The 70914-nt window shown below is 34.3% G+C and overlaps 4 protein-coding genes across 4 annotated transcripts; 1 reads left to right on the top strand and 3 right to left on the bottom strand.

The window, feature by feature from the left end:
• Positions 1–13001: 13001 nt before the first annotated feature.
• Positions 13002–27895, bottom strand: LOC132180556 (KH domain-containing protein At4g18375). Its single transcript, XM_059593428.2, has 9 exons — positions 27771–27895; positions 27165–27279; positions 24815–25496; positions 17436–17909; positions 17023–17268; positions 16679–16891; positions 15804–15859; positions 15623–15722; positions 13002–13619 (listed from the first exon to the last, which is right to left on the bottom strand). The coding sequence occupies exons 3-9, from the start codon at positions 25442–25444 to the stop codon at positions 13281–13283; spliced, it is 2058 nt and encodes a 685-aa protein (XP_059449411.2). The 5' UTR covers positions 25445–25496; positions 27165–27279; positions 27771–27895; the 3' UTR covers positions 13002–13280.
• Positions 27896–31980: 4085 nt separating this feature from the next.
• On the bottom strand, positions 31981–33542 carry LBD40 (LOB domain-containing protein 40). The gene is made up of 2 exons (XM_059594241.2): positions 33154–33542; positions 31981–32983 (listed from the first exon to the last, which is right to left on the bottom strand). Exons 1-2 carry the CDS (start codon positions 33341–33343, stop codon positions 32274–32276), a joined length of 900 nt encoding a protein of 299 aa, XP_059450224.2. The 5' UTR covers positions 33344–33542; the 3' UTR covers positions 31981–32273.
• A 14227-nt stretch (positions 33543–47769) lies between these two features.
• LOC132180985 (ribulose bisphosphate carboxylase small subunit, chloroplastic) lies at positions 47770–48822 on the top strand. The gene is made up of 3 exons (XM_059594010.2): positions 47770–48011; positions 48096–48230; positions 48349–48822. Exons 1-3 carry the CDS (start codon positions 47832–47834, stop codon positions 48580–48582), a joined length of 549 nt encoding a protein of 182 aa, XP_059449993.2. The 5' UTR covers positions 47770–47831; the 3' UTR covers positions 48583–48822.
• A 10067-nt stretch (positions 48823–58889) lies between these two features.
• Positions 58890–61282, bottom strand: LOC132183215 (uncharacterized). Its single transcript, XM_059596617.2, has 4 exons — positions 61234–61282; positions 60427–60629; positions 60267–60330; positions 58890–59647 (listed from the first exon to the last, which is right to left on the bottom strand). The coding sequence occupies exons 2-4, from the start codon at positions 60588–60590 to the stop codon at positions 59342–59344; spliced, it is 534 nt and encodes a 177-aa protein (XP_059452600.1). The 5' UTR covers positions 60591–60629; positions 61234–61282; the 3' UTR covers positions 58890–59341.
• Between the last annotated feature and the right edge of the window lie 9632 nt (positions 61283–70914).

Below are 70914 nucleotides of genomic sequence, written 5' to 3' on the forward strand. Positions count from 1 at the left end.
TCCATCTTCTTAGACGGAAAGTCAAACACGTGCCATGCACGTGAGGATTTTTTTCCCAATCTTCCCATTTTTTTATTTTTTATTTTTAATTAGGGGCAATCTGGAAATATTGGGACAAAAATCCTCACGTTGTGGCACATGTTTGACTTTCTGTCTGAGAAGACGGAATTCAGTAACGAATTGATCAAATTGTAAAATTTTGTAACTTTTTAATAGTACATTGCAAATTTTTAAATATTGGGGTTCAAATTGAAAATTTGGTCAAACTTTAGGGGGTAAATTACAGTTTCCTCATACTACTAACATTTTCTTGATACATATTGGTGACTACTTTGTACTTTTGTTAAGGTATCAATCTTGATATGGATTCGGCTTACATGCGGTAGTGAAAGCATGTATGCTGTTAAAACAATGAATGGCCTAGATTTAATAAAAAAAAAAATTTAACCAAGTGTTGTCGTTTTAATGGTGACATTTTCTACATTTCCTTCTCTCTCGTACAATGCACAATTTCAAATCATTCCACTACCTGCAAATAGGGCAAGACCCATGATTCCCTCTGACACAGGCTTGGTCGAAAGTGTGGCCAGAGGAGACGATGATTGGGTTGGCCATGAGAGAGCCGGAAATGGTGCAGATGAACTCCTTTGGGAGTTGCTTTGGTTTGGGTCGGATATGAGAGATGGAGTTTCAAGAGGGTATGAATCTATGATGAAGTTCATAGATCACAAACCCATAAAGACCAAATGGGCATTTGCAAATGAGACAGAAAAACAGAGAAATACAAAGATTGCCTCTCCCAGGCGAAAAGGTCACCATTAAAACAACAACACTTGGTTAAAATTTTTTTCATTAAATTTGGGTCATTCGTTGTTTTCTATTCCCAGTTTAACTGCCAAAATTTTGTTATAACCACAAAGCCTATCTTTCCATCATTTTCCTCTAAAGAGAATAGCAGCCCACTATTCATTACTTGCATTCTTTTTTCATCATAGAGAATTTGACATGGAGGTCCTGTCCAGAAATAGAAGTAGATTTCAGGGCTTGACTAGCAAGTCGCCAATAGTAGATTTCAAACATAAAGGTGATGTATTAGACACATCAATTTGAACGGAAAATACAAAACATGATCTTGGGGTTGATCTCAATTCTAAGGTGTTTTAGTGCATCATTCACTTCTCAAAACCCCAAAGACGGGCAATATGCAAACCTGCATTGTAGGCCATAATAATTCATAAGAAAGAAAGAGTAAAACCAAAAATTACATTTTTATCTTGTAACACTAACGTGGCAGCCTTAGCTAATTCTTGGATCAATCGTTATTTAAAAAAAAAAAGGATTGCCATGTTAGCAATGTGTGATGGTTGTGGGATAAAAATGTTGTATCCAACATTACTTAATAATCTATATCCCATGCATGCGTAAGAATGGGAATTAGCAAATGACCAATGCTACATACATTTAAGTCCACACTCTTTGATGTGACAGTAAAAAATTATCATTGAATTTTGAATAGATCACCATTGAAGTTTCTATTCAATGGTGATCACCATTGAAATACAGTGACTGCCTCTCCCAGGTGAAAAGGTCACCATTAAAACAACAACACTTGGTTAAAAAAAATTTCAGTAAATCTGGGCCATTCGTTGTTTTAACAACATACATGCGATTGTTTTCAAACTACCGCATGTAAGCTGGATCTTCTTAATATATTGTTGATTACACATAAAATAAATATTGAAATTTTCATGGAATATATTGACAAATGCATTGCTTTTATTGGTCATAAGTTCTTATTAAGATCTTGGTAATGATAAGTTCTTATTGAGATCTTGGTAATGATAAGTTGTTGCTCATAGTATGGGTGTACAATCAGTTGCGGTAGGGGTTATTTCTTTCTAACCGCAACTGCAACTGGTTTAGGTGGTTATTCATTTTTAAATAATGGTAACTGATGGTTAAGCGTTGATTGAAGGGCGGTTATTAACTAGTAACCACTTTCCATACAAATTCAAAACACCATTTTTTTTTTTTTTTAGCCATAAATTATTGCACTATTTTAGTTTTTTTTTTTTTTTTTTTTGGACATTTGCTCAAATTTAATGATTTTTTTTATACTTTCAATAAAAAAAATATACGTTTATAACTTACAACAGCAAATTTTGATGAGTTTTAAATTATTGGAATGGTACATGTTTAGTAGTAAGAAATTAATCTTCTTAGTTATTGTCTATAAATATACTTACTTACATCAATGACGTATAACAAGAATTTAATAGATTTTGATTTATTTATTTATTTATTTATTTTTTTGTAAGGAAGATTTTTGAGTACCATTAAATTATTAAAAGTATAAAAATATCAACAAAAAAAATTGGGAGATCATGGCTCATCTCCACATAACCCCACCACTATTTAACTATTTTTCAAATATCAAAAGTTGAGCAAAGAACAATTGATATATTAATAAAATTATTTTTAATATATAACTATAAACTGATTACTAGTTAGAGCATTTTCAGCAGTAAGAGGTATTTTACTTAGTAAAAAAGCACAATTCTCTATTTTAACTACTCATTTTTTAATACCAACTCTAACAAATTCTTTATTTCATTCTCTATTTTTTTAAAAATATTATTTTTTAATCTTTCTTTATTAATTTTTTTCACTTTTCTCTCTCTCTCTCTCTTCCCTCTCAACCCAAACCCCCCATGATCAGCTCTGCAATTAGCTCTCTCTCTCACTCTCACTCTACCTCTTCCCTCTTAACCCAAACCCAAACCTCTCATGACCAGCTATTTCCTCTTAACCCAAACCCCCTCATAGCCAGCTCTGTAATTAGCTGTCTCTCTCTCTCTCACTCTCGCTTTGCCTCTTCTCTCTCAACCCAAACCCCCCATGGTTGTTTGCAAGCAGAAAGGTTGTGAATTTCAATGGTATATTTATTTGGCTTGATTTACAAATTTGGATATGACCGGCTATGGTAGATCTAATCGAACCCCCTATGTGGTGGTGGGTTCTAGTGCTCATGAGGTGTAGGTGGAGTGGAGACGAAGGATTTGATACTAGAAGGAAATATTAGAGAGAGAAGAGAGAAACGTTGAGGGAGGGAGAAAAGAGAGAGAAGAGAGAGAAACGTTGAGGGAGAGAGAGAAAATAATGTAGAAATAATATTATATTCAACAATTTAGTGTACTACAGTGAATTGCTATTCACTGTAGCAGTTAAGGTATAATAGCCAATATGAAGCTATTCTGTTGGAGCAAAAAAAATGGCAAAAATAGCTAAATATATCTAATATCTCCTTTTAGTTACACTGCTGGAGATGCTCTTACCTGATTAATAAAATTTTAATATGCTATTAGGTGCATCACAAAATGCAATCAAAAGGGAAAAAAATGTAGATAAATTTTATTAACCAACCTGCTTTGTATAAATTCTCAATGGCTTCTTCTATAAGAATACAACCAATTTACTGGTTTATAAATGATGGTATAAATTCACACTTCTTAGGATAGCATCCAACAACTTCGCACAAATTCCAAGAAATTACTCTATTTGATCAAAATCTTCATAAAATATTGACTGTCATTAAACAATCATTATTATTACTATTGATTTAGACAATTTCTTATTTTCATATTTTTGTTTTTTACTTTCCAACCATAAAAGAATGATTATAAATGACAAGTATAAATTTACAAAGGTGAAAAAAAAACAACCATATAATCAAGGTGTCAATTTTAATCATTACATTAAGTCTTTGGGTCGCAAGGAATGTGTTGTGCAAAAAAAAATAGATCTAGTTAATAATATGAGTAACGCTATTTAGTAAACTGCTATACGACTGTCATACAACATGATGTGGTTGTAAAAATCAGTCTTTAGATCAGCATTTATAATTTTTTTTTTTTAAAATCAACAATTGATTTTTACTATCACGTCATCTTAGATGTATAACAATTTACTAAATAGAATTACTCTAATAATATTTTGAATCATGTATTACCTTTATACCTATATTGTAACATATCTTTAGGGGTTTGTATTGTACACCATTTCTTAATTCTTTTTTTTTTTCTTTTTCTTTTGGGGAGGGGTGGGAGGGAGTAATGTTATATACTAGACAAGTATCACAATTCCAACCCTCCAAAGCTGGGATTCGGCTCCTCTCCAGTCCAACAGGACTAGAGAGGTCTCTAGTTAAGGGCCAAGATGGCCCTAGGAAATATCATAGGGCCATCATACTGCCACGTGTCCCTCTTCGAAAATATGATTATTTTATTATTGAATGTTTTAAAAATAAATTAAAATTAAAATTATATATATATTTTGGATTTTTGATACGTTTGGCCGGCCTGGGGCGGCCGAAGCCACCCTCATGGCCCTAAAAGGTAGTCCGGCCACCCCCAATGACCAAAAAGAAAAAAGAAAAAAAAAAATATAGGTTTGGCTCTTGGGAGTTGCTTCGGTCACCTGCAACCGGCCCCAAGGGGTGGCCGAACAGCAACCTCCAGGCCATATAAAAAAACACAAAAAAATTAAAAAATTTTGTTTTGCCCTTGGGGGTGGTCCGGCCACCCCCAAGGGCCATATAAAAAAAAAATATTATTATATTATTTTAGTTTTTATTTATTTTTAAAATAAAAAATAATATTTTATTATATATAAATGAGTGGGACAAGTGGCATGAGGATGGCCCTAGGATTTTTCCTAAGGCCATCCTGGCCATTAACTGGAGACCTCTCTAGTTCCCAACAGGACTGAGGAGGATCCTTGTCCCAAAACTGATGTGACATGGTTCTCCAATCAATTTGGTAGATAAAAATGAGTTGTTGAAAAAACCACATCACATCAACTTTAAAATGAAAATACTTGTCCAGTACATAACATTACGGAGTATTCTAATATCAACAACAAATAGTGTACAAACGCATCACAAAACAAAAAGCAACTAATATACACGCTGCATAGAATCATTGGAGCTCATTATCCCAGTCTTTAATCTGCTTGTAAATTGAGCACTTCCTATGTATTTTTCATGTAATCTTAACAAAAAAAAAAAAAAAAAAGTTATGCTACAATTTTTTATTTTTTATTTTTTCATTTTGATAAAAAAATAAAATAAAATAAAATTCAAAAGGTGCATGCATTCCCATCAGAATCACCATTCAAACTAATAATAGAAGTAAAAGAAAACAAACTTATTCAAGAACCGCAAAGCCACTTAGGATGACTTTTCCCATAGTACCTTTGAATATTCTAAATTAATATTGTATGCGTCCACTGCCATATATATATATATATATTTTTTTTATAAAATAGTATATTAAACCAACCTGGAATGGAATAAATAAATATTAATGTGTCACGTTCAAAGCTTTTTCCGCACGCACACACAAACATATAAAAGATATTATCCTATCATATAATGATTAGATGTAAACCTTCTTATTCCGTCCTTTACTCGCATGAGTGGATATCTTGGTAGTGGACTTCCCCCTCTCTCCAAGTGGGGCTGTATATGTCCAAAATTCTAAATGGGGGTCTCTTCCTTAGAGAGCTTAGAGAGTCAAAAATAATATAATAAGCCCTACTACTAGTACTCAGCCATATGCATTATTTTTTTATCAATTTCTTTTTCTTAATTTGCATATTATATGTCAGATTATGCGCCACCATTAATTACTCTCCACCACTCTCTACGCTTCATGGTACATAATGAAAACTACTTAATTTATTTTTTATTTTTTTGATCTAATCAAGAAAAGATTAGTATTTTAAAATTCGTACTTGGCCAAAGACTATCTTTTTTTTCTTTAAAGAAAAAAAAGGTGGCTAGCTCGATTGGTTTTCATATCAATCCAATTGTCCTATGTTCAATTAGTGGCTACTAAACCATCATTACACTTTATGTTATGCCTCGTGTGACTATTAGATTATATAAATTAAACCAGAAGCCCCCTACCTCACAAATATTTTAAGAGTTAGTGATTTGATTTGTACCAAGAGTTAGGCTTAGGCTGCGGTTAACATAAAGGAAATGTTAATTAGATGTTTTTCTGATGTTCTCCTACTCTTAGGTAGATATAATTTTTTTACAAAAAGCAAAAAATAAATTGGCCCTTATTTATCTCACTTGATTTTTAGAAAATAATATCCATTTAGAACCAGAAGAATACCTGACATTTTCCTTAACAGTACCTCGGAAATTAAAACAGGGTCATCATCATGTTATTCCTTATCGTTCTAATGTTTATCATGATCATGACCTTTATAGTACTGAAGGGATTTGTGTATATCGCAATGGTGGGTGCATGCGTAGCAATCTTATGCCATTGATAGGCTAGCTGCTATTAACATGTCCAAATATTATTAGGTTTGAGAAATTACGACTTTTGCTCCTTAAAAGTTTCTATTAACTCTTTTTTAATTAATTTCATCATTTTTTTTAAGAAAATAAATTAAAGAGAGAGTCCAATTCAGGGACCTCCAACCAATTCTACTTCCCTTTGAAATTCATTGATGTTGGAGGATGCAAGTTGCAACCCTACATCGAATTAACCAGTACAAACTTAGAAGTGGAAGCCATTTACTTATACATAATTTTTTTTTTTTTAAAAAAAAAAATAATGGTCAATAATATTTGTCTGCCACCTTATAGTTAATGGTTCTAAGAGTACCATGATACCTCTCTAGAGAATCGCTTAATTGGAAAAATATTTTCCAGATAAATGACGCACCTCTACATGAAATTGTTATCAAAACAGTGTGTGCAATAATATTTATACAGCTATTTAACATCAAGGAACTCATACGTACGTAGTAGTGGTATCTACACAAAACTGTCCCTCTTCTTCTTAATTATGAGATGGATTTTTCTTGGAGCCATTTTATTATATATGGATCTAACAATGTTCATGATATCATATTTTAAAAAAAATTTAAATAACTTAGTAACATATTTATCACGTGACATTATGTATACCGTTACATGCAATAAAATAAAATTTTGACCATGTTATTTGGGTGATATTCTAAACGCAAAACACAAAATTTCCCACCATTCCATTTCTCTACATCTTCAAAGTAAAAAATTTAAAATCGTGAACTATATCTTCTGGCACCTTAATTTTGAGAGAGATCGATTGGCTCAACTATGCTGCAACTAGTAACATCCAATTTAAGTGGAAACTCCATAGAAAAATAAATAAATAAAAATCAGTTCTGCTTTTTGGCCTTAGTTAATTATCTTATTATATCAAAACATTAATTCAAGTAGTGGGGGGATTTCAGAAAACTAAAATAAAAAGATAAAGATGTGATGAATGGTTGATTAAACCCAAATACTTGATATCTTGTTTGACTGAGTGAGGCAATAGAAGATCCTACCAAATCTCGCCGACCAATCTAGCTGCTAGACTTGCAAGATTTCATTATGAACAAGTCAAGATTACCTTGGATTAGGGCATGTTTTTGGACAGATATTTTAGATAGTCGTACGTTGGCATATCTAATAAACTGGATTGAGTGGAAGAGAGACGGAAGTTATAGTCATATAGGCATGCATGATGCGTCGGTTCCCATATATATCTCAATTAAGTGAATCAACTCTTTTTTACTGCAGTTGTACGTTTTATGACTTGCTAGCTAGCTATATAGTAGTCATCAAAACATTTTTTGCTTTCTCTTTCTTTTTGTTTTATTGGATTCAAAAGAATTTAATCTAAGATTTGATCCTATCCTGCCCATACACGTGGCATCCTATTATTGTCGGCAGATTGCAGGACATGCATCCACACACCAAGAACAAGCAAATATATATATAGAAACTGTATCCAACCGACACTAGCATGCTAGCTCAGAATCAATCTGAATTGCTAGTAATTTGAACATTATTATGGCATCTTTCGATCCACTTGTCCAGACAACCTAAAGGGATGGGTTTTATATATATCAACTCTTTCATATTATTTGTCTAAATTATTAACAATTTACGATAATTATTGTAGATCCCAATGCACAGGGGTGTCCACTTGCCAAGAGGGCGGGGCAGGATTATACGAGAATGATCCTAGATGGAATGCAAGTGTCAGCCTGATGGTGAAACGCATTACTTGGTAACTTTATTCTATAAAAATGACAGCCTTTCTTAAACTTAATCGTCAACTGGTTCTATAAAGTTGTGCGCATAGGATATGAGGTGAGTGCATGGTGACCTCTGAGAGCAATGAGTATAGTTCCCAGTTGACATTACGATTGAATGACAAGTTGACAACGTTTTCAAATCCTTCAAAGTCAAAATCATCGATTAACTACTTTCGAGTTTCAACTATGTATATCATGTATTTCCATAATATTGTCTACGTACAAAAATAGGAGCACTTCCCATGCAGTCTTTTTCATAATTTTCAACTTGCATGAACAAATTTTCTGGTAAGCAATCAATGCATGGCTGCTAGTTATTTTTATCAGAAACATTGTATTGACATTTACAACGGTTAAATCCATTTTTAGTCCATGAATATAGCCGTTGATGAGACAACATGCATGTCAAACATACATGTAAAGATTTTTTTTTTTTTTTAATTTTTTTTTTTTTTTTAAATGAGTGAGTTTGGTTATCAAATCAATAACTTGTATTTATTTCATAAGTGATCCTAACGAGTGATGGTATAAGGAGGACTAGAGAGTCTTTTTAGAGTCCTCACAAACACGACATATATAGCTTTTAAAATCATAATAGATCAAAATTCAATAACGACCATCTCAAATTTCATGTTGATTTTAACAGTCACATCACATTTGGGAGGATTCTAGCTAGTCCTCCTTATATCACCATTGAAAAAGAGAGGATCCCTAAGAACTTATATCCAGTGGCGGAGAGAAGTGGGGGCGACCTGGGGGCCGTCGCCCCTGGTAAAAAAAAATTAAAGTATTTTTCTGGCATGAATTGTTTACCACCCCAGGTAACAAAATTTTGTTACCAAAAAAAAAAAAAAGTGTCAAGAAATTTAATGTTTATTTATCAATATTTGGCATTTTCTTGTCATAATCCAAGTACCCAACCGAGTAAGTTGAGAGTAAAGTTTATAATTAAAGCTATTAACGCCTTAATTTGTCTTGGTTATAATTTAAGCTTTTTAATTAAGATATATCTCTCATTTTCATCATTTTGTTTATCTTATTCTAAAACAATATTGTTATTTTTTTTTTTGTTTGGTGTGTTTTATATACTTTGGAATTTTGTCAAACATCAATGAGTTTCAGACGATTATTGCAAATCTTAGATTTATTCCTTTTATTAATTCATTTTAGGCTAATATATAGTTATCAGAATATGCTAATAATTTTATTATAATATCATTAGAGTATGAGAAGTAAACAATTATTAAAACAATACTTCGTAACAAAATGGAAGATGAATTTCTTGAAGATATTTTACTTGTCTACATTGAAAGAGAAATTACTGAAAGCTTCGATTCAGATTTGATACTTGATTTTGTTTCTCTAAGACCGCATAAAATGCAATTTTAGGCACTTTGTATTTTGTATTTTCCTTTACTTTTGTACTAGTACCTACATAGTAACTAATATATCAATTTAGCATATAAATATGCCTTTTGTGATAGATATATTGTGGTATAATTTTTTTTTTATTGTATTTACCATATTATAATAAAAATATAATATATAAAGAAAAAAAAATTACTTTATCATTATATTTTATTATTTTATTAACACCCCTAGTAGAATGAATTCCTAGATCCGCCACTGCTTATATTACTTATATACATGTATATAGCTAAAATTGCACTTAAACCATGTGAGACATAGGATCCTAATAGTAATGTGAGTATAGTAATTTTGGGGAGTCCAAGAGGCCGGTAAGGTGAAATATGCCAAGAGAGAGGAAAAAGGGTGGAGGGCGGAAGATGATATATGGATCCTAGCGCTGCAGCGCTTTGTTTTTCTCTTATTTCTTTATAAATTCCCAAAGCTTATCGGGAATTTTGTGTTCTTTTTCTTTGGAAGGAGGGTGGGGGGAGGAAGTTGAAGAAAAGCCTAGCGAATAATTAAGGTCTCCGAGTGAATTATTATTAAAGAAGACATTTGAAAAGGTGAACAATGCAGAAGACTAATTTTATCTTCTTATTTTTTAAGGGAGTCGGCAATTCATTTAAAATCAAGACTAATCTTTTAAATGTAGGGAATCATCTACCAAACCAATATAGAACTAGGAAATATTAAAATAAAAGATAGAATAGGAGAAGCAAAAGCAGCAAGGAAAGATAAAGATTTAAGATGGTTTGGTCTTAGATATCTAGGTCCACCGTTACTAATGCCCACTAGGACTACACTTGTTTTTTTTTTTTTCTTTCTAAAAATACAAGCTAAATTGATTAGACATTTAGTATATATTGAATTGTACATAATTTGTTACAAATTGGTTAAAGGTGGCCAGAAATGATGGGCGATGGTGATCAGAGACGGTGGACGTACGGCTAGGCCAACAAAGGGATGATGGACTAGGTTGACGATGAGCTGCTAAACTAGGCTGGCGATGGGCTATTGAACTGGGCTAACAATGGGTGGCTAAACTAGGCCACTATGGAAGAAGGTGGCTAAAATGGCTAGTTACGATGGCCCGTGATAGAAGGTGGGGACCAGATGTGAAGCAAGTGAAAAGCTTAGGTGTTGTTTGGCAACCAAACCAAACGCTCCACGGCACTGTTTGCCGTCAGATTTCAGTAGTCCTCATCTGTAGGGTTGCGGCACAAGGCTCTAGGAATGAAAGTCTTTGACAAGCCATCTCCTGGTAGAGTGACAAAAAAGCTAGGTGTTGATTTTAGTTGGCAAAACATGAGGACAATATAAGAATTTCACTTGCTCTATTTTTTTCAAATTGGCCTTCGTTTTTTTCCCTGCAGCCCATCTCGTCAAGCCTCCATACCTGATGCATCTTGTCAACCGATATATGAACAGTGCAGCGAAAATCCTCTCGTTGTTGCCAAACAAATCTTTTAGGAGTGTGTGAGAGTGCATGTAGTATCATAATAACTTTTTTCGGCTCGCACAATGTAGATCAAGGCTTGTGGAACCTGTAGGTATTGTCTTTGTACCAATGCTTGATAGGAGGACTATATTATGTACGTTTATATTTATTGTATGTATAATGTGTTACAAAATGGTATATGTATAAGATAAAATGGGTGGTTGAGGAGTGCTAATAAAAGTAAGGAAGATGGTAAAAATTATGATTTGGTAGAAAAATTCTTTAGATTCCAACAGTCCAAACCCCTAAAAGAGTGGAACGAAGACACTTTGGATTATTAATATAAGTAAAGCCTTGGTGGTAACAAACTCGAATTATTTATTTATTTCCATTAGGTGCTTATTAAGACAATCTTGGTTGCATGGTGTGGTTGGAGCACTCAAAAATTTGAAGTGGATAATCGTCAACACTGGTGCTGCTCCCTGTGGTGATGCAAGTGTCACACGTCAATGAAATGACAAACCATAACCCCGTACGACAAAATTCCATTTATGGATAAAATGGAAAGTGCTTTCCCGGAAACCCATAGAATTGATATGCTGGGGGAGGATGAGGATTGAGGCAAACAACAAAAATCTTCAACAGGGCTCACCACCATTTTCCAAGGGAAAATGGCCAAGTGGAAGGAGCACTTCCCATATTGAGCATGAGGAATATTGAGGATCTATCATCTATGAGAAACTCTTTGTGGCTTCATCATGGGTTTTTGAGCACTAGGATTTATCCATTTGGGTATTGCATGTTTAAAATGGTCTCCATTCCTCAACACTAAACTTGTACTTCTGCACCACCCAATACAGGTCAACCACGGATCCGCAAAGTGCTCTCCCATGCTCGCCATGCTTCTTCAAAGTTGCATTATGGGCGCAACTTGTCGGCAAGCTTTTTACATTTGGGTTACACCGTACGTCAACATCGAGCCGGCCGAGTTTTGGATTCACAGTATAGCTAAGATTTGGATCTTCTTTTACGAAAGAATAGAAATGCAAGGGGATACTTCAACGACAAAAGAAAAAGATGCCGGCATTCACATCCTTCTCAATAAAAATTTAGCCAAAATATCTTTCCTTTTTTTTTTTTTTTTTTTTTAGCTATCAACTTTTTTAAAGTACCTATATCCGGTTTATCATTTTAACTATTAACTTTTAATATTTTATTTAAAAATTATTATTTTTTATTTTTTTTATAGTTTTACGAGAGATGAGAGATAAGTTTAAATGATTTTTAATTAGAGAAGAGCTGATGAAATGATTTTTTTTATTAATAAAATTATACATTATTGAGCTATAGTGCTCAACCTCAACAAATTATTGGCTAGTTTGCTAAGCAGGATGGAGGGTGATTTTAACACTATGGCTCAACAAAATAGCCGCCAACAATATAGCCTTTCGGATGTAAATGCTCTAGCATATTTATTCTAAAAGCTCGACCAAAGAATTTTGGGACTTCCACGAAAGCCGACATAAAAATCTGATTTGAATGTGGGAAAAAGGATGGAAGAGCTTTCAAGAGTAATTTTCAAGAAGATTGGATGACAGGTATTTTGAGTAAGCAGATAACACAATTTATTAGTGGTTTTCTAGCTGGAAACCATGGTTGTTCTCGTATTTGAATTTGCTACGGCATATGGGAGCTTTATCTTATGCCGAAAGTTTGAAAAATAATCTGCCAAAAGTATGTGTGAATGTAACAACCAAGATTATCAGCAAAAGGCCGTCTTTCTTTTTCAGATGAAAAATTGGAAACCAGGTTTATGCTTATTGTCAATCAACATATATAAATTGTTTGACGAAGGGCAGATCATTGTTTGGGCTTGGGCTTCAAAGTTGTACAATGTTTATCCGCCATCCACAGCATAAAATAGTTGCAGTGGGCTCTAAATGTACATAAGCCCTAAATATACTGGAGATTTCTTTCTTTCGACATTTGAATAAACTCATCAGCGAGCAAATTGTAAAGATCTAAACTCGACAACATTTGAATTGTCTATACAAGAATCCTGACAGAAAAACAATATGTAAGTATTCTTATACCGCACAAAGATGCTTGCTTACAATTCCCTCCAGCTCAGCAGAGCAGATTTTTTTTTTTTTTTTTTTCCCTTTTTGGTTCACACCTAAACAACCTCATAACAGTCATGTGATAACTGAACCTCTAAGCACTTTGTCAGGATGTTAATTTGAACACAAGAAGTAATTATGGTACAAAATTGCCCAAATCAGAGTTAGTACTGGTAACCTTGCTGTGCACTGATGTTGTGGTAGGTGCCTTGCGGTACACTAATGTTGGGGTAGGATCCTTGCTGACCCATCAATTGGTAGGGGCTTTGCTGATAGGAGCCTTGATAGCTTTGCTGAGCATTCACGTTCTGGTAGGAGCCTTGCTGAGCATTCACGTTCTGGTAGGAGTTCTGCTGAGAGTTCATGTTTTGTCCAGCAGAAGCCGGGAAGGATTGAAGGATACTTTGTGATGAACTATAATGCTCGGAAGAACCCCGGATGTCAACGATGCATTCAGAGCCACCAGACTGAGAGTCTTGGAGCTTCATTCTTGCTCCCCCAACCTGAACAGAAAATAAATTTCTCAAGAAATTGGCATACAGAAGTTCTGAGTTTGATATTGTATGATTGTATCGCATTCCCCTTTTCCCCCCCTCTCCCACATTGATTAGAAAAAAATACAAATAAAAAAATATTGTATCGCATTAAACAAGTTGAAAAGGAAGATGAATGACAAGAAGATTATACCAAAAATTTAAAATATATGGCAAATGAGGGCATTCCACAAAGGGTAAAATATTCGGTTTTCATTTCTACAGCGATTGAAATTACTAGACTTAAAAATTTAGATGAAATGGAGCTGACATTATTAAACGAAACACACACACAACACATTGAACCAGTAATGTCTTCAAGAGCCTAGGTGCAACGTACAAAATAAGGCTTGAGCCTGACTGAAGAACATGTTTTGAAGATGCAAAAAATAAAAAATATATAAAAAATAATAATAATAATAAAAAATTCAAAGAAGCTTGAACAATAATGCAACTGTGCTGTATGAGATGATGTGATCAGCTCAAAATTTAACATAATATATGCTTATTCATATTTTTTTATATTCATATTGCAAGGACATGAAACAAAATTCAACCACGAAAGTATATGGCTTCATTATACATGTCAAATCTGAACTCGTCCATTGATTAGTATTAGAAGGTTACAGAAACATGAAAGTAAAAAAAAGAGATAAAATAGCCAAAAAGGGTAAAGAGCAGAGCTAGGATTAGTAACAAGAAGGTGAGGATCTGTTTTGTACCACAAAAAGGTGAAATATATGTACCACAAAAAGGCTAATATCTAACGAAGACCACATTAATATATGACAAAGTGCGGCTAATATAATTAGTATAAAGTCCATCTACATAAATATAAATTAAAACAGGTACAAATACGTGTTTTTGTGCCTTGTAACCCTGAGGCGCTTCACAAGAAAGAGCACAGTATTGTGCATAAGCTACGCCAAATTGTAAGTCATTTGCCATGATGCCCTAAGGCATACATGTGAGCAAATCTGAGCTTTTGAATTTTTAACAATGCTAGAGAGCAACATAGATTAAAAGTTATATAAATATAACGGAAACATGAAATAATATCAACAATCCTCATCATGCAACAAAGTTGATCCAGAAGCATTACAAATAATAAGGGGGACAAAACAAGAAAGGGCGAGGGTGGGAGGAAATGAATATAATCATTTTGGGGAAAATACATTTACCACCCCTTTGACACTTAAAACCAACAAACTTTAAAATGCGAAGCGTGACCCCCTTCAACTACCACCATATTACACCCCCCCATTAGCTTTTCTGCTTTTGGCATTAAAATAGGCAGAAAATGCCGCCCATGCACCACACGCAAATTGTTTTTACTTGAAGTTCTCAAGATGCCCCTAAAAATTATTTTTGAAAAAAAAAAAAAAAAGAAGACAAAAATGAAGGGGTGGCTTGAGGTCCCTTCAGGTTTTTTTTTTTTTTAAAAAAAAAAATAATAATAATAATTTTTAAGGGTACTTTGAAAAGTTAAAAGTCAAAAAAAGTCACACAAAGCGCACAAGAGGAATTTCCTATTCATTTTAATGTCAAATGCTAAAGTAGGGGGTGATTTATAATGGAGTGGTAGTTGGAGGGGAGTAAATATCACATTTTAAAGTTTGGTGACCTTTAAGTGCTAGAGGCGTGGTAGTTTTGGGGTGAAAGTGTATTTTCCTCTATCAATTTCTTTCCTTTATTCGTTTTTCCTCCATTAATTATAAAAAATAGGACACTCTGCAGTGTGGGGAGGAGAAAAAGATGCAGTAAATCAATAACCACACCAAGATTTCAGCCTCTCCAGACTCAGTTCCAAAAAGTATCTTCAAAACTAAAACCAAACCAAGGACCATCTAAATTTAGATTTTACGTGTGTTTGAAGTACAATCCACAAAATTAAAATTAATTCTCAATCAAAGTTATATTTGTTTTACCAAATTTCTTCCCTTCTAGTAGACCATAAGGTTGCAGTAACATACCTCACCAACATTGGAAATGTTCCTCCCTCCTGACCCAATAACAGAACTAACTGCATTGTTTGGAATCTTAACATCCAAAGCACTATTGACATTGGGGTATCTGGCACAAAAAAAATAACCATCTCAATCACGGTAATTAATTGTGAAGTTTACATAAAGAAAGATTTGAATGGCACACTACCCAGTAGCAGCAGCGGTAACTGGATAGCTCTGAGGTTCATATTCATGTCCATCAACCTTCAAGAGCATCAACTTGAAATTAGTTATCATGGAAGGGCATTTATCATAGAAGTACCTTAATCAGTAATCGAATAAGAAGGGGAAATTTGCTCTTGAGTTAGGAACATGCAGTAGAACACAACAAATCAAATGTGGGTCCAATACAACAACTATTACAACCATGAACCTCACAAGAGCTAATATTAGAAACCAACTATATATTTTCTAGAATGTCTACGAACCAATAAGATCATTAATGTTGATTTAATATAAGCCCAAGGATGCCATATCAGTAATACACCCAAGGGTGACAATCAGCCTGAATGAACCCATATACCTGGTAAACCAGAAACTTTTCACATGGGACTGGCACTAATTAAACTTAAATGACCTTCCACAAACCCATTTAACTATCAATCAGGGGACAAATGGTACACATTAAGACATACTCAACAATAGATGGGGGCAGAAGTGGTGGAAGAGGGAGCGGTCGCGGGGTTGGCAGGATGGAACAGTGGCAAGGGCAACAGGTTGTTACAACAGAATGCCAAAAGGAAGTGACCTGCCTTAGTAAGAAGGAATAGCCTATGAGTGGTCTTTAAGTACAATACAACAATTCGATAAAGTATAAATTATACTCCATATCTAACCATTATGCCAGGATGCCTAGATTATTCACACCTATTATAGATTGGGAATATTTTTATGTTATGATATTTATCTAAGTTACTATATTTTACTATTAAATTACCAACACTGGCCTTTCTTTAAAATGAATAAATAAATCAAATGACTTTCAGAATAAAAACGTTCACACAGTAGAGGATAAAAAGGTACCTTTAGGGGATCATATCTACCAGAGCTACCAGCTCCCATTGTGCCAGATGGTGGGAACCCTCCACCAGGCATGCTTCCTGCAGGACCAAATCCCCGGGCAGGGCCAACAGGAGCACCTTCTGCTCCAGCATTTGCGTCTCGCAGAGTTCTCACTCTGAGTCTTGAGGCAATCTCTGCCAATGCATCTTTAGCAACACCAAAGTTTCCAGATACCTGAATCATTCAAAGCATACGGATAAGTGTGGATGATTGCATGGCTCAAAAATTAGAACAGTCAGAAAACAGTAGTAACAATGGCATATTACAAAGAACGTATTAAAAAAACATGTTCTAACCCCCATCACCTGCACAAGCTCTTCATCATCTGCTGCACACTTAGGCTTGTCATCCTTGGAGTAAACACGAATGTCTGCCTGGGTTCTCCTCCTCATCTCATTAATAACATGACCTCCTTGACCAAGAATGCAACCAACCTTACTTGACGGAACAAGAAGCCTAGTAATGATATTACCTTTTTCAGAGTATTCACTAACTTTATTCTGAAGCTGAAGAATTGCTTCAATGGTTTCTGATCTTGGATTCCAGAGAGCCTGAAACAACGTAAGTACAATGATCCACCACTAGTATATCGGCAGCAATAAAACCTCATTTGACACCAATAATTGATACACAACAGGATGTCCATAAGAGTAATGCCTATGAACCATATGACGAGATGTAAGAGAGAGATTGTTGACGTGTAACAGAAAAGGCAGACCTCAAAAGCAGAGACCCGAATCACACGCTCATCTGACTCAGCTGATGCATCCTGGACGTGTATACTGGCCCCCGTCTCCTGCTGTAATTGTTTTACATTAGAACCTCCCTTGCCAATCACCCCACCAATTTTCCCAGCTGAACACAAAATTTTCATAGAGAACTCGGCTGAAGCTTCAGCACCAGGTCCAGGAGGAATACCATTGAAACCCCCTGGTGCAAATCTGGAATGCTGATTTCCATACCCCTCCATCCATGGCGTAGGCGGCATACTATGGGAACTAGAGTTCCGATGGGACCACATTGGATTTCCAGGTGGAAGCATACTAGGCATGGGAGCTCCAGGAGGATGAAATCCTTGGCCTCCAAAAGGCATAGTGAAACTCAGAGGAGGTTTATCCTTGCGTGGATTCTGATGCAGCAGCGTTGATACTTCATAAAGTGCTCTCTTTGCCACATCTGGTTTTCCAGATATCTGCAATATACCTTCCAAAATTACAAATTGTAGGGAGTTCCAAGAAAAATCAGAATTGTCCAAAACAAATTTCCAAATATGATCATGTTCAGAAATTAGAAAAAAAATAATAATAATGAAGGCAAGAATAGCACAAATTAAACATAGCTTTTGTAGTACATGAACAAGGAAAAGCACAAAAATTAGTTAGTATGAGATTAGCAAAGACAGCAGATAATCCCAATAACAGCGTCTTTGCATCCAGAAGACAATTTGTGGCAAAAAACTTCACTTCACAATGTTTGGATAGGTGCACATATCAATCATTTCAGAAGCACTAGCAATGACTTACAGAGACAAAATCATACAGTGAACCAATAAAGGGAAAACTTATAAGTTAGATGCCAACATTCTATACTTCTTATCAAAAAACATTCTATACTTCTCAAACATTCATTTTTCAGGGCAATCCTCTATATATTCTTGCCACTGAACCCACTCAAGCTTGGCCCGAACTTACATAATGCTCAGAATTATTAGTTGAAACCCTGCTTCAAAGTCAACACTAGATGAAGTCATCAACATTATATGCAACTAATTTTGGGTTCCCAAAAAAGAAATCCAAGACATTTACCAGATCAAACACTCTCAGAATGGACAAAATCGCACAAACTGGGGAGAACCAACCTCAATGTCACTACACCACATATTCAGTCACTGGAGATAATATGTTCAAAAATCAACAACCCAATCAAGTAACATAGCCAACTCAGACTCCTCTAAAACCTTCAAATCTTGATGTGCAGGATGAAACAGCCTGAAACCATGATTCAACAGCCATGGAATGACTTGAGAAAAATTACCCACTTAGGAGTCCAAGACTAAGACTTTTAGCCTCCCCTAGTGAAGGAGGCCAAATCTAGTTAAGAAGTCCTTTTGGTCCTGTGTTAAGTACCCAAATCTTTAGACCTAAGATTTTTTTTTTTTTTTTTTTTTTTTTTTTTTTTATGACGGGAAACCCTCCAAGGCAGAGCTACTTCATGTACCTACTCCTGTTGAGCAAAGCCTGGACCCATGCAAAACCCTTAGAAGTTAGATTTAGTCTTAGGAAGTTTTTTTATTTAGGGCTAAGATTTGTTTAGTATGGGGTTCGGATTTATCTTTAGTAGGGATTTTCAATATAGGAAAAGAATTTAGATTATCTTTCTCATGATTGATGCATATTGGATAAAGATTTACAACATGATTTTGTTTATTGCACAGTATTGTAAGTCCTCTTCCTCCGCTCTTTCTTCTCCATCTTCTTTCTTTATTTTATGCACCTTGTCGATATGTAAGTACAACAATCAGTTTATAGGAATCCACTACTTTACACTGTAGAAACCATATTATAAAAAGCACAATACTTTTCCTATCAAAGTCAAATCCTAGAGACAAAGGCCAAAACTACAAAAACCAGACTCTATTACTGGTCTTGTCACTGTTGAGAGCCCAGCTGACAGTACCCAATTACTATTTTCCTGGCTGTACGTCATCCCAACATAAACTACAAACCCTAAATCCCCATGTTATCCCAGCCTTTCCTCATCAAATAAACACCTCAAACTCACTACCAAAAGCCTTACTCACTGCTGTCCAGAATTTCCTGCACCTTATTTCCTTAGTTCTTGCATAATAAGGCCTATGAAAGCTTCCACAAGCTTCACAATCATAATCCGCCAACTTTCTCACGAGAGACACCACTTAGGCTCTATAATACCAATGCTATTCCCCTTCTAACCACCTACTCCAAGTCATGCAATTTAAACTAACCACTCCAACTTAAACTCACACGTCATGAAGGGATACTGTGTTAGTTTGACATGTAAAAGAAAATTTCTACGTTAAGCATTAAGTTCAGCCAATAGAAGAGAAATTAAAGTAAAGAAATTGTGGAAAAACCAAAATTTGGGAATTACTTGGCCCACCTAATACAAATAATAAGGAAAATGGAAGGTTGCACCACATGCACACACACACATAGATAAAGACTAAAAGATGTTTCAAGATTTAAAAGCTATTTCAGAAAATAACGTAGTCAATCTATCATTTTACTAGATGCCAAGACCTAAAAGCAAATTCACTATTAAAATGGGGGGGGGGGGGGGGGGAAGGGGGGGAAACAACGAAATTCTGATATACTTCATAAAGAAACTGTCAATGATTTACTTATCAAAAAAAAAAGAAACTGTCAATGATTTAAAAATTCTGAAAAGAATGGGTGATGTACTCTGACACCACCAGAAATATCCTATACATTCTACTCATTGATGATATAAGAAAGCATGGGACCACAATAGGAAGAAAAGCAAGATTGAACTCTAGAGAGAGAGAGGATCAATACAAAGACACCGATACTTCAACCATTTCATATTTCTAAAGTTTGCCACTTCACTTGTTCACTGTCAGTGAACAGCAGTAGTGAGAAGAAGTCAGTCCACCCACCTCTTTTTCTGCATGCCTGGCCTCATCCTTTGCATCTGCCACCATTTCATCAAGGCATGCTTGACTTTTCCAGGTGCATACACAGTTGATCACACATCTTTTAAACTCAAACTCGGCCCAAAAAACACAATCCTCCGAAAAAAATTTATATTTAAAACAGCACATCATTCAGCTCAATATGGATCATGGTGTCTTGCATCTTTGAAGACGCTAACAAACTTTCCAGTCAGCTACTCATGATAAGCATGGGAAAACTCAAGAACGACCCATCAAGAAGAGGACCTGCACCCCACTATACTGATTCACAGGACGGAACTCAAGTTACAGATCCATCGTAGTTCGAAATTGATAGAAAGCAAAACAATTTCAAAAGCCAATGGTCTCCATGAAATTCAAATCATGTTAACCTTATCCACTTAAGCATTGAGTAAACTTCCTACAAGACAGGATCATATCAAACTCAACTAATCATTTTTGGCTTAGATATAGCGGATATCATTCAATCCACAGCCTTTCCACTTTCAGCTCCCACATTCATGATACAATAATCCAATTTAGTCCACTTGCATCTATATTTTACAATAGGCTAAAATACATTTTGGTCCTTTCAAGTTTATTTTTGGGTTGATTCAGTCCTTGAAGTTTCAGTTTGTTGTCAGTGTAGTCCTTCCATCCAAATCTGTCAAACTTGCTCACGATGAATATCACATAACATGTACATGAGTGTAAAATGACATAATTTTGGTGAAAATTTTCTTGAGAAAAAATAAAATTTAAAGAACATTAAAAAGAAGGCAATGTCATATCAGTTTGCAATATTAGCAACTCAATATGAAAAAAAAATGTTTACTTTTTATTTGTTGTTTTTATTAGGAAGAAAAAAAAAGTATTAACTCATCTCTCTGCCCCACCATCTCCGCCACTCCACCACGAGAAATAGATCCACCACCTCCAAGAGGTCACCACTATCTACCCTTCTCTCTTTCTCCTCCCACTCACCTCCATTCTCTCTTGCACCATCTACACCACTCCACCATAAGAACTGAATCCACCACCTCCTTTTCTCTGTTCCTCCTCCCCCCATCAATTCAACTTCAAGTCTCCACTAACCAACCCAACCGTCTCCTCTCAAATTTAAATTTTTAAGAATTGAATCATTGTTAGTTCACATCTCCAAATGCATATACTTGTTACAACGGATATTGAAAATTTCAAAATGAAACCCCTCAAAAGTGGAGAATTCCTCAAAACCCTACTGAGCCTCAAAGTATGTGGCAGCGGTGGTTGTGGTGGAGTTAGGGCTCTTGCAGACGTGGAACAATGCATTAACAGCTTGCAGTTTTTCCTGAAAGTTCTTTTCATTTCATTTCATTCTCTCATGGATTTTTTTTTCTTACTGCCATTTGGATGGAAGGGCTACAATGACATCAAACCAAAACTTCCAGGACCAAATTGAACATAAACTTACCAAACAAAAATGTACTCTAGCCTTAAACGTAAAATTGGAAAAATCCTAAAAACATGCTATTGAGATATTTTCCTGAGTTATTAAAGTCGCCAAACATCTAGGGGAACAATCATTACATGGACAAACAAAGCTACAACACATCTTTACAGGACTACTCCCACGTTCTGTCTCAAATGAGCAAAGCATAAACTTAACACTAAAAGCAAATATATTGCAGTTAGCACTGTGGCTTCCAGATACAGAAGAAAAACTCTTAAACCAGGATTCATTTGACCTATCAGCAATTTTTCCAAGCAGCAAAGTTCAAACTAAGATTACAACACAAAGGAACCTCACTGCTCTGCCAATAGCCAGCTCAGTCCATCTTGAAAAGTAATGATATCTTATAGTGCTCTACAGCACCAAACATAGTCATACCTATGAACATCTTTGTACGCAAAACAGAAGACTTCAACCAAATCCCATAATACAGCTTGGAAAGGTTAAGTTCCAACACAAACCTGATCATTGTTCTTGTTATTCCACACCAAAAACAAATCAAATACAATTTCCAATCACATGAAAAGGATCCCAATTAAGGACCCCAACTATCAAGTAGAAATGGAACCATTTAATGTCAATATATTTTAATACACATACATGTGTATGTATGCACTAATGTATGTATATATAGTGTATGTAAGTATGCATGTGAACAGCCAAGGCAAGAGACAATCCACTGTGATAAATCCCTTGTTTGGCAGGCAGATACAGTTCTTCATCTTCATAATAATGCGGAATGTTGAGCCAAGTTGGGTAAACCATGGCATGACAATAATCTCTTTAAATTTGTACACACATGCACCTATAATGCAATATTTTCTCTTGCATTTTTTTGACACATTATTCAAATCAGTAGATTTAATTGGTCACTGGCCATGGTTACCCCCCCACCCCAAAATACTATTATTTTCAAAAGCCTATGAGTCAAAAGAAACATGGGAAGTCCCAAAGAGTCATATTTGCACACCAGATGGAAAGAAATTTGAAGCAAGCAACCTGCAGGCAGGAAGGCAAAGGGTTACAGGGGAGAATCAAGTCAAAACAGCGGTTCTCTTTCTGCTATCTTTCCCAAAGGGCCTACAGGATGCAGCTTCTCTTGTTGAGGCGAGCCCGGTTGCATCGTAAGAGAAATAGGGGTGAGTTTAGCTAATGAATTGGTGTTTTGAGTTGTCGTTTTGAGCGGTGGTATAAACATTAAGGGGCACCCCGAGAGTCACAACTAGGGCTGTAATCGAGCCGAGCCGAGCCGAGCTTTAGGATTTCAAGACTGGCTCGTTTACGAAGATGCTTATTCAAGCCAAGCTATGAAATGTGTGTTTAAGCTCGGCTCGTTTAAAATTCGGGCGAGCTCGAGTTCGTTGAAAATGCTATTCGAGCCAAGTCGGGATCAACTTGAGCTGGAGCTAAACTATTAAATTCTTTAATATATGATCTGAGCAGAATTCAAGCCCGAATTTTAAAACAACCTCTAGACATTTATCTATAGTATAAATATAAATATTAAGTAATTTATATTACATATATTACTTAATTACTAATATACATAATTAAATTTATATAACTAAAAATTAGTTTTATATATATATATATATATATATATATATATATATATATATATATATATCAACGAGCTAACGAGTTTGGCAAACGAACCGGTCGACCTTTAAACGAGCTGAGCTCGCGAGCCCCTATTGAGTTTTCTCAAGCAAGTTGGATATGTATCATTTACTAATCAAGCGGGTTCCACAGTAACGAGTGGGTTTGTACAAATATTGAGCTCGAGTTCGAGTCGAGTTAAACCAAGCGGGTTGTCAAACAGACTGGTTTATTTACAACCCTAGACTCACATCTATATCTTTAGTTTTTGGAGAATATACGGCAAAGGCAAGAAGGATACAAAATCATGCCTCAGCTGAAGCTGGAAAAAAGAGTGGCAACTAAGCAGTAAACTAAGTACAAATCAGATATTAGCATCAAGCCAATCCCCATTGACAACCAATCACGCAAGAGCTTGCTAAGCCTGATGTGTAACGTATGAGCATACCCACAGCCTAGAACTCATAGTCCAATAAGACAATGCAGAGAAAATGACTACCGAGGGTACATTATGGAAGTCTGAAACCCTAAGCAAGGCTCCAGTAGGTTCATTTGACTCCCAATATCAAAAGGCCGTTTCTGATTAGGTAACTATTTCCCAAATGATTAGAGAATCAGCATGCACATAATGCCACTTACCTCTCATAACTGCTATAAATTCCCAAGCATAAGGACAGCCACACACTTTCAAATAGTACAGGAGACGAAATGCCTTCTACTTAAGTCGACCTACTTATCAAGTAAAGTGGGTTTAGGAAAACCCACCCAAAGATGAGTCTCTATATTCTGAAATACGCAACAAATACCAGACATAAAGATTTGGCACATCAACTTGACATCACATTCATGTATCAAGACTAAAGGTAAAGGTTTTCATTCTCTTTCCCACCAAATTCATTCCAAAAAAAATTTCATTTCATTATTAGTATTAACTCAAGTAATAAAAGTCATTATATGCACATATACAGTGCTACAATGCCTACTTTATTAAGACAAGCACATCAAATGCAAATCTTATAACAGAAAAACAAGCTCAGACCATCAAGCTGAACCACCCCAGTCAAGTTTTAAAACAAAGAAGAGGGAAAAGGCATTTTTACGAGTTGACCCAAGTAAGCCTGAATTAAGGCCATTACCCAGTATAGATCCAACCAAAGTGGAGTCCAGAGAGAGAAGAACTGGATCCAGTTGTATCCTTCAACTACATCTTAATTCGAATTCATTTAAAGAAGAAAAAAAAAAAAAAAAAAAAAAAAAAAAGCATGCTTACTATGTCAATTCCTGATCCAGAAGATTCATTTCACATGCTAAAAGGAGCAAAATACAGAAACCTTACCTGCACCAATTCATCAGTGCCCATAGCACATGCAGGAAGATGATCTGCAGGAAGAACACGAATATTTGCACCTGTCTCACTCCGCAATCTTTGAATAACATCTCCACCTTTGCCAAGAAGACATCCTACCATGAAATTTGGAACTAAAAGTCGTGCAGTGACAACATTGCTATCATTATCATCATCAAATGTCATGCCACCAAAGAGATCTTCCTCAATAATCCTGTCATGAACTTTTAGGAGAGCATCCTGAGCAGCACAGTGAGGCTCCATGGGCTCCATTTCATTCTCCCCAGCTGAATCTTCATCATCATTTTGTTTCCTTGAAATATTGTTAGGCGAACTATAGATAATAATAACTCTCTCATCTGAGCCAGGAACAGAGTCGGCAACTGTAATCTTCGCCTGTGTCTCTTCTCTCAGGGCTTTGACTATGCTGCCACCTTTTCCAATGACACCACCAATTTTTCTAGATGGGCAGAGTATACGATAGACAGTGTCAACAGATTGAGAATCCCCTGAAGACTGTTCACGGCTTAAATTATTCCATCTTCCTTTCTTATTGCCTCCTTTCTTCTTAAATTGGAAGCTGGGGCGTTTCTTGAAAAAATTCCGTGTGTTCCCATCCATACTGCCGAGAGAATTGATACTAAAATACCCTTGATTTGAACAAGATCAAAACCTAAACAACCACCAAAAGGTTATATGATTGTTAGGCAATAATAACCAAAAAGACAAAAAGGCATTGTACACCATTTTTATGTACAACAAATATCACTCCAATCTCCATAATGACCCTACTAACCACTAAATAGAATGATCCAAGTAACGAGAAGCCAGTTTTAATTTACTTTAGTTTTATGTTATTTTAAGAGTCAAGGATATTTCTGTAATTTTAAGATTTCTGGACATAGGATCTACATTTGATCCATTAGGTGTTATTTTGAGTTTTGTTATGTTATGAGGCTTTTATTTGCTGGTTTCATTAACCATTTTGTTTGGAAATTGCATCAAGTTCAAATCTTATTAATGTTAGGTATTAATCGACTATTTAATAGACATAATATGTTCTATTCAATGGAGAAATATATTTTGCTAAATTTCAAACCTATGAAGCTTTCTTTGAGTTACGTGTCATGCAATCCTCCTCTAAGGTGTGATGCCAAGGAAACCGTAGATGTGATGTTTTAGAAGGTGTGATGATTTCTTGAACTGGCAGCAACTCAGCCACCTTGCAAACCCTACAATCTAACCTAGACTTTCCACCTTTAAACACTAAAAAATTTCTATGGTAAGAACATACTCTTTCTCCCATGTATTACCACCAAAACACTTGAACATCAAAACACTATTCTCAGATTATTGTTCACATCACCAGAACAGCCTCCAACTTTGGCCCTTTCTCACCATCCTTTGGCTGCAAATACTTACCCTTTTGAGCTCCAAAACCCCTAATCTTTACCTACCTCTTTTCCACCACACCACACCTAACCCAAACCATATCATAAAAGTCCAAAACCCACTGCTGCCACAAAAATCCTTCAACTTTCAAACATCAAAACAACATTTTTCTTAAAGCTTGCAATCAAATAACCCTAGAAACAATATCTTGAGGCTGCCCTAAATAAGATTTGGTTCCTGAGTTCTTTGTCCTATGTAACAATATCATCATTGCTATTGCACTAGGAGCACTGTTGTATTGAAGATGGTGCCTGTGTCCCTTTTGTGGTGTCTATGAAGATAAAGGAACAACAGAAGTTTGGAAGATCGTGAGAGGACTTGGGAGGAGATTAAGTTTTATTTTTCAATACCCTATACTTTTAGACAACTACTTTATTTTTCCTTTGGTGATTAGTTATCATAATTTCCTCTCTTTTTTTGTAGTTTCTCTTGTATACTTCTTGTGTACCTTGAGGCGCCTTATACTTTTAATGATATCTTGATTACTTTAAAAAAAAAAAAAAAATACTTCCACAAACAAACAAATTCTAACACAAAAGGTAAGAAGAGAAAAGAATTGCAATTTTAGAAACTGAAGTCCAGACAAATAGCCATGTTCCATGAATTCTGTTTTTCAGTTCTTAAATAACCACAAAAATCAAGATTTCTAGTGGAAGGTTTCTAACTTACTATGTTCTCTTTAAATAAATTTCTATCCACCTTTTCTTTACTAAAGCAAGGCAATATCTCTCTTATGATGATACAGTCTACGTATTCATTTTAATACCTTCACCACAAATGTACAAGAAACACTAATGTGCAACGGAAGTTGGAAAATTCATCAATTGCAAACCAAAATAGCCAAAGTTACATAGTGGCAGAAAAGAGAACTGTATACGAATAAAAGTACCTTCTTCTCTACCAATCCCGAATCATAGTGAGAAACTCCATCACAGTTCACTGAATTGTTTCGCGAGTACTACAATCCCATCTCCTAGGGTTTTGTTTAGTCCCTGAACTGAAACCTATTCAAACACAACCGAGAAAACATAACAATTCAATAGAAAATCACACAAGCATTGGCCCCTACATTATCATTCTTAATGACATGCACCATCACGCAGTTGGAACTTCCTAATTCAATAGCAAACTCAAGCCCTAGAAATCACAGCGCTTCTAATACATACTAAGCAATCAATGCTTGTAGTTTATTGGTACTGATTACTTGTTACCAACCTCATTTAAATTCGAATTATACATTTTCTTCAAAGATTACAATGCAAATTGAAAAATACATATAGAAGCTCGATTGAGCTAAATTTTTGAAGTTTTTTCAAGCAAATTACGGGAAATTTTTTAAAAAAATCGATTTTTATAATGCGAACAATTAGGTCTAGCTTTTCTGATAAAATTTCATTTTCTGCCACAAGAAGTTACACATAAAAGAAACAAATCAGTAAAAACAATAAATTAGGGTTTTGGGGAGCGTTGAAGAGAGCGAGAGAAGTGTACTCACCAGAGAGAGAGAGAGAGTCTTTGATAGTGAGACGATTCCGAGAGAGGAAACAGTAACAGAAGTTGAAATCAGTGCCGCTTGCCGGGTCGAGTTGGCGTAGAGAGAGAGAGAGAGAGAGAGAGACAGACAGACAGAGAGGGTGGGGGAGAGAGAGAGAAATGGTCGCTTAGAGTTTTGAATTATGTTCTTTGTGGAAAACGGGGTTGGGCTTGACCCGTTTAGATGGTTTTGTGAAACCGATGGACCATACGAGGCCTCTGTTCTAATGGGCCTACTAGGCCAGTGATGGAAAATTTATTGCAGAAAGTAAGTAGTGCAAAGAAAACTGAAAATTCAATCCCAACAAAAAAAAAAAAAAAAAAAAAAAAAAAAAAAAAGGAATAGAAAATGGTTCAAATGGTTCAAATGGTAAATTTTTTGGAGTGGCAACAGAAATCCGGGAACCAAATTCGATTTGACACCAAAGACTGAGAGGTAAACAAAGCAGAGGGGTTATCTTGTAATTAACAAGTCCAATCAACTTCAAGACAAAAATAAATTTTAAGAGTCACGAACAAAATTCAACAAGAATTACACTAATCAATAAGAAAATCAGATTTACAAGTAAAATATAAACGCGTTAGAGAGCTTCAAATGTACTTTTGCTATCTAAAAAGTTGTGTTAAACAAAAACGGGCATATTTGGTAAAAAATTTCATAGTATTTTTTTGAGTTTTTTACTCTAAAAATAATCAAAACACACTTTTGGCATAAGCTTAAAAATGAAATTTTTGCCAAAATTACTTTTTGACTTAAAAACTCTATTTCTCTAACACAATCTCAAACGTACTCTAAATTATATAATGTGAATGATGGTAGGTAGTACACTATGCAATAATTAGAGTGAGAACCGTGCAAGTGCGTTGTCAATCCATGATAGTCGTTTTTTCTACAAAACTCACACGTGTGAAAAATTATTTGACGAAGAGTGTAGTTGATATAATGAGTATTTATCTCTCTAACAAGTAGTATACCACAATGACAACATAATCAACAATTGTAAACAACAGTAAAAATGATAGTAAAAACCAATAAAACCTGATGAGGTAGATGATGATGATGATGATGATCCCTTTTACTCACACATGTAAAAAAATTATTTGCCGAAGAGTCTAGTTGATATAATGAGTATTTATCTCTGTAACAAGTAGTATACCAGAGTGACAACATAATCAATGATTGTAAACAGCAGTAAAAATGATAGTAAAAACCAATAAACCCCATGAGGTAGATGATGATGATGATTCCTTTTTGTAGTTAAAGCGAGATATTGTGCATGTATATAGTCAATCCGTAAGGGATCCCTTTCTCATTGAACCCACGCAAGTGAAGAAATAAAAGAAAATGGCAATCTCAATGATGGTGAAAGCTCTATAAGGCCTTACATGGCCAATAATGGTGGCCATTCTTGCAGTTAGAGTGGAGATAGTATGTGTTGATGGGTGATGGGTCCCTTTATTATAAAGCTTAAGGGGATCGAGTGTAACTTATATTGTTTGCATTTATCTCTCTCTCTCAAGTGTCAAGTAATATTCTAGCATATTGTATCACAACCTCGCTTTGAAAACTTTCTACGTGTGTTTTATCTCTCTGGAAGACTAGAAAGAAAAATTAGGAAGGGGGAGGGAGGGCATAATGGGCATATTTGGAAAAAAATAAAAAAAATATATATATATTTCTACTTTATATCACATTAATCAATTTTTTTTTTTTTTTTTCTCATCTCAAAACTCTTTGTCAAATTCACCCAACATCTAACAATATTGTTGACCATCCCTAAAATATTGACTAATTGTTTCGAATTCAGGTCAAAGTTTATAGTTTAGGGACAGAATTCAAGCATTGTACATTGAATCTTTCTAGGAACTGCACACCCTTGACAACAAACCCACATAGCATATGTTCGAATCCTGTAATTTAAGGAATATTATCCTGTCTATTATGAAGGAGATTGAGAGTATTTAAAAGTAATTAAAGTTTATGCATTTAACGGTATACACAATATCAGTATTGGCACATGTAGTACACCGTTTTTTTTTGTTGAAAAAAATATTAATAACTTCTCATTGATAAAGATCATAGAGTGAAGCTAGGATAAGCTCCATCAACAATCAAAAGATAGAGCTAATTGCTCCATCAAAACAATATTACTAAAACAATTTGGAATTTGATCCCTGCATATTCTATCACTGACATTTGTGGCGGCTGCTTTCGCAAGCATGTGTGCTGCCTCGTTCGACTCACGGTTGATATGTATAACATTCCATCCTTGTAGTGAGTGTAAGATGCACCTTATGTCCTCTACTAAATGGCCGAAACGACTCCAAATGCTCATTAATGAATTGATGTCCTCCACTATCTGTTTTGCATCTTCCTCTACGATTAAGTATCAACTTTAAATCTTAACCATAAAATTGATATTATTAATTTTATTTGAAACAGAGAAAATGCTTGCTAATGAAATTAATTACGGCTAACCCCACTTGACCTTTATTAATTGTATGGTCCTTCAAGTTCAATGGAATGCAGGGAGGTACAGATAAACAAAGAAAATTAAATTCCTTTTGCATATATGGTTTAGAAGCTCATTAATGAGAAAGGAAAAATTGAACTCGATTCCTGTAGGTTACAACGATGAGTACGAGGGCAGTTGAAATTATTGTGGAGTTATTAATGTATAGAAGAAAATTTTGATAGGAAATTCTTCGTAATTATTTAAAACAATTATAAAACAATCATCGTAGTTCGAATTCAACCCAGGAAGTCTGGAATGGACAATTCTAACCTCGATAAACACCACTCACGAGCTATCGATGGTAGCATCTGTAGCTGATGTAATATCACAACTTCAGAAGGGAAAAAAGAAAAGGTAATCTTACATTTAAAAAGATACTTAATTACTTACCATATATTGATGTGAATAGTCAAATGTTATCTTTTTAATTACTTACCATTTAATCTTTGACTATTCTTATATGATAAGTAATTAAGTATCTTTTTAAATGTAAGACCTGTGCTTTTTCTTTTTTCTGTCTAATCTTAGGACATTTTTTATCCTTGATCTCTTTTTGTATAAAATAATTATTTGGGTACTGCTATTTGGCCTCTGAAAAATAGGTATTTTTATTCATTAGAAAGCATATAGGCATTTAATGCAACAAGAATTACAGCTTAGCACTGGTAGAGAGATTAATTACAACACCTAAGCCTGATCCTAAGCTTTTATGAGTTAGATGAGCTTAATTTTAAACATCCACACAACAAGTTCTCCTTGAAATTGAATTAGGAGGAAATTCTTGAATGACATGTGTTCAAAATAAATATAATGAGAATCCTATAACTCATGTATCCCTCTAAAAATAATATGGCCCTTAAAATTACCATTTGATCAAAATTCAATAATGATCAATCACAAGTCCAATGGTGATTCTAAGACCCATATCATTTTTAAAGGAACACAAGAACTGATAACATTATTTACTTAAAATTGATTAGCTTGTATAAAAAATGAGCGCCAGTGGTAAGACGGTTTGACAAAGGATAAACTCAAACTCAAAAAATAATTTACAAAATCTAAAAACAAAACCTTTTTTTCTTGAAACTAAATAAGTTTTCGATTGTATCAACCACCAAAACATATTTTTCTAAAAAAAATATTTTACGCAGAAAAGTCATAGTATAATATTTGTCCCCTTCTTTGAAGAAACCGATTGGGGCAATCTATTGGCGAGAGACGCAGGAAATTTATATGCAATCTATTACCTGAAATAATTAAGCTAAAAAAAAAGACTTATAAATTTTTTTTTAATTATTTTACCTAAAGTATAAGAGTTGCATGAGCCAAGCATTTTCCATGGGACAAATGGCGGACCGCATGCACATCATCAATGATATTTCTTCTTAAAGTTCATTCACTGGCATTTAATCCCACACCCAAAAACAAGGAAAACGTGTAATCGTCACCAATTTTTTTTACGCCCAGAACCGACAGTCCATGTACAAACAAAAAAGTCTCTGCATGCGCAAGCGGTCAAGCTTGTAGCGAGGCCTAGTGATTACGTTTTTCAACAGTACTTTCGCCAAAACCGTGTACGTACGTTTTGAAGAAGAAAAAAGAAAAACCAAGTCCGACGCAACAGGCAATTACTGTTTCAGATTTGGTCGCAAGCAATAGCGTAAAAACTCAGGAAAGATTTAACAAAGATTTTCTGCTTTGTCTCCCTCTGTTAATTTACCACTTCTATATTTGCAACCACATTTTGTACACCTCGTCACAAAGGGTAAAGAAGGAAAGAACAAAAAAAACAAAAAAAAGTACAGTCAAAAAAGGAAAACCAGAAGAAAAAAGGAAGGGTCATGATCTCTTCTATGCAAATGGACAAAGCCGATCTGAGTCGTCAAAACTGGACTTGACTTTTTAAGTTTTCTTTACTTAGGCTTCACTCTAAGCCGGGTAATTAGAATTTAAAGCCCCAGCTCCATCTTACACGCGGCGTTGAACTCAGCCGAGCCACCGCCAACACAAGCATCGACCCTTCTCTTCTTAACGGGAACCACGTGACCGGCACGTGACAACGGCTCCAATCCTAGAGTAAGTTCCAGACCTATCTCGCTGTCCTGTGCATGCTCATCGGGCTTAGCCACGGACTCCAGCTCGGCTCGGAACAAGACCGAAGCCTCAGCCGTCTCCACCGATAACATGCTCTCGGTCTCTTTGCTCTCGCCCTCCACATTCGGCGCCAGCTCCGACTGGTGGCTCAGAGACGACTCGTGGCTGGTCGATCGGTTCAGCTCGTCCGTACAGCACCCACCCTCGTACCTGGGCTTCACGCCCCGCGCCGAGCCGTCGACGGCCGCACCGTTCCCGGCCTTGCCGGCTCGTGGCTTGATCACAGAGCGCTTGAACCGGCACCGAGTTCTGATCCGGTGGGGATCGTTGGACGCGGCAGAGTTCTCGTCCTTGGACACGTGCCGAATGTCGTATGCCTTCAGTGGCGGCCCATGGTCGCTGGCCGCGGCTTCGGACGTAATCGGCGTGATCGGCGCACCCTTTAGCACGGCTTCCACTGCTGCTTGGCAGAGCTGCCAGCTACCGGACCACAACAACCCGACCGACCCATAAATCGGGTTCACTATCCTCCCACATGCCTCGTATAGCAAAGACCTAAATATCGCTGTAACCCCCAAAAAACAAAAACGTCAATCCCCATTTTCAGAAGATAAAGCCTGTTTGGTTCATGCAAAAACAGAATAAAGCGACACGTTAAAATCTGAACCTATTTTTTAATCAAGTTTTAATTTATCTTTTTCCAAACGTATAATAAATAAGGTCTGGAGGGCTAACCAGGTCGGAGGTGTTCAGGGCCGGCGTTGATGAGATTCATGAGGCCAGCGCGGCCGTAGAACTTAGCAAGGAAAACAGTAGCGTTGGCTTGAGACTCGGGGCTCTTGATCCACTGCAAGCAAGGCCTGATACTGCAATTTTCACTGCACCCTTTGCGTAGAACCCGGCACCCATTGCAGCTCATACGCATTTTCTCCACAAACTGAACAAATACAGAAAGAAAAGAGAGAGAGAGAGAAGGAAAGAGGAGGCTTGTTTGTATGGTTTTTGGAGGGTATGGGGGAGAATAATAAGAAGGTTGTGTGGGGTATTTAAGTGAAGAGGTTGTGGGGTTCGCCCAAGGAAGGTTTTCAAGTACTGGGGTACGCAGTTGTTTTTACTTTTCCTACAACACTGGTTTCCACGTTCAAGGGGATTGGGCATTGCACCAGTTTTTAAGCTTTAAAAAACCAAAACAAAAAAGAATTGGAAATCCTAGCACCAATCTCACTCACAGCGCGTGTAACCGACCCCCAATCAAGGGTTACTAAACAGTCTTGCCATTGGGACGTAAAGCCGTCGACCCCAAGTGGGGGTAAAAAACAAAACTTTATTCCGAACCACTCTTGGCCATCTTGTTCTTATTCCCGAAATTAACCTTTCTGTGTACAATAGAGGAAGTAAAGGGTGAGGGTAAGACGGTAGTTATGCTCAGAAGAAGACGAGCCACATGGGGCAGGTGGGTCAGATAGTGGGAGGATGTGGTGGAGGATGGCATGCAAGTGGGTACAAAAATTAAGAAAGGAAAAGAGCGGCGCGTGGCGGACACGTAGAGGAGTCAGTGTGCGGTCGAATCGCCACATATCGTGGGAGGCTACCCCACCTGGAGCTCTGGTTTTTCTAACATTTTACAAAAATAAAAAAATAAATAAAAACAATAAGTGAAACTTGGAAAAGGGCTCCTGGTTTTCGGGAGGTCGTATTGGTTCTAAAACTGCTTTGGGAAAAACCGGTGACCGGTTTCCGGTTTTTCTTCGGGACTGTGGGCGCACTACATGACCCAAATAGCCAACGGTTTTGCTCTCTCTCCCTCTCTCTCTCCAATTTCATGCTTATCTTATAAGACATGATGTCAAATTAAGATTAGGCTGATTGTGGGGGTGATTAAACATGACCCACGTGAAAACAATCCAAATGGAAATTTTCTCTTTTTTAAAAAGAAAAAATTTTACGGCTCAATCATTAATCATGGAATGAACGATGCACATTTGTTCATCTATAAATTTTTTTCGTCGGTCTGTATTTGTTTTCCTGCACTGTTTTTTTCTTTGAATTTTGTTTCTTTCTCCGTCGATTGTCTCATTTATAAAAAAAAAAAAAAAAAACAATTACATCAATCAATTTTATTTGTCATATTTACTGGGTTTTGACAGATGCAAACATATCTTGATGTGGAATGATGTAAATGACGTCTAAATTTTCAATATGACCAAAATATAAAACTCAGAGGCAACATTGAAAAATATTGTCTTATGTAATAGAAATAAACAACCAAAGTAAACCAAGTGTTGCTCCAAAAAATATTAAAAAAAAAGGAAAAAAACAGAATCAAGTTTCGTCATTAGCGCTGACTGGGAAAGAAGTTCGACTCGGGTAAACTCCTCATTCAGTCATTCCCTTTTTAAAATAATGGAAAATTTCAAAAAGTTTATGTGCATCATCATATATTCATATTGCTTTTTCCTTCCTTAAACCAAGATAGAAATAATAATAATAATAAAGAAGGTGGATCGAGTGAAACAAGATCTCTTATATATATTCTAAAATCATGCTTTTTCTTTTTTTTTTGCATTAATCGATTTTAAGGGTAAATATATCTAAAGTTCGAGGGTCAACACGCCAAAAATTCTATCTCCCTAAGTTTTTTTTTTTTTCGACAATTTACTTTCTGGGTTAATCGAAATGTCAAGAAAATTCCAACCATCAAATTTTTTTAACTGCCGTTAGATTGGTTGAAACGTACCGTTTTACCACGTTTATTAATTTAATTCAAAAAAAATTTAAAATAAAAATAAATTGAAGGGGTGGCCGGAAGCCACCCCTGGCAACCCCATAATGGTTGGGGTGCCACCCCTTCAATTTTTATTTAATTATTTAAATTAAATTAATAAAAAATTATTATGATGATGTGGCAAAACAATGCATTTCAAAGAATATAACTGCAATTAAAAAAAAATTGACAGTAGGAATTTTCTTGGCATTTCGATTGACCCATAGAATAAATTCTCAAAAAAAAAAAAAAAAAAAAAAAAAAAAAAAAAAACCTTATGGAGATAAATATTTTGGCGTGTTGGCCCAAGGGCTATAGATATATTTAGCCCGATTTTAAAAATGCTACATGTGAAAAATGTGACATATTATCAAGGCAGCTGAAATTAATTTTTATTTCAATATATATATTTTTTTCGCTCTTGAAGACACTTCATCTTCAATAAATCAAAAAATTGTTTTTTGCTCAAAACTTTTCTACGACATCAAGTGCAATAAAATAATTAAATTATACTCAATTTTCATTGATTCACATTGTTAATAGGTAGCATTTTTCGCATTGTTCGATGCGAGAAACGACATAAATTCTCATAATTTGATAATCTTTAAAATTGTAAGGAACTCCTATCCAGAATTGAGCATGCCGCATTAGTTAAAAATGCTAAAATAATGTTAACTAGCATATATTTAAATCAATTCACCCTTGGATCAATTTTTAAATAACGTTATAACATATTTTTAAATTCAACAAAATAAGAAATAATTGTTCTCCGTTTCAATGAAATATTGAGAGTCCATTCCCGTGAAGAGTCGAACATACTTATATGACTCGTGATCAGTCATTATCCCAAGCAATTGATCTACAAAGTCAAACTGTATTTAATTATTTAGTAAATCATTTGATTTTGCCTCCATCTCCATGGAAGGAAGAATTAATTTCAAGTACATAAAATATATGTCATTTGTTCATTAAAGTGTAACCTCGTAGTCTTAGTACTAGGATTTATTTATTTATTTATTATTATTTTTTTTGAGTACTAGGATTTAATTTGTTTCTATATAATTATTCATATATTGACTGAAGTGGCTGTCCTTCGCAATGGTTTTAGTCAGATTGTAACGTGGAGGACAAGCGCACATCCTAGAACCATGTCGACCTCCGTTTGGTGCATTGCTGGCATTGAATGTGACTTTTACTTCTTATAAAGTGTTTTCGCTGTTCATCCGCAAATTATTATCTTTTTCTTTTTCTTTATTATTAGGCTAAAGTTTCTATACCTTTTTCAAAATAATGTTTTTTCTTTCAGTTGAGACAATATCATTTAAATTACTAAAATTTGATAATGTCTTCCTAGGACAAAAATACTCTTAATAAAATATTTTTAAAAAAAATTAAAACTAATTTTTTTTGAAAAATAAACAACTAGGGTGTGGAATTTTTTTTTTTTTGAAAATTAAATGTTTTTTTTTCTTTTATTTTCAAATTGATTAGAGTTTTTTTGTCTTATTGAAAAATATTTAGGATAATTTTTGTTATTTTCTTTTTGTAATTTAGGGAAGACATTGCTAATTTTTTTGTAGTTTTAAATGAACATTTTTCCTAATTGAAAGTTTGGGGAGCCATTATTAAGGTCTGTCTGGGTTTGCGATTTCAAAAAGTACAATATAAAAATAATGATTTTAAAATGTACAATTTAAAAATATAATTTTTAAAAATACAGTTAAGCTTTTGATAAAATCAAAATTTAACTTTTAAAATCGTAGTTTAGCCTTTAAAATTGTACGTCTTTTTGTTAAAAGAAAAGAAAAGAAAAAAAAAAAAAACTATGTTTTCAAAATCGCAATTTTTTAAAACCATAACGCCAGACAATCTAGTAAATAAAATCGCATTTTTTTTTTAATGAAATTACAATGACAAACACTCTTAAGTTTTAATTAAGTGATAATTTAAAAGGCATGTGAATTTTTAATATTATTTGTTTCCTACTCATTGTATTTAGTTTTTTCAGTAAATGACAAGATATTATTAACGTGGGAAAGTTGAGATTCCGGACGGTGGATGAGGATGAGAAAAAAGGTGGTGATGTTGCATGCAGAAGCGTACAAAAGTCATGCATTAGGCAAAGGCAGCGCGTGGCGGAAACATCTAGAGATGTCAGAGTGGTATTTTATTATTCAAGTGCCACATATCACGGAAATGCCACCTCTTTCAAAAGCTCCTGGTTTTTGGGAGGGTCGTATTATTGGAAAACCGCTTTTGGGGAAAACCACGTATTGGCTAATAACACCCCCAACAAGCAAGCTTTAGCTAGACAGCCCAGACTAGACTAATATAGCCCCCAATTTCAGAAACTGCTTTCTTTTTAAATAAATAATTTTATCCCGCTTTCGCTTACCAGTAATTTGGACCCACTTTTTAATTGCATCCAAAACTTCTTTTTAGCTCCACGGACTGTCAAGTCTGTCATGGACTCATAGACAGTTATACATCAATTCATATTGAAATTCTGATAAATGACCAGGGTTAATATTTTTTTATATAATTTTATAAAAGGTTAAATACTTAATACATATGAAGTTTGAAAACTTTATTTGTATTCCTTTGAAGTTTAATTTTTATCATAGGACCTCCTTAGGGTTTAGATAAAGGATCAAGTTAGTTCATTCGTTAATTAATCATTAAGAGTGACACGTAGACTAATCAGATGTTGACATGTAGCACCTATTTAATTTTTTATATTTTTTTAATTAAAATATATATTTAAAAAAAAAAAAAAATTGGGGGTGGCCATTTGGCCGGATGGGGGTGGCTCCTAGGCATAAGTCACCCCCAAATTTTTTCCTTTTCTTTTTTTTTTTTTTTAAAAAAATACATTTTTTTAATTTTAAAAAAAATTTAAATATGTGCCACATGTCAACATCTGATTGGTCCACGTGTTAGTCTTAACGGTCAACTAACGGATGGATTAACTTGGTCCTTTATCAAAACCCCAAGGGAATCATGTGATAAAAATGAAACCCCAGAGGGGTAAAAATAAAGTTTCCAAACCCCAAGGGTATTAATTATTTAACCTTTTTATAAATTAATTATTAAAATTCTAATTTCTAATTTGTAAACTCTACCTAAGATAATAATAGATGCTATAAATTTAATGGTCGATTTAATAAATTTATAAAAAAAAAAAAAAATAGAGAATGATACTCTCCAATTGAATTCAATTGGAGGAGAGCTGGTCCCTTCTAAATGAAGGGTAGAATTGTCAAAAAAAAATTATAAAATGATAATTTTACCCTTTTAAATGAAGGGACTGGTTTAACTGATAATTATTAATACCAGTCATTTCTCTTTGAATTTATCATTCCTAACGTCACTCTTTTTCTTTTTCTTCCTTCTCTTATTATTATTATGATTATAGAAAATGAAAGAGTACAAACAAGATTACAGACATATTGTCAAGAGAAAGTTCAAGTATGGAAAAAAATCGTAGCATGAATAATGAATGCTATCGTAGACTTTGTTTGATACGTCCATCGAGCTAAATTATGAATACAAAGACTAGTGTCTTTGTGAGCAGCCTAATATGCTGACTGAGTTTGGAAGAAAAACTGTCTTTCAATTTGTGATCCCCGATAAAGGGCAAGAATTATTGTCAAAGAATCGCCTTCCAAAATAATATTGCCAACCTCATGATCATGACTTGTTGATATTGCTACAGAGCCACCAGAGCTTTCTTATTAGTTGGGGGAAAGATAGATCATAGTACTAACAAGAACAAGGAATCCCTCAGAAATTAAAACTTACATCTCTACATTTAGAGAAATTATCTCAAATTAAAAGCTTCCCCTGAATTAATTCAAATGGCAATTTGCGATGGTTTGCATTAGTTGGTGAAATACTGCAGACCTTATTATATATGCATTAAAAAACGATGCTTTTGTATAAAATAAAATTACACAGTAAACAAAGATGCACAACTAGATATAGTTTGAAATGTCGTTGTCGTGAGTACGTTTGATGACCAGATTTACACGTCTTTCATTTTCCCTGTGGAACTCAAGGAAGGATTGTGAATATCCCAATAAGTTGGTGATGGCTCACGGCAATCGCACACCTAACACCATCGGGATATTTATATATATCCATGCTTGTTTCAGTTGGCCGGATAGGATGCTTACCTAACAACCAATATTTCTTTAACCCCAACTTGCCTCAATTCAATTATCAACTTTATACATATTGTTTTTTTAATCCTTAAATATATTAAATTTAAACTGTTAAAAAAATTATAACAACACATACTGCAGTGTTTTTTACGTCACATAATTCAAATGAGACTTCATTCTATTAGAATGTGGTGTAAATTAAACCTTATTTTACAGTATTTAATAGAAATTTGACACGTCATGTTTTTAATTCAAATAAATTTTATGGATTTTTCCATTCGTTCCAACTCATCGTCCTCTACCAACCTCTGAACTCTCAACACTGGAATCTCTAAAACCAATCAAGAGTTTTATCAATGAGTATTTTATCAAAAGAATAAAAATCATTTGGTGTTTCAAGTTGAAGTGTCTGCTTCCTATCAGATGGTACAAAATACCCCATTTACACAACAACCTAATTGAAATTATTAGCAATCCAAATTCGTTTATAAACAAGTAATACTACGAACATGTTTAGAATTGCATTGAAAAATAGAGATTTTAAAACAAAAAGTATATTTAAAAACTAAAAATAAAAAATAAAAACTTCATTTTTAAGTTTTTTTTTTTTTTTTTTTTTTTTTCAAAAAAAAAAACCTTTTACCAAACATCATTTTTTTTTCACAACTTTTTAGTAGTAAAAGTATTTTTAAGATCCATACTGTAATTTCGATCGAGCTTTATACTTCACACATTTATCATATTCAGGTTACGCCCGCTAACATGAATCAGGATCCTCTCAATTTCATTTGAACTGGATAATATTCAGTTAGCTACTGTAGAGGAATATTTTTGTCTCATCAAAATGTGAAAAAACTTAAATACCCATCAACTATAACTAATTGAATATTCTCCAATTCAAATAAATTGGAATGTAGAGAGTAGCCTGTTCTAGCTGGTGTAATATAAATATGATAAATAGGCATGAAAATAACATTACTCTTTTGAAACTCCTACTCAAAATTATCCCAATTGAATAAGAATCTCACCTTAATGTAATAGATTTTTTTCTTTCTTCTTTTTTCTTTTCACTTGTACCTGGCCGGTGGAGGACACAGTGCCTTATATAATTACTTTATTGTTGTACCGTGGCAATCTTCTCCACAATTTAATTAAATTAAATTATTTTGGCAGCTAGCTTTTTAGGCTCAACTTGCATCTGTACATAAATTAAATGTTTTCTCATGTGGCCAACTTGCAGAATCTAACGTGAATCTTCTAATTCTTTGTTTTATTCTTATAATATTTGTCCGTTCCTAGGTTTTCTTGTCTCAATCCCCACCTCCACCCCCCCAAGTCTTTAATATATTAAAAAGAATGTACTATTCCTGACCTAATTTAAGTGCCCACTTTGCCAAATATAAAGCACAAATTTACACTAAATTGCCACCTCATCTTTTCTTCTGTAGCGACAACAAAAGCCACCTCATCATAAATTTACACTAAATTTATGTTGTGCTATACATCTATTTTTCTATTTTACTACTTTTTAAAATTATTGTTGAATCGACGACCATGTGTAAAACTTACATAAGCCTCACAAATTCAATGATAATTTTAAGAGGTAATTACCTTTTGCCCCATAAATTACAGTGTTTTGACACTTTCTATCTATGAATTATCAACTATGACATTTGACCCCATTAAACTACCATCTTATAACAAAAAGCTTACTTCTATCAGTCAAAAATTGACTGTGAACAGTCATGTGTCATTTTAAATTTTTTTATTCCACTTTTGCCCTCACTCCAAACAAATAAAATTAATATGTTTAGGAAGGTATAAGCGTCATTTTTTCAGTCTGAAGTGAGGGCAAAAGTGGAAGAAAAAAATTTTAATAAGTGAGAAGATGGAAGAAGGATCGGAAGAGAAAAATAAGCATTTTTCAGTCTATATCTCCATATAATTTGATATTATTATGTAATATTTTCCTAAAATGATTTGGAGTATTTTTCTTCTTGTAATGACGGGCCTTACTCCAATATAAATACGCAGGACTTGAGTTCTATTTACCTTTCTTTAATTAGTTTATTTCTTCGTAGTAAGAGAGTCACATAAAAGTGGCCTTGTCTAGGGTATTATATAAGAATTTGCTGTGACACAATTTTTCTAAAAAATCAGGGGGCTTCTTGATCTTGTAAAAATTATACTAGCAATCTTTACGAGCTTTGATCTTATCCTGTCTCGGTCAAACGAAGTTGTTCCAAGCTGTCACACTCCAGAGAAGGTTTATGTTGATGAAATCACATGCACTGTGGCTATCATCCATTTTTATTGTTTGATCATAAATAGAGAATCAACGGTTGTTGATTTGTTGATCCGTGGAAGAAACTCGACTTTGAGCGTGCAAGATCTAAGATCTGTGGGCCTACTTCACATTAAGAACACCACATATATATATTATAATGTTTGGCGTAATTATATGATACTCGACTTTTACTAGACATAAGTTGCTCGAACTTTGGAATTAATACCACTACCCTGATCATTCACATAAAATAATATGGGAGTGGTAGTGGGACGAGATGTACATCTAAATATTCAAATTGAGAGAGATAAAAAAAAAAAGAAAAAGAAAAAAGTATTAATTTAGACTGGAGTCGGTCCATTATCATCTTGCGTACTTTTGGCCTTAGTGTTTATTAAATTAATTTCGTACTTTCTGAGCCAAACTTAGAGTTGTTTTAGTTGACCGACCTGCAGAATCAATTACTAAATTACAACTTCCTTTATTCTCGTTTTTTCTTTTTTCCAATACGCTTCAAAAAAAAATAATAATAATAATTAAATATGTTTCGGTCTTTGGTTCATTCCCCCTGGATACTACTTTTGAGTTAATCAAAGAACTAATTGGACCCAAGTGGGCCACTGCTCCCTCTAAGAATCTAACAAGCGCGGCGCAACTGGTTTAGGGCGTCTATTAATTAATTTATACATCTTTAAAACAGACTTAACCAACCCGTATTTGTCCTATTATTCTTAATATATATATATTTTTTTTAATTTCTTAATTGCCCTCCAACAGTCAAATCCTACTGTTATGGAATTAAATAGAGAGGAAAACAAAAAAAAAACTATATCCGTTTAGGTAGTCAAATGATTGAACAAAAAATAATATGGCTACAAAATAAAAGTAATTTTTAATTAATTGGTAATGGCAACATGAAAAACAAAAGATAAAAATCATTCAATCCAAACTCGTCAAATAGAAGTGACACACACGGCATCAAAGGCTAAGTCTTTATAAGCTTTTCATGTTAGGTCATGAGCTTCGACTAGGATCCAATAATAACTCATATTTTTATCTTAATTAATTGAACAAAAAAAAAACTCAAGCTCGGTTCTTTCAATTGGTGTAAATGTGCTCTAGCAATCTGTCAAAGAGGTGGCAATGTCCTCCTATTTTTGCCTAAAAAGATTTAAATACCTAATCATTTTTATTTGAAGTGCAAAATGCATGGTGGGTGGATCGTGATGATCTCCCACGCACTTTTCTGACTTTCGTTTTCCCTGCTCGTGAAAATATTGTTATAGATCTTATCCAAAAAAATTATATATATAAAAAAAAAAAAAAAGAAATAAAGAGTTCCATTGAAGGTCTTTTCCGGCCTCCTCGATTATAGAAGTTCAACAGTAAACAAAGAACCTAGGATCACTGTTTAAAGTCAAGAACAGTTGTAGTCATATTTGATACAGTGATTCCATTCATTTGAAGTCAAATCTTAGACAGTGGATATGCTTGCAATTTGGGGTGAATTTTTTTATTTCTTTAAGTTCTTTGTTTTGATTATCTTTAACCAAACAACCACCTTAAAATAATTACACTTAACATAGCTCTATAAATTGTTCTCACTTTATGCTATCTTGTCATGGATCAAGATTCCTTATATTATTTGTGCTTTATCGCCCCGTAATAAGGTAAAAATGCATTTATTAAATTTTAAATAAGTGTACAGACAACTCAATTCAATTATTCTGACATTTGCCGAAAAAGAAATATTAGAGAGTTAAACAAATAAATTCAAAAAAAATTTTAAACTGACGTGGCAAAAGTTTTTCAATTAAAAAAATGTAATTCTCTCTTCTTTATTTGTCATTCACGGTATATTTTAAATTTTTTTTATATTTATTTGTTTGACTCCCTAACACTTCTCTTTTATATATATATATATATTTTCTGCATTGATATATTCTTGTCCTCCTTAACATCATCCAATAAAGGAGGACTTATGGCTAATCCAATCTTATAGTTAAGGATAAATTTGAACTCTTATCGAACAAAATGGCCGGACCCTACTACAACTGCACTTTTCTTTCTTTTCTACTTTATTTATTTTTTTTTAAAAAAAATTACTGTTTATGGGACTTTTTTCCTTAAGCATGCTCTTTTAGGGGATGGTTGATAAAGAAGTTCTGAAACACAAAGGACACGTGCCGGACGAGGAAGAAAAGGTGTAAGATGTGCCATCCATGCAAGAAGGTCCAAGAAAACATGAAGAATGAGAGGACAGCGCGTGGCGGCTAAGTTCAGATGTCAGAGTGCGGCCCAATCGCCACATTTCGTGGAAAGAAAAAAAAAAAAACACCCCACTTCAGCTCCTGGTTTTTGGGAATTTCCTTCCCAATACCGCTTTCGGAACAAAAGCCGGTTACCGGTTTCTGGATTTGATTCGATTCTATGGGCGTGCAGTGGTCTATGACTCTATCTATATATATATCTTCCTTTTCCTTTTTGTTCCGTGAATGGTAAATTGGTAATCTCATTGTTTCTTCTGTGTGAATAATGTTACTTTTTGAGTTTTTATACTTATTTTTTTACCAATTTTGTGGCGGTTGAAAAGTCATATTTTAAATACATTTTAAAGTTATTTTTTAAAAAAATTTTAAATCCGTGTGATAAAAGGGTAATAATAATATTACTCTTTGTCCCTAAGAGGGAGCTTAATCGGCTAGTGATCACGTCTCATGAAGTAGAAGTCACTAGTTTGAATTCTCTCTCTCCCTCTTACGTGGACATATAAAAAAAAAAAAAAAAAAACATTACTCTTTATCTAGTACGTTGTACTTGAAGTCACATAACTTGAAGCAGCCACCCATTGGATTTAATTATAGATGGATGATCAATAATTTAAAAGTAATACTACACACATTTTCACTTTCATTTTTGATACTCTTTGATGTAATTTTTTAAATTATTATTAAATTTTAATTTAATAATAATTTTAAAAATCACATTAAGAAGTCTGAGAGCATATTTAAAATTGCTTTGAGAAGTAGAACTTTTAAAATAAAAAAAGAGTTTTTTTTTTTTTTTAAAAAAAGATTTAATTTTAAGATTTTCTTAAAAGTTGATATTAGTCATTTTTAAAGTTTAAAAAAAAAATCAAAAAAATAAAAGAATTTTTTACCAAACATACAAGCGATTTGTTTGGCATAACTATCTAAGTATTAAAAATACTTTTGACCATTTCTAACACAACTACAAACAAACTCTGAGAGTGAAAATGTAAAAGTAAAAATTTGTATAGCATCACTCATAAATCTAATGCAAATGTAGAAGTTTTGGAACACTAATTATTGGATTGGGAAATAGGGCCTTTAAAGGAAAAAAAAAAAAAAAAACTATTTTTAAGCTTTTCTCAAGAATTAAAGAAAATGGATCCTAAAATTGTCAACGAATATTTTATTGGCTATACAGAAAAATTTAAAGGTTATAAGTTTTGTTGTCTTGCACATTCACCTATACTTGTTGAGGTCAAAAATGTAAAACTCATTGAAAATTTTAACGTTGATATAAATAGTGTTTCTCCCAAAAAAAAAAAAAATAGACAAGGAGAATATCTGTGTAATAATAATGAGTTTTTTCTCAAAGAAATCAATGTCATATATTTAAATCGTGTGGGCTTGACTATGGCCCTATTGAAACTGAGAAGGGCCCAAACAAAAATTTTGGAGTTGTAGGGTTTTTTAATGGACCCATTACATCGGGGACGCCTCCTCCTTAGAACCATAGTCCCTTCATCAGGTCCACTACAGCCCCCTACTTGTACCACAATTTCAAATCCCATGTCTTATCATTTCCTTTTACTCCTTACACACTCGTACATTTTTTTTTCCCACCAATTCATCGTTCCAAAACTTTTGTCCCAAAAAATCACCGAGTTGGACGCATTCACCCTTATCACATTAAGTCATTGTGTACTTTTTATTTTTTTTGGCTGTTTGTTTGCGACCACAAAAATAGTTTGGAAAACATTTTTTGAAATTTGGCTGATATGAAAAATTGTCAGTTTTTTTTTTTTCTTATAATTTGAGGAGCTGCGAAGAAGAGAGAGGATAACAAACATGAGTTGCAAAGAAAGAGAGTGTGTGAGAATATAAAAGGCTTTCGAGAGTGGGGTTAAGATCCAGTGCAATTGCTTGCAATTTGGGCAGTCAATTGTAAGAAATGTTAAATCACTATTTATTCCAAAAGGTTAAACTAATAGGAAAAGATAAATTTAATCACTTAATCAGTACTTTAATAATTCGTTTGAGATTACGGTTTTAATAAGTCCAATTTTGAATTTTTTTTTTTTTTTTTTTTAAATTGTGTTTTCGAAATCGTTATTTTTTAAATTCACACATGTATTGGTAAAACATGTTAAAAAATATTTTTTTTTCTATAAATTGAATATTTGGATAATATTAGCATATAATTGGGGTTTCGTGGACAAATTACCAATAAGAACATTTGTTTATAACAGTGAAATAAGACTTCATTTTAACCCCTTTTGCAAACTAAAGTATGACTTATAATTTGACATTAACTTTGAGTTAAATCATGATTTTGCTTAAAAGCAAAATTTCAATCTCAAACGCACCATAACACCCCCTTGCGTGTGGGCTCAAACTCCCTTTTAATATGTGGGGCCCAATATGTAGAATATTTAAATTAAATGGAGTGAATTAACGGAGTCAATATTCAATTCCAAGAATTTTAGCTCTTATACCATGTTAAATATCTATTTATCCAAAAAGCTAAGCTAATAGGAATAGGTAAATTTAATCACTTGATCATTACTTAACAAGAATGTCCTTCTGAAGAAGCCCATTAGCCCGAACATGCATGTATTTGGATAGTCCAAGACTTTTTTTTTATTATTATTATTTTTAATCTAAAAAAGTTGGAGGAGGAGACTAATTGTGGTTATTCTACCTGGGCGTGACCATAGTAGCACCAACCTGAGAGGGACTTAGATGACGGAAACCACAAGCGCACCCTCAAGACCAGCCGAACCATCCGAGCCATAGCTTAACCGCTCGCCCCACCAGAGCATTAATGGGAACCAAGGTGATTTATATTAATCAGGCATAAGAATTTTCTATTACGGAGATTCGAATTTACACCATAGTACTTACCTAACCACTTAAAGATTTAAATTTTGGGCCAGTGAACTATCACCCTAGATGGTGGACAATCTGAGACTTACTTCACAACATTGGAAGAAACCGTCGAAAAAGAAGACATACACAATAATTTCCAGTATTTCAACACCTCAAACTTAATTGGGGGAAAGGAAAAGACTGCTACTTTCATGAATTGCAAACGGTTCTTTTATTTTGGGTTTGCAGTAGTCTTAATTATGCGGAATTGCAGTTTATGCACAAATAATGCGAGGCCCCGTGACATGTGGAGTGAATTTGGCCGCTGCTATATATATGTACATCGTATTGACTTTACAAACACTTAAGCGAGTGGTCATTTCCTGATTGTTTTTAGCCAATCCTCATTGTCAGTTCCAAATCCTACGCCCTAACTCGACAAGGACAATATTTAAGGAGGAATGTTATAAATTATGTTTTTATTTTATAACAATATTTCATAACGCTAAATCGCTAATATAATAGCTTAAATAATTAGTTTTTAGATATTATTTGAAATTTAGAGTTTTTAAATCATAACGAAATTATTTTTAAGCTCTTTAAAGCATTCATCAGAGATTAGTTGGACGCTAATATTATGAAATAATTATAAAATAAAAATGTAATTAATGAGATTAGTCATGCTTAAGTTAGGAATGTTGTCCTTTGCAACATACAATACGAGGAAAATTTTGAAAGAGAAGGGAAGGAAAAAGGCTGGCCAGAAGTTATCTTTAACCGCCATCACTCATTTGGATGAGATAAGATTATGAAGCTGAAGGCAACCACGTGGCACTGCCATTGTGGTGGGTAAAGATAAGGCTATGTTCAAAAAACTTCCCCCCTCGTGTGGCTAATATGGTGTAATGTCGTCATTTTTATAATCCAATGGTCCTATTTTGTTTGAGATCAAGCCCATCAATCTCTGACCACAGGATACGAAATACCCAGTCTTCCACCTTTATATATACGAAGTTGGAGAAGGAGGTTTTCAGCTCTAGCAAGGAATTTTGAGGAGAGTTGTAAGAAAGAAAGAAACATCGATGGCATCTTCAATGATTTCATCGGCCACCGTTGCCGCCGTTAACCGTGCCACCCCGGCTCAAGCCAGCATGGTTGCACCCTTCACCGGCCTCAAGTCCACCTCAGCTTTCCCGGTTACCCAGAAGACCAACGACATTACCTCTCTCGCAAGCAATGGTGGCAGAGTGCAATGCATGAAGGTACGTACGTATAATTAGTATGAGTTATTATTATTATTTTTTTGAAGTTTAGTTAATAATTAGATTAAATTTTTGGTTTTGCAGGTGTGGCCTCCACTTGGATTGAAGAAGTTTGAGACTCTTTCCTACCTTCCACCACTTAACTCCGAGCAGCTGGCCAAGGAAGTAGACTACCTTCTTCGCAAGGGTTTGATTCCTTGCTTGGAGTTCGAGTTGGAGGTCATTTTAGCTCCCTTTAATTTTTTTGTTAATAGGAAAATTATGGTTTATTAAATGATAAAATTAATATATAATAAAAGGTGAAATAATAGTAATGTTTGTGGGTGCATGGATGCAGCACGGATTTGTGTACCGTGAGCACAACAGATCACCAGGATACTATGATGGGCGGTACTGGACCATGTGGAAGCTGCCGATGTTTGGGTGCAACGACTCTTCCCAGGTGTTGAAGGAGCTTGAGGAGTGCAAGAAGGAATATCCCCAGGCCTTCATCCGAATCATTGGATTCGACAACAAGCGCCAAGTGCAGATCATCAGTTTCATTGCCTACAAGCCTGCTAAAGGCTACTAATGATTTCATCATTTTCAAAACTGTGAATTATGATTTGCTTTTAATCTCTACATCTGCCCGTTTGGGGGGTCGGTGCTCTGTTTAAATTTGTATCTTTTGCTTTCCAAGACCCTTTTGTTTTTTCTGTCTCTCATTTGCGAGACAATGTATTTGCTTTCTTTTGGATTTATGTTTTTCGGATTCCCTATGGAATTAATGGATGAGATCGATCTAATGAATAAAGGGTTAGTTTCTTGCCAATTCATTCATTCCATGAAGGAATATATATATTTCTGTTAATCCCCAAATTCATTAGTTTAATTTGCAATTGACTTTGAAGCAATATCAATGACTCTTGATAGTTAGAAAATCGTTGAGATCTAACAACCTATTTTAGGAACCCTGTCTGAAAATTCCTTAAACTCTTCAATTAGAAGCAAGTTAAGCTTCTAAACTCCACTCGGTTAAATTTGTAAGAGTAAGAACCACAGTTTTAACATGACAATCACAACCAATTTAAATCAATTATTGTTAAAATCAAATTCAAAAAATTGGTTGGACCTGACAAATTGGTGTTATAAAATAATTGTAAGATAAAAATGTATTTTATATATATAACAAATTACCTGATAGCTCAGTCAATTAAATCAGGCACAAGTGGTTGTGGTCCTGACCAACCCTCTTTCTCTACTGAGAATTGAAGCAATCATAATGCGACTCAAGCAGCTTAAGATTAGGTGGTTTAAGATCATAAAGAGAGACAAATAATTATAAGCCACAATGACTTGGTCATGGCAATTGCTTCTAGTACAGTGCCCCATATGGCTGGACCCTTGAAAGCTCCATTTGTGGATATGAATTGTATGAGATAAAGGTAGCGATAAGAATTGTGTTCTTTCTTCATTGTCAGGATACCGCATGGCAAATTCGAATAAGACACTGGAATTAGTGGAATGTATAATCCATGGAACCATACCCATACCCATAACAATACTATGAATATTATTCTACAAAAAAAAAAATATAGAGGTAAATTATAATAGTAATTTGCAAGCGAACAGTTAAAATAAAAAATGCCTAGGCAAGCATCGTTTTCTATCCAGTTGGCGAATTTTCAGATTGATTCTAAGAAAACATTTCGCTGCACTGTTTTTATTTGGATGGGCCTTTTCAAGACTACTACGACTTTTCTATTTTCTAAATGATTTATTATTATTATTATTTTTTAAAAAATGAATTCAGCCTGTTTTCTTTTCAGATTGATTTTTTTTTTTTTTTCAGATTGATTCTAAGAAAACATTTTGGCTTAGATATGTTAGAAGGCTTAAACGATTGGAAAAAGTGTTTGATTAGGGCATGCTTGGTTTACGTACGTTAAAAAGCTTAAAAATACTTTTAATAACTCAAAAGTTGTTTCAAAGTAAAAAATGTGTTTGGAACAAGTATTTCAAAATACTTTCTTCGTGCACACTTTCTAAGGGATATGCGCGACACGGTTATCTGTTTAATGACATTTGCAACTGACAAAAATACTCGAGGTAAGATTGTCATTATAAGAACATAAAAGATTGTTGTGCTTTAACTCTGATCATGAATTAACTGGAGGAATTGTCTTCTATTTATAATGAACCACATGCAACTTAATTATCAGTTTTTACACGTTACAAGTACACTTATTAAGACTTTACACCTTAGCAATTCTCCACCTGTGGATGCGAAACTTTTCTCTTTCTCTTGCCGGAAACTTATGCAATTCTCTTAAATGCGAATACCAAAGCAAGAAATTTATTTTATTTACGTCTCTATTTTACTTTGTTCCTCTAGTATTTAACAAACATTATGGATAACTTTTTTTTAAAGCTTTTCATATTTATTTAATTTTCATGGTGGGGTGAGAGAGTGAGAAGATATAGACATGGGGATTAGGTGAGTTATAAGTTTTGTAACGTTCATTTTCAGAAACTTGAGGCAAGACAGATCTCAAGGCCAAAGCAAAAGCTACCCAACAAATTCTTATCAAAACCAGTAAAAAACCCACCAGAAAAGGACAAGCGAAACGATAAAAAGCAACAAAACTCTGAAAACTCTGGAAGAATACCTTTGGTTGGCCACAAATTTGCCCATACGCTCTGAAACCTTCGCTACGTATGTAGAAACCTTATCAATGTATATACGTGACCACATGGAGTACTATATTAGAATCCAAGTGAAAAAAATCTTAATATATATATATTTTTTTTGAAGATTCCTAATATTTTATTTGGCAATATTATATATCCTCCTAAGGTTATATATCCCTATTGAATTTTATTCTTTCTTTCTGTATCTTTTAATCTTAATTTCTATAGCATAAGATTATTCGGTTTTAATACAATTGTCAATGCCAATTCTCTTTTGTATTGTGTCGAAATAATTTGGGATTTCATAAACAGAGAAGCTAAAGATTATTATTATTATTTTTTCTCAATATATAGTAATGAATAAAAAAACATCATAATTAAAAAGACTATACTTTGTTACTTAATTTCCACCTCCCCTAACTTGGACATTAAGGTTCTAGCAAGAACTGGATTAGAGGATATATATATATATATATATACACACAGTATGTGCTAATTATGATTTGCGTAAAGTAGCTAGGAGATCAACTACGTACGGTAATTAAGAAGAATATATAGGATCTTGGACTTAAAGTTTTGGGAATTATAGGGGTAATTACCTTTTCCCCCTATCAACTACAACGCATTGTCGCTTTGCCCCCATGAACTGACAACCTTACTACTCGGCCCCATCAAACTACCATTTTGTGCCCAAAACCCCCATTCTGTTAGTCAAATGTGTTAACTCAGACTGTCAACCCGTCAATTTGCCTCCATCAACTACACTGCATTGTCACTTTGCCCTCTTGAACTACAACGCATTGTCACTTTGCACCCATGAACTACAATGCATTGTCACTTTAATCGCCTGAATTAATGCCTTTGACTAACGGAAATGGGGTTTGAAGCACAAAATGGTAGTTTGATAGGGTCGGACAGTAGGGCTATCAATTCATGAGAACAAAGTGACAATGCGTTGTAGTTGATGAAGGAAAAAGTAATTACCCCTGAATTATATATAAAAACCAAGCTTGATGAGAATTGAGAACAATTTATTAAATTGAAGTTGGCCAAATTCACTTCAAATTTAAACAAGCTAACCTAATTTTCTATTCAAGTAAAAGCATTCTCATGAGAATAGCTCCTTATGGATACAAATTTCCTACAAACCAGCTTATGAATGTGACGCGTGTCATTTAACATGTGAGAAGTACAAGTTTTTTTAATAGCTTAAATGACACATGTTGCTTTTGTAAATGCTAGTTTGTAGGAAATTTCTATCCGCTCCAAATCGCATATGACCAAATGTTTGATATTTTTCATTCCAAAAGAGTAGTAAGTTTATCGTGATATAGAGCACTAAATCACGTATTTACCACGAGAAAGGTTAATAATATCAATTGCGTTTATTACCGACGATAAACTCAATATATCGGTCGAGACTTCCAACAATCTCAAACATTATGACGAGTTACTTCCAAAGTAGCATGATAAGATTTCTTGATATCAAATTCTTTCCAAGACTGATGGAGGTAGTATTAATTTGTGAAATTATCAACTTCTAGAAATGGCACATTGCCTTACACAATCATAGCAAGCATGTACAACAAAGTCCATCATATGTACATGGTATAAGCTGAATGTAAAAGTGTTTGCTATAAGTTTAAGCTTTGGGGGATAAGTGACAATTTGACATAGTACCAGAATAGAAGGCATGAGTATTTCAAATCATAACTTCACAATTTACTCTCATTTTAGTTAAATATTTCACTTATTATGTCTCACTAGCTTATTAAGTGAGAGATTGAACCCACATGTGAGGGGAACCGTTCGAATATAAATAAAATTATTAAATTCATTTTTTCCTATAAGATTGAACCCACCCGGGATTTATATATTTAAGATCTTTATATTTTGAGGGTTTCAAAATATAGGCTCCAATTATGTAAGGTCAAGTAGACACAATATGGGGGGAAAAAGTGATTTGAATGCATGCTATGGTTATATATTGACCTCATATATACTGGCTTTTAGTTTAAGGATTTGCCAAAAAAAGAAGCTAGAATATATATATATATATCAAAGAATATTTCTTCATCTATTTAACTTTTATCATTTAATTAGTAAATTCATAGAAAAAAGCAGAGTAGATGATAGAGATTTTACATGGCAAGATACTCAAACATTTCACAATCGAAAAAAACATTTTGAGTTATAATTTGTTTAATAATAAAAACCACAAGTAAATACGCTTCACACAAACAATTATATTCTTACGGAACTAGACATACATATATAATCTACCTTTGTACTTAACCTTAGGAGACTTCTACTCTTATTGAAACAGAAATTAACAATGATTAATGACGACCACTGTTATAGATTTTTACCATATGAAAGGTTATTTAATTAGCATTTTCCTATTATTCCAACATTGCTTAATTAAGCTCCTAATTAAATGAATGGCATAACATTTTACTCCTCCCATAACTACCTCGTAGAAGAGTACGTACGTAGGAGAATTAATGCAGCTTAACAGATGGCAAACATTTAATTAGTGGGCAATGCATATTAACAGCCAAACATCATGACTTTGAGGCTTGGAAAAGCACAGTTTTGGTTTTTAAAAGGATATTCCAACAAGAAATAGAAGTCTCAAGCCTTGTGAAACCCTGAGCCCCCTTCCAGAGCGTCGCCACCTCAGGGGAGGAGGGATGCCCATTACCTGCATCCCTCCTCCCTTCCTTGCTTCCCGATTTTTGTTTTAGGTTTGTTTTTGTCTTTGGTGTTTTCTATTCTGTTGTGCTTGTGTTCTCTCTCGGTGGGTACTGCTCTTGGGGTTTTCACTCAAACTCTCCCCCCTCCCTGTTTGTTTGTGTATGCCGCCGATCTCCTCTGCGCTCGCTTCGCTGCTCACCACTCGCTGTCGGGTCTTTTCATGCGCCCCTCCCGCGCCAAGCTTTTTGTGCCACCTTCCGCGGCGGTTTCCGGCCAGCTCACGATCGGCCTCCTTCGGCTGTCGTGACCCGCTTTGAGTGTTTTTCGCATTTATTTTCCTGTTTTGTTGTTTTTCTGTTTTGTATTTCCTTTGAGTTCCCCTGTATTTTGTTTTATTTGCTGTAATTTCTTTTCCTGCATTAGTTTTATTGTTCCCTTTATTTCCCTGTATGGTTTTATTTATGCTTGTAATAAAGCTTTCTCCTCCTGCTTTGTTGCGCCCGGTTGCTGCCTAATATTACTGGTCCAAACCCCTGGGTTGTGGATGTGAAATTTATCCTGGCTTTCGAGTCGAGGAGGATGAGTATCGACTTGTGGGTTTTGCTCTCAAGGCCGAGTAATAAGTATCAGCTTGGGAGTTTTGCTCTCAAGACCGAGGAATAAGCGCTACCTATGCATTAGATGGTGTCTGTTTGATACAGATCTGAGTTTTCAACCTGATATTTAGTCATAGGTTAGCGGATGCTGTGTTTTGGTTGATTTGGTCTGTTGTTGATGACTGTATTTTTAGTTTCGGCTATGATTTACTTTTGAGCTTTTTGCTTTATTTGTAAGAGCTTTACGCTCGCAACTTTTATCGATGAATGAGTATGATATATTGCAAAAAAAAAAAAAAAAAAAAAAAAAAAAACCAAGAAATGCAGGATTTTTATTTTAACACTTACACTAATTACATGCCGTCCTCTGTCACACATACATACCCTACCACATACACATACACATACACATACACATACCCTAACAAAAGAAAAACAAACTGCAGACTCATGCATACAAAAACATGAACACATACGGTCACACAGTATCATGCATAATTTCTTCAGAGAGATGCTACGAACACTCCTGCTTTCACATTATCAAATATAGGTACGCTTCACCTTCCTTACAATGTGACAACGAAAATTATCATTAAATTCAAATTTAATAGTAATTTTCACGCCACGTCGGGGATCAGAGTGAGAGTGTATAGTGATCATTTCTTCAAGTCTTTTGGAACCTCTTTGATGTCCAGCAAATTCCAAAGATCATCTTCCCAGGGAAGCTCTTGATCATCAACGTTAACCCAATTATCAAAACACATTGTCTCCCAATACGGATAGCACACGCTCTCCCACCATTTTTGCTTCTCCTCACAACTCCAAGTCCACCCCCAGTCATCCGGATCAATCTCCAACCCACTCTCTTCCTGCTTCTCCGACACTCCTCCTCCTCCTCCTCCGGCAGCCACTTCCTCCACCTTTTCCTCAGCAAGAGCCTGATCTCCAATGGCTTCACCCTCTCTTTTCTCCTCATCCTTCTTTCCGTTCACCTCCTCCTCGTCGTCCTCAATCATTATCACTTCTATTTTTTCTATACCAACGAATGCCGATCTCTCTCTCTCCATCAACATCTCTTTATACCTCCTTTCCTGCTCCGTCAACATTTCTGTCACCCTCCTTTCCTCCTCATCTAAAGCCTCTCTCAGCATTCTCCTCGTCATCACCCTCTCCATGCAAGCCGAGGAAAGAGCTCCGGCATTCTCTTCATAGCCGCTCTTTCGAGCTTTCGCGCACATTCTTGAGCTCTCTTCTTCTCCTCCTATGCCTCTCTTCTTTCCCCTGCCTTCACACGTAGAACTCACTTTAGCCATCTTCATGAAGAGAGAGAGAGAGAGCTGGAGATTGATGAAGAGGGTGTAAGATTATAGGATTCTTATATAGAAGCTTTTTCTAGTGGAAGAGTTTACATTTTCTCAGTTTCTAGGGTTGCTATAAACTTTTCGCGAGAAAATGTTTCTCGGTGATAAGTTAAAATAGAATTATATAACTCTGCCTGGTAAAGGAATAGAGTAGGAATACGAGATATCCGTGGAGGATATTTTGTGCAAAAGTATCGCGAGAAAAGTGGACGTGAGCGTTTCTGGTACAAATAGTATACGTGGCCATGCAAGTCAGCCACGAAGACACAGGGACGTTCAAAAATGGGACCCACGGACCGACATGAAATTTTGTTTGGAAGTATGTTGGACTTGGGGAATCGGGATACTTGTGCTGATTTTGCATGTGGGCACCACGTAGACGGATGCCCCTGTGTGCCAAAACAACCTCTTAAGGTGTGTTTGGATACATTGTCAATGACTCTGCGGCCTGCAATTTGAATGGGGATTAAAGCTTCATAAAGGGGCTTTGAATGTAGCTATTTTGTTTAAATGGTTTTTATTTAATTTATTAAATGCTATTAATTTTTAAGGAAATTTGCATTTTATCTTACGACTTGACTCGACTTGACCTGAGCCGACCAAATTAATCTAGCTATCTCATGAAAGAAAAAAAAGTTTTACTAGGTTTAGCCAATGATGATTTATCCCGTCTCGTTGAGAGTTTCTAGGGAACCCATGCATCTGCTTTATTTCACAGTTCGCTTTTTGCCCAATTTTGAAGGAAAAGAGAAGAAAGGATCATATATATATATATATATATTCTCATCTTGAAAAAGAAGAAATTCCTTAAATTACTTGTCCATCTACTGTTCTAAAGGCCTTGCGAGAGCATTTTGTCAGGCCCAGCTGATGAAGTTTACAACGATGGATCGGACCATTGGGTTTATTGGGTTATATAACTTTTACCACCTGTTGCTGCAAAGAAAATTTACAGCGACTTCAAGTCACTTTTGGAGGAGGCTTTGCGTGCAAAAGGAGGGAACGGTCATCATCAGAAGCCAGAAGGTCCTTCGGTTCCAAGATTTAATAAGACTCTACCTGAGAGACGATAAAGCTAGTAAAATAGGTACGTAAGAGAGTTTCATGGGAATACCTCTTGCAAAGTGGTCGCCTTTAAGGCGTGCTTGAAATTGCGTTAAACAGTTTAAAAAGTATTTTTAAGTACTTAAAAAGTTGTATCAAACAAAAGTTGGTCTATTTAGTAAAAAATTTCAAAAATATATATATATTTTTTAACTTTCTTACTCTAAAAAGGGCCAAAAGCATTTTTGGTAAAAGCTTAAAAATAAAACTTTTTACCGAAAGACATTTTTTTAACTTAAAAGCTCTATTTCTCGGATACAATTTTAAACAAGCTCTTGGTATGAGTGCTTGGGCCTTTTACTAAGTTGGTATGTACACGTTTTAGACCTCTTTAGGCTCTCTTTAACAGTCCGGCCTTGGAGGAAAGCCTGTTGGTATATAATATATGGTGCTCCACCAACTACCCATTAGCTAATTAACCCCATGAATCCGTACGAGAAGTTGTCAGGACATGATGAAGTTTACAACGATGGACCATAGGAGACCCAAATGATAGGCTAGAAGGGCCCAAGACCAAGAAAACGAAGCCTATTGAAGATCCTCGCCAAGCCTCTTTGTATTCCCACACAAAAACGAACAAGAAAAGGTTAGAGTGGGCTTATATGAGAGGATAGGTTGCTAAGTTGGGGTATGGTGGGGGATATGAAGTGCTTATTTTGTCACCGTACTATTGAAAGTAGAGAGCTTTTATTTTTTTAGTGTGATTAGAGTAAGAGGTTATGGAGAGAAGTGATGCTTAAAAGTTTGGTTAGTCCTATTTGGCTGGATTGGCTGGATTGGGAAGAAGTGGTTAGGGAAGGCATGAAGGCATGAAAGGGGAAAATTTTGCAATGCACTGTGTAAATTGGCTCTTAGGGCAACTGTGTATCACATATGGAAGCATCGGAATAGTATTAAATTTTGCAATAGAGTGAATTCTGAGAAGCAAATATTACAGCTTATACGTTGGGAGATTAATATAAGAATCATGGGGAAGAGCAAAGGAAAGTTCAAGCATACTGTTGAAAATGTCAAGATTTGTGAGAATTTGAGCATTCTTTTGAGTATATTGGTTCAAAATGAGTAATGAAGCTCTCTTTTTTCTTTGATGGGTGGTGGTATTTTTTTTTAGCTTGTGTTTTTTTTTTTGTTTTTTAAGGAGACCATTTGTAATTGTTTGATTGAGGTGGGGTGTTTCATTGTTTGATGTAAAGAACTAAGTTCCAACTTTCTTGTTGGTGTGTTTGGGTGTTTTGAATGAAAATTTTATTCATCCCAAAAAGAGAAAAGGTCTTCGCACATCCACACGCTTTGACCAAGAAAAATAAATGATCAAACAAAATATATTCTCAACTTCGAAGTTACAATTATCATCCAAAATATCCTAATCACCTTCATTAGTAACCACTAGCCTTTTTGTCCAACTATAATGTGTATTGTAATTGCATGCCAAATTTGGGAATGAATCTATAATAATTAGTTGTCTAAATTGCTAGCAATTAATGTGAGGAAGCCTATATAAGATAAGTAGCTGGACAGCTCAAAATTTATTTGGACAGGTAAGTCATATATGAATTATTTCACATTAGCTACCCAAACAATTTAGGCAGCTAATTGCCATATGCCGGTTTGTATTTCTCAGTTTTCATGTAGATTTTGCACAAAAAAAACTTGCTTGTGATTATAATATTTTACCATATTTATTGTTGGCCATGCATTATGCTAAGGGGCGCAAAATGGCATATTTTCCAAATCGTATGACGTGGGGAAGCTCATGTCATATGCCAGCCATGGAATTGACAGGAAAGGACCAAAAGAAATGCCGTTTTGGTGAGAAATTTGAGCTTCTTTAACATTGATATAGACAAATATGTGTATGGTTTCTTGTATATATAATTTGTGAAGTGGCCTTACGAAGAATTGAGCAGCCAGCTGACATATTTGATTCGTCTTTTCCTCCTCCGAATGAATGTTTGGATTATTTGAAACTTTCCACAGCTATAGGGGTTGGCGTGACTTGGGGTGATGGTGACAATTTCAGAGTGAGAATTTGTCAAGCACCAAGTATTTGATTATTCAATAACCAGCTAATCCAAATCCAAATAATTTAGACTATTCAGATTTCTCATACAAATCCACAACAAAAGCCGACCCCTTTTACTTGTCCTATATGCTTTAGATAACATTCCTTGGGTAGCTTCTTTCTTACGGTTTACACGAAGTGGGCGTCTCTTTTTTTCTTCTATTTAAATGGTAGGAAATAAACCTACAATAAAGACAATGGCGACCATAGCCTAGAAGAATATAAGTTGACAGAAGAAAATTCCACCAACAACGGCCATCCTTCATATGAAGACAGAAGGTGTATGGTTGGTTTATAATGTTGACAACAAGGGCAGAAAAGAATTCCTTTTTTTTATGTGTGGAAAAATATAAAAAGACAAAAGGAACAGAAGAATTACACCAAGAAATACAGGCAAAAACCATATATATATTGAAGGGAAAAACATTATAAGAACCAGACAAGACCATTAGCACTTATCAAAACAAATTTACAGGGTAGATTTACCAAAATTAAATCACCATCAGCCTCTATACAGAAATTTTCCATGGTGATCACCTAAAAAATCAAGACACTCCCAACACTAACCCCATCTTATATTACAAAATAAGCCGTGCTCTCCAACAACATTCAAACCTTTTTCTTAACAACACAAGGTTTGCTGTCTCTTACAAGTTCAACCAAACTACTTACAGAGATATTAGCAATAAGACGATCACCAACAAAAGAAATGATATATACACTGCTAACAGAAGACCTTAATCCTCCAAAAATATGCAAAATTCCCTCTGCTTGTTAAGTCTGCTTTGTATGAATTCTGGCATTTAGCTCCCTTCTATATACACTTCCTGTGATGGAGTTCTAAGCAACAGCAGGGATGCTGGAATTTTGGCGATCCCTGTTGAGGCAATCAAAACCTTCTACTCTAACTGCGGCCGGTTTCAGCCCAAGCTTCATTCTAGTGCAACCTCCTTTGCGTGAAGATGATGATGGAGATGAAACACCGGATGGCGATGGTATTGACAATGGCGAAATAGGAATGAACTTTTCATCTCCAAATCGAGCATCTTGGATTAAGGGGTTGGCAGACCTGCTTGGAGGAGACCCACAAAAATAAGGTGGTGACGACGCAAACTGGGCTGCAGTTAGTTCTCCAACATGACCCTCCTGTAGAAACCAAGATATCAGTCCCAATCAAAAGACCAGTTCAGAGAAAATGCCTAGTATTATAGAATTAACCTAAACAGCCCATCTAAAAGAAGCATAAATTGCAAGGGACTAGCAAGTAAACAACCAAAAGATCAACTGATGACAACTTAAGATGAAATTTTCTTTGAACCTAAATCATTATCCATGAAACATTTCCCAAAAGAAAAAAACTGCTGGCACGTAACACTTCCAGTAAGGTATCTATCAAGAAAACTAAACCCTTATAATATTTGGCATATTTTTTCACAAACTATTTTCCAAAACAAACCAGAATCGATCCAGAACATCGAACCCTTTAAAATGATTTTTCAAAATTTTCCCACAAGCCATGTTGGAAGACAAATAACTAAAGTCAAATTCTCATCAAACATGCATCCATCGGTTTAAAATCCAGATCATTTATTCAGAAGAAAAAAAAAAATTATGCTCCTTAATTTGCAAACCAAAAAACTGTTCATACCAAAACAAAAATAAATAAATAAAAAATCATTCCCTTCTTCAATATATTTAACCTTTATGCATCTCAATTCAAAACCAAAACACAAAAAAGAAACAACCAAAAAAAATTCCAAATTACCTTCATGAGAATCATATCCAGAAGCTCTGCTCCAGCCTTGGAATCACAAACCTCACCGTAATGACTGTTACGCAAAACAAAAAAATCCATCAAGTTCGAATCTTCAAACGCTTGTGATATTAAACACCCACAATCAAAGCGAATAGGTATGAAAAGTTACCTCATGTGCCATCTCAAGGGCCTCACTTGAGTGTTAGCCAAAACCCCGACACGACGAGGCTTTGGACAAACAACAGGACCCTTCAGATCAGAGATCGAAACGGTGCTCCTCATCTCTTCGCCGCCGGCCACAAAGGCGTTCTGCTGAAAATTACAGTGATTCATCTTCCGAAATTGATCACAGCAGAACGCCTATGGTTAGACCTGTGAAACAAAAGATTCAACTGATTATTCGCTCGATATTTACAAAGCTCATTAAAAAAAAAAAAGAACCAAACTTTCATTCATATCTCAGTATTTACGGGTTAACTGAGCTTCAAGCTTTAATTTTTGCCAACGAAAAACAACAAATAACACATTAAAACCAAGAATTCTCATTTTGCTTTCGTTTATTCTCGATTTCCGCTCATTTACTCAACAACCAAACACAGAGCTACAAGATTCGCATACGCTACTAGCAGATCTGAGACTCAGACCTCGAAGAAACCTCTGATTCATGCACAAAAAAATAAAATTCCTCAAAATCTAGAGCTCTTTTCAGCGTGTTTTCTCGGCACTGCTTCAGATTGATTTGCAGTGGAATCTAAGAGCAGAATGAAAATTTTGACCACAGATAAAAGAAAAAAAAAAAAATGAAATCCAAACACTCCAGAAACAAAAACAGTCTTGAACACCAGATCCGTTACGAAACAGGATGATAGGTTTTGTGAATAATTGTCTAAAAATTGGAACAAAAACAAAAGCGCCAGATCTGCGAAGCATAACACACACACAGAGATAGAGAGAGAGAGAGAGAGAGAGAGAGAACCTAAAGGGAACGCTCCGAGAGAAGAAAGCAAAGGAGGTTGGAAGCAGAGAAGAATGGCTGTCTAGAGCTGAGATGTATTTATAAGGGCTGACACGATGGTAGGTGGTGGAATTAGACCTTTTTTTCCAATCGCCTAACAAAGTAAAAAAAGTATTTTCGTTTCGCCGAAAAAAAAAAGAAAAAAGGACTTATTCTACGGAGCTTATTTTTCAACCGCGTTCCCACTTCCCAGTAAAATTAAAATAAAATTATATATATATATATTGGTAAAATTGGTATATAAGATAATATATTGGAGGTAAAATCTGTTTAATTAATTTATGTACTTTTCTTATATGCCATAGTTTGAAGTCAAATAGATGGATTTGATCTCCTACTCTACTATTTGGGTCTCATTTTGGATAGCTTTCATGATAGACTAGGGCATTTGAATTTCATATAAACCTTTTACAATCTTAATTGAGTTATGATTATCTATAAAACCCTATTATATATTGCTTTTGAAAATTATCGTAGAGTTTTTTTCAGGAGGACCGGCCCTCTCGAAGTACCTAGAAATCCATTTTTGCCATGGAATCAAAATGCATATCATATTTTGAAACCATATCGATTTAATCAGGGTAAGAATTGTCTATAAAACGCTATTATTGCTTAATGAAAACTATATATAGTGAAGTTTTATTCAATCTTGTATGATTAGAGGAGGCCTGGCTCCTTCTTGTTCTGATTTTATTCTACATTGAAAGTAAATTAATCTAAGGTTGAAACCTAAAGGCATGTTCCAAGCATATATCAGTAAAAAAATATTCTTTCAAGTATAATATTAAGTCCCTAAAATACTTGTTTTTGTAAGGACCTTGAGTGTAATTTTAGCTTCTCTATGTATATCCAAGTGTGTTAAGATATCTATCCCCCTAGGTGATCGAAATAAATTGTTACAAGGGTCATGGCTTATCAAAATTTATTTTTGAGAAAGTTGTCATTTGGCATGATTGGTTTTGGGATGGTGTAATTGAGGTTCATATTTTGCATAATATTTTGTGTATTCTTTGTAGACTTCAGTTATATTTGATACACTGGAATGATAATTAATTGATAACAGAAATCTGTATTATAAAGAATATAAGAAGTTGAAATAGAATGATAGTGCTTATTGTTAGAGACAACCCACATATTATCTCTAACACCTATTCATTTGTTTGGTAGTAACACATGAATGACCGAATTTTCTAACTTTCAACCATACTTCCTACAATACCATTATTTATAAAAATAACACAATAATAGAACACGTACTCTTGGTTGGCAACACCCCAACCATCGTGTAGGGGTGACCGAACCACCAAATTTGGCATTTGCAACCACCATATCTGAGCCAGGTCGATGGTCGCATGGTTAAGGTAGGCAACCACCCCACTGGATGGTCGGCCATCCATGGGGGAGATTAGAATGAAAATAACATATGGTTTTTGGGATATCAATTTTAGAGTTATTTTAGTTATGGGGAATTCCCGGTCCCTAGCTTTTTAGATGAATAATCACTTTCAAAAATGATGACGCAACCAAATAACGCAAAATAGCTGTTTTATAAGAATAGTTATTCAATTCTTGGATCATATTAAACTTAATAACCTTTTTAGCAAAATGCTATTTCATTGGATATATATGGATGATTGGGAGCCTCTCCCTATTGAATAAAGAGGGATTTTAACTTGCTATTAGGTTTGAAATTAAACCAGCACCGCACACGGAGAAACTAATCCCACAAACTTATACTCTTTACCAACTATTTTTCCTTTCAAAGAGTATGTAAATGCATAACCCTCTACGATTCTGGTCATTATCTTTTAACAACTTTTTACAAGAGTAACTAATTAAATTACAGAGTATTATTAACGAAAGGTTGTTAAAAAATCCATATGTAGAGCTCTATCTGTGAATGTTTTTTTTTTTTTAATCTATAATTACCACATCACATCCATTGATCCATATTATTAGATTAGCATTTCTCTATAATCACCACATCACATTTTAATATGAAATAAATAATGTATGTTACCTAAATAATTATATGGGGAAAATATATTTTACCCTCTAATTATCCACTAATTTGCATTTTTACCCCAATGTTTAAAAAATGACACTTTAACCCCTCTAAACTTTCAAATTGTTGCAATTCGACCATTCTGACTCTTTTTTTTTTTTTTTCCAAAATGCCCCCATCCCAAGTTTTTTTTTTAAAAAAATAAAAAATTAAGGGGTGGTTGGCCACTCCAGTTGGGCTTGGGGGTGGCTTCGGCCACCCTAGACCAGCCACCCCTTAATTTTTTATTTTTTATTTTTATTTTTAACTTGAGATAGGGGCATTTTGGGAAGAAAAAAAAATCAGAATAGTCGAATTGCAACAATTTTGAAGTTTGGGAGGACTAAAGTGTCACTTTTTAAACATTAAGGTTAAAAGTATAAATGTGTGGATAGCTAAGAAAATAAAGTGTATTTTTCCTTAATTATATTGTTGATTGAGGTTCAAATATCTAGAGACTAGAGTTGCTTTACATTTGTACAAGGGATGGTTCAAAGCATTCGAAATTTGTAACCATATTTAATTAATTGATTGTGTATATAAAGTTTATTCTCGTTACCTTAAAAAAAAAATAATAATAAAACAAAAAGGTGGGAGGATTGCTCTTTGATTTTTTAACAAAAAAAAAAAAAAATTGAAAACATTAACAAATAATTCAAAATATAAAACATTTATAAGATTTTTTTATTTATCTCGAGTGCCAAAAAAAATGCTTCCTGATATTTTTACTTTTGAGGCTTTTAAATAATTTCACAGCAAATGGATAGGGTTTTCCCAAAAATAATAATAATAAAAAAAAGGGGTATGAAAAAGAAATGAGTAATTGACTTTGACAAAACACGTAAAGGCCCGACCAGACATATACCCGTGATCGAGCTGGCTTCCATGAACACACACACTCACTCACTCTCCCTCACTTTGACTTTTCAACGAAATTATGATAATAGGCATCGAGTAGAAAATGATTATTTTCCGGGGCTCATTTCCACGCGCGCCAATTACGGATCTGAGAAAAGAGTAGGCCCCTCCACGTAGGCATCTTATATACAATGTCTTGTCTAGCACAGATTTCGGAGTGACATCACGACACGTTCCCTTCCCTGGAATCGCCACTTGCCTTCACGGCAATAAAAGTTTGCACGTGGATCACGTTCGGCACCGACCGCCTACGAAAAGTTTCCGACACTCTGCTGTCCGGTAGTTATTTCTACAGTTTGGGACTACCAATCAACAATTATCTCAATTTCTTAGACGAATATTTCCACATATTTCATTAATTAAATCATAATAAACAGTAATTTATAATTTGTTATTCTAAACATTACAAAAAAAAAATAATAATAATCCAATATTGTGCCGAGAATAAGTGCACGATTGAAATTCTGTACCCCTCGTCTCATCTCGAGTAATTCTAGAAGGTTTACTTGTGTCGTACTAAGAATAATGTGGCTATTAAAATTACCATTAGGCTTGTGATTGATCATTATTAAATTTTGATCAAATTATAATTTTAATAGCCATATCATTTTTAATAAGATACGAGTAGACATTCTAAAATTACTCCCTCGTCTCTGTTAGATTAACCAAATTAGTGAGACAAAACCAAAATTAGGACTTTCTCTTTATCACGAATATTCTTAATGATCAAATCGAGATTAGAAGAAATATTAGTTAAGTGAAAGTGAAAGAGAAAGAGAAAGAGAAAGAGAAAGATAAAAAGAGAGCACATCACTTTGTGACCTGGAGGAAGGTAGTTTGTCACTACTTTTATTCATGGCCTTGTACTCTTTTTACAAAGTTGCTCAAATCGATCAAATTATTTATAACTTTAGATGGATATTATATGGATAATAATATGAACAGAAATTTTTAGGAAATTCTTACAAATAAATCTCTAAGAATGACATGTGTTATATTTAGATCTTACGTTTTTATTCGATTTGAATTTAGTTATTAGGTTTCTAATTTCAATAACATGATCCTTATATTTTGTCCACCTTTTAAATTGGTCATTCTATTACTTTTCAGTTAAAATAAATTGTTTGTCATATGACATGTCTGTCTCAATTGACACGCCAATGTTCATATCAACACCTAATATGAATACCATATCATTAAGTGCAAATTCATTCATAGATAAAAAAAAAAAAAAATTAAAAAAAAAAAAAACAAACTCCATAAAAAATAATAATAATAATAATAATATTCTTCATCATCCTAATCTTTTAGATTTGTAGCTTCAAATAACAAAACTGTTAACTTTGACACTAAGATGGATCCTAACGTGTTAAATGAGACACACGTAACATGTAGAAAATTGTTAGTAGAAAATTGTTAGAGGGAATAGACTAAATATGATTTTTCCCATAATAATATGGATAGAAATTTGTCAAACAAATTAATCTCTAAGAATGACATGTGTCTTTTAAGCATGTGAGACTCACATGCTTTCTTCTTAATATGTATTTTTAATTTAAAAGGTGGACCGAAACATATGCTTTTAAGCATGGACAGAAACACATGTTTTCTTATTAATGCTATTAAAATAACATGTAAGAAGCACACATTAAAAAGAAATATGTATTTCTCACATACTAAAAGACACATTTCCATTTTACAAACTAGTTCGTAGACAATTTCTTACAAACTAAAGTTATACATGCGGATGCGGTTATTTACAATATCTGCATTTGAATCATATTTTTTCTAATTGCATCCGTGCGATTATTACGATTAGTGAATGTGGTTATTATCCGCTATCCGTACTTTAAGTAATGAACCTATTTTTGTCTCTTGGGCCTTCTTTTGGTCTCTATTACGACCTTTTTTAAATGATTTTAAAAATAATTTAGACCGATTTTTAGTGTTTTGGACTTATTTAATTTTTTTTTAAGCCTTAATGTTTTGAAAATATATTGATCTCACATTACTTTTACCTTTTTGCCCAAGTGAATGAGTGAATTGTTAAGAAAAAAAAAAACTAAAAACAATGTAAACATAACATATACTTAATCCAAAACAAAGTTGTTTTGGTGAATTTATTAAATATAGTATAAATAAATTATTATATACAAAGGGTATGAGGATTAACGGCATCCGCATATCTTAAAATCATTATTTGCATCCGCATCAACATGTACAAAGAGCAGATAGCTGCGAATGTGGGCAGTTAATATCTGCCCGCATATACACCCATATTACAAACTAGTTTGTAAGAAATCTTTGTCCTAATAATATCGTTCACGTATTATTCCTAATGTGGTAGCTAGAAGTCACTTAAACCTTACACGATTAACTCGATTAGGGTTTAATGAGAAATCAAAATAAAATGTTTGGTTTATCACAACTTACATTCAAACACTTAAACAAATTATTTGAATTAAGAGTATTGGAACTTGATGGAAAATAAATTGATCCATTGGAACTCGCTTACAAGTTACATGTCATCTGAATGAATAATTCTAGAAGTTCTTCTTGTGTCCCTAAAAAAATGATGTGGTTCTTAAAATTATCAGTTGATCAAAATTCAATAATGATCAATCTTAAGTTGAATGGTGATTTTAAGAATCACATCATTCTTGGAGGGATAGAAGAGTGATAATGGAACCCCACAACTAATACTAGAAATATATTGATAATAATGACTCATTTCGAGTAGGAGAGACCACAAACTCCAATTAGGGATGGAGGAAAACCACAATGTTTATTAATCTCTTTTATCCCAAAATAAACTACAGCTATGATCCCCCTATTTGTAAGATAAAGAATCCAAGTAAAAGAAGGACTAGAAAGACTAATTAATAAAGGACTCAAACATAAACTAAGACTCAGACTTAAACTTAGAATATAGACTCCTTATTGTACTAGTAGACCTTTCTCCTTGTCCTAGAAAAACAGTAGACAAGTCCCTTGCTTCTCAACCCTCAATTGCCATGTGAGACTTAGGTGGCATTGATTTTCCATCAAATGACACAAGAGAGACATATAACATTACTCCATTTGAAATTTTGAATGCATAGTAGAAGGGTTATATGGAATTTTATCCTCAAACTGATAAGGTAAGTGTAACGAGATCTTTCAATATTATTTATCTTTTTACAATACGGGATTCGAAATATAGGATTTTACAATATGAAATTGTAAATAGAAACATCCGCTTCATGAGATGTTTTATCGAATCAGATTATTTAATTACATAAATACTTCTTGAAGCTAATATACGTACACCCATGAGCATATTCTGGGTTAATTAAGGAGGACATTGGGCGGCAGTGAAGGAACAGACACACTGACTGGGAATACCAGGTGGTGGGAAAACAGTGCACGTCCCATATCCATGGTAGTGCCTTTTACAACGTCTGTGGCAATCGTGGCCACAGTCCCAAGCTTTTTTACACTCTTCTGCCTCCACCATGGACATCATGTTCAAACCTGTGAAAAAAAATTATTCATTAAAAAAAAAAAAAAACACTTATGTTTTTGGGTTTGGTCTCTAAAATTAGCAGTACTTCACCAAAATCATACTGATCACAGTATTATTATTATGAACTAATTAATCGACGAGGCTATAAAAATTTGATTTAAATTAAATAGATATATGAGTTTTTCAACCATGCATGCATTTATGTGTAATTGTTTCAAATAGGAATATAATTAAAAAAAAAAAAACTCTTCTCAAAATTATATGGTAGTAAGGTGAGAATTGGGACGTTCAAACCATTGGTTATATGTTAAAAATTATATACCCAAACAAATTAACGACCAAAATAACCTGAAATTCATCTAACTTAGTCGATCCTATGCTATCATTCTGAAATGCAAATAAATATACTCCATTTCCAGCGATTAAAAAACATATAGGAAAATTCACTTTACCTCTGAAGTTTTAAAATTTTTTCAATTGGAACCCCAATGTTTAAAAATTGGCAATGTACCCCTAATGTTTCAAAAATTTTCAATTCAGACCCTCTGTTACTAATTTCCGTCTAATTGGACGGAAATCATATGCGTCTCACGTTAGATTTTGAAGCCCTGTATTCCAATTTGCCCTAATTAAAACCTATGAAATTACGTAATTATCCACGTGAGATGATTTCCGTCCAATTAGACAGAAATTGGTAACAGAGAGTTTGAATTGAAAATTTTTAAAACATTAGGAAGGTACATTGCCAATTTTTAAACATTGAGATTCGAATTGAAAAAACTCCTGAAACTTAAGGAGGTAAAGTGAATTTAACCCTTTTTACTTTTTTCAAACTATAAATTTTTTAAAACATTTTTTTTTCATAATTTTGGCCTGCAAAAAGCAATCTAAATGGAAGAACTTAATTTTTATTTGAAATAACCAATTTAAGTACATAAGAAGCTAATTAAGCCACATAAACAAATCCAAACAAATCATATAGAGAGGCTAAATGAAATAAGAAAGGATTAAATATTCACCGCAGCTGATCACCAGAAGAACAAGAAGGAAGTAAAAGGTAGAGAGTTTTGCCATGTGTGATGATGTTGTATGCTCCCTTGAAGTTCATTTTGGAATTGATGAGGGTTTTAAAGTGTAAGGTAACGATGTTATCGGAAGGTTTTACAGTATTTTTACAGTGGAGACTAGGTCTTCAAGGAAAGGAAAATAGATTCTTTTCTTTTTTTGGAGGAATAAGGCTTTGACCTCATAAAAGAAGAGTTATTTAACCACAAATATGGTTAGTGAAAGGATAAGGATTAGATTAGTCAAAATCAGGTTTCAATTAATTATAGGATTATGTTATTTATAATTCGTTTATTTGAATATCTGAAATGTTATATTTTAGGTGTTATCAATTGTAATCTATTTAAAGACTGTTTATTAATGAAAAAAGGTTTGAAACTTTGAATCTTACATTGGAAAAATGTAAGAAGTGTGAATGTATGATTAACGAATTAAATATGGTTGGGCTCAAATTCATGTGGTTAAGTTTTTAGATTGTGTGGTGTCTCAACATATTCTGCTATAGGCTCACTAAATGACTCATCGGTGTGGTAAGACAAACGTCTCTGGAGTGAGGAACTTAGGAGCAAAGATTCGTGAGATGTGCACAAATAATGGTCCATGGAGTATGGACAAAGATGCATGGCGAGTGCAAACTCACATATCACCCCAAGTAATCTTGGAGAAGGGCCAACAAGAATGCGATGTAGGACACTTTGGGATGGTTATATAGAAAATTATATGAAAAGATTTGAAAAATAAGAAAAATTGGGAGGATACTATTGGAACGAGTAATTCTAGACGTCCATTTTGTATCCTTCTTGTGCTCAAAAAATGAGGTGGCTTTTTTAAAATTACTATTTGATCAAAATCTAATATTGATTAATTACAAGTTCGATTGTGATTTTAAGAGTTACATCATTACTCTATTACATCATAAGGGGCTTCTAGCATTACTTTATTAGAACTGGCTCAGGCTTACCAGTTACTTGCCATTTGAATGCATATTGGAAGGTTCAAATAGATTACATGACTAATTCCAAACGTTACTTTTGTGTCATCACTATTGACTACTCTGTTTCTCCAAAAAAATGAGGTGACTTTTAATTATTTGATCAAAATTCAGTGATGATCAATCACAAGCCTAATTGTGATTTTAAGCGCTACATCATTCTTGAAAAAACACAATAAGACTTCTAACATTACTCATATTACATTGGTTGAAAATATGTCGATTCATATGGTCAATATGGATTTAAACAAAATGCTTCGATGGTGGTCGGTAATATAATAATAAACAAAAAAAATTATTAAGAAAGGATGATAAGAAGTCGATGGACAACATATATTTAAGGACATTTTAGAAAGTTCATTATTTTTTTATTTATTATTTCAGTAAGATAGATACATATCATTCACAAACTATCCTTTATTTTTTAACAACGAAAAATAAAATAAAAACAAAAATAGGATTAAATATCAAACTTGAAGTACTTTCATTTAAACTTTGGTGATGACATTGGAAAAGGCAGCTTCAAGTTTCGATTTTATTAAAGAAAGTGATTGATCATTATTACCAGGGGAGACAATATTATCGCTGATGATTCGTTCAAATTGCGCGCAAACACCATATAGCATTGATGTTGTTTTAGGATCGAATTATAACTCTTTTTTTTTTTTTTTAACACGTCAACGCAAGGGTAAGAGAAGGAGGATTCGAACTAGTGACCTCCGCTTCATAAAGTGTGGTCCATTGCCAATTGAGTTACCCCTTGAGAATTTGAATTATATTAAATTATTACACAGATTAAAACGATTAAATTTATTATTCTCTCTAATATAATCAATAATTATGAGTCTCACTTGATTTGATTCATAATTTGAAAGTATTAAAATATTAATTATAAATAATTAAATTTATTATTTACTATTAGCCGATTTAAGAAACAAGCAACCTTAATTTGGAAAGAAAAATTGATAGAAGAATATCAAACGGAACAATTTAAAGTAGGGTGGAAACATAATTGATTGATCATTGATCGAAACAAATTAATTAGTAACATAAATCTTTTTTTTTTATTTTTGAGAAGAACATAAATCTTTCTTAAACAGGATAAATACCCACGACCAT

The sequence above is a fragment of the Corylus avellana genome, chromosome 5 (genome assembly GCF_965113065.1).
Source record: "Corylus avellana chromosome 5, dhCorAvel1.hap1.2, whole genome shotgun sequence".
Classification (NCBI taxonomy): domain Eukaryota; kingdom Viridiplantae; phylum Streptophyta; class Magnoliopsida; order Fagales; family Betulaceae; genus Corylus; species Corylus avellana.

Excerpts from the sequence above, each read along its gene's own strand:
- LOC132180556 (XM_059593428.2), bottom strand. The coding sequence starts at position 25,444 with ATGGATGGGAACACACGGAATTTTTTCAAGAAACGCCCCAGCTTCCAA. Across the intron at positions 16,892-17,022 it reads ATGATGAAGAGCTTGTGCAG|GTATCTGGAAACTTTGGTGT; the intron begins GTGATGGGGGTT and ends TGAATGATTCAG. Across the intron at positions 15,723-15,803 it reads GTTACCGCTGCTGCTACTGG|ATACCCCAATGTCAATAGTG; the intron begins GTAGTGTGCCAT and ends TTTTTGTGCCAG.
- LBD40 (XM_059594241.2), bottom strand. The coding sequence starts at position 33,343 with ATGCGTATGAGCTGCAATGGGTGCCGGGTTCTACGCAAAGGGTGCAGT. Across the intron at positions 32,984-33,153 it reads CCCTGAACACCTCCGACCTG|CGATATTTAGGTCTTTGCTA; the intron begins GTTAGCCCTCCA and ends TGGGGGTTACAG.
- LOC132180985 (XM_059594010.2), top strand. The coding sequence starts at position 47,832 with ATGGCATCTTCAATGATTTCATCGGCCACCGTTGCCGCCGTTAACCGT. Across the intron at positions 48,012-48,095 it reads GCAGAGTGCAATGCATGAAG|GTGTGGCCTCCACTTGGATT; the intron begins GTACGTACGTAT and ends TTGGTTTTGCAG. Across the intron at positions 48,231-48,348 it reads GCTTGGAGTTCGAGTTGGAG|CACGGATTTGTGTACCGTGA; the intron begins GTCATTTTAGCT and ends GCATGGATGCAG.
- LOC132183215 (XM_059596617.2), bottom strand. The coding sequence starts at position 60,590 with ATGAATCACTGTAATTTTCAGCAGAACGCCTTTGTGGCCGGCGGCGAA. Across the intron at positions 60,331-60,426 it reads CCCTTGAGATGGCACATGAG|TCATTACGGTGAGGTTTGTG; the intron begins GTAACTTTTCAT and ends TTTGCGTAACAG. Across the intron at positions 59,648-60,266 it reads TGGATATGATTCTCATGAAG|GAGGGTCATGTTGGAGAACT; the intron begins GTAATTTGGAAT and ends TGGTTTCTACAG.